Genomic DNA, 72089 nt, shown 5'->3' on the forward strand with positions numbered 1-72089 from the left:
CCAGGTCCCAACCTAAGGGCCCTAAGAATAACAGCCACATGCCATGATGTCCCTTTAACTAAACTGCTTTCAGTTCTACTTTCCTATGGCTCCAATGTTCACCAATGCTTTATCCTTACCTCAGGGCTCTATTTTCAGGCTCAGCAGCCAGCCTGGCGCCCTCTCTTACTCTCCCAGTCCCTGCTAGCACTGAGATGTCCATAGTGATACCATCTTTCAGTCCACAAAGAGCACCACATTCACTCCTCAGGCTCCAAGCAGCAATTGACTCTAGTATACACTACAGCTCCTTTTATATTAGCCTGCAACCCTCCGATCTTATCCCATTTTAAAACCAGGATAAATTAAACTGGTGCAAGTCACTTTTTACAATAGCGCAGCATGTCTACAATTTGGATGTGCACTGGTGCAACTATATTGCTAATTTCACCAGGAAAAAAAAATCCATAGTATAGACAAACTTTCTGATGCAAGCCCACAATGTATTGATATCTATCCAAGGTCACATTAATTGATTAGTTGACCTATCACTTCATGTTTATTTCAGTTTGAGGATTTCAAGAGGATTTAAAAAAATTGAGGCTATGAAGAGAAAAAAGATGGTTTTATTATATATTCAAATACTGGATTGAGAATTAGGAGATCTCCAAATTCCTGATTCTACAACTTTCTTCCTGTGTAATCTTGAGTATGTCACTTAACATCTTTCTCAGTTTCCCAATCTGATGGGGGATTGTATGCTAGGAAGCAGTGACTCTGAAAAAGATTTGGGGGTCATTCTGAATAATCAACTGAACATGAGCAAAGAGAGCTATACTTTGCCAAAAGAGCTAATGTGATCCTTGAATGAGCATGAAGTAAGTGTATAATGTTGCCTACCACTAGGAATTGCAGACAGGCTCTCAGATACCACCTCCATACCTTATAAAAACCTACATAAATAGAAATAGGCAGAAAGATGTTCATGCCAGATGAAGGTACATTTTTTCGTTCTGGGGATTGGGTTATTAGCATTCTGATGCTCTTGATAAAATATTCTAATGTACCTATTGTACAATTATTATAATAATCTCAATCGTCTAAATCAATGTAAGTAGCTCATAACCTCAGACAGTAGGTTAAGCCAGGAGTTCTCAAAATGGGGGTCATGACACATCAGGGGGATGTGAGGTTATTATGTATGGGTCACAGATTGTCAGCCCTGCATATGACGGGTCTGCGGCTGTAAAGAAAGGGCGCCAGAACAGAAGTTAGCCCACAGCGCCATTCGCCCCAAGGCTGGCCCTGGGACTGAGAGAACGTTAGAGGGCTTGATTGTTCAGCAGCTGAAGAGATGCATTAAACCACAGCCAAGCCAAAACACTGAGATTGGGGAAAAAAGTAATTTATAATTTAATAGTCAGACACACAGGCAGGGGTGGCACTGGGAGAGGCTTTCGGGGGCAATAGCCACCCCAAATTTTGCCTCAGGCCCCCCAACCCCTTGTAGCCACATCTCCCAGAAGAGAGGTCAAGCATTAAGCAGAAGTAAGGGTGGTATAGTATGCCATTGGCACCCTTACTTCTGCAATTCTCCAGTGCTGCACGTGTGGCACTGCCTACAGATCTAGGTGTCTGGCCAGCAGCCACTGCTCTCTGGCTGCCCAGTTCTGAAGGCAGTGCCTGCCCTCAGCAGCAGCGCAGAAGTAAGAGTGCCAATGGGGCACTACGTCTGGTGTGGACAGAGATATTGACAACATTTCTTCATGCCCCTCCCCTCGTATTAAACGAGCTATTTAAAAAATCTTTTCTTCTTATAACAATAATTTGATAATGTGTGTTAGTCAATTTGAAAGCAGTGAGAAAAGGTAAATTCATTTTAAATAATAGGGTTGTAAATTTAGCATTTAAAATAGTGGCAAATATAAAAAAATGTGTTTTTAATTTATAACAGGGGTTTTACTCAGAGGCTTGCTGTGTGAAAGGAGTCACCAATATAAAAAGTTTGAGAACATTTTTTTTTTCCTGTCTGGATGTTTTATCCTCACTAGATAAGAAATAAGTTGTGTGGTTACAGAGGAGATAAGATTTAGCTTTCCTCTACCAAGACTCCAGGAACTCAGTCATATGTAGGCTTGGCAAAAATCAATTTTATATATTGCAACAAATAATACTGATGTTTATCTTTGAGCATTTTTTTATTTAACGATTAAAGCTTTCATAGTTGTGCAAAGTTATGGGCTTTAAACTTTTATTTTTATCTATTTAGATTTTCACAGTTGTAGGAAATTGTGTATTGTTAATTCTCCCCTTCCTATCTATCTTTCTTCCCCATTTTTTCCTCAACCCTCGCCCTACTCCTTCCTCAATACACACACCTTTTTCTGTGATAAAATGGGGGAGAGGGAAGTGCAAGGGAAAAAGGGGAAAAAAAGGAAAATTGGAAAGGTTCAAAATCAAAAATTTGATTAAAGTTCATAAAGGTTTAAAGAAACAAAAAATTGTCTGTTTACAAAACCTGTAGAGTAAAAATGTCTTCAAAATGTTATGCTATTTTAAAAAAATCAGCTAGCTCTAATGACTATCCTATGCCAGATTCCTATAAGTGCTACTTCCACTATTTTAAAGCACTGCCAAGAAATCTGAACACAAATTTCATTATTCTCTATTTTTAGAACATTCTAAGTCCCATTCATTTGAAAGTCATTGCTAGGGAAGGCCCCCAGGACATGCCAGAAGAGCTCCTTCTATATTTCTATTAAGGCTCCATCCAGGCTAGAAAAAAAATGTATTTTTAATTATTATTATTAATTATTTGTATTTCCATAGCATATAGGAGTCCTAGTCATGGACCAGTACCTCATTGTGCTAGGCACAATGCAAGCAGAACAAAAAGGCAGTCCCTGCTCCAAAGAATTTATAATCTGAGGCTTAGCCTATACTTGAAGTTAGGTCGACATAGCTTCAGCACCCATAGATGTGAAAATTTATCTCCCAAGCACGCAGTTAAACTGATCTAACCCCCATAGAGGTGCAGCTGGCTCAGTGGAAGAATTCTTCCATCCTGTGACTCAGGGAGGTAGGTTACCTACAGTGATGGAAAAACCCCTTCTCTCATCATAGGAAGATTCTACATTATGGCGCTACAGCAGCATAACTACAGCACTGTGACTGTAGTGCCTGTACTGTGGACATGACCAAGTATAGGAGAAAAGACCTCAGATGGATACAGACAGATCAGGGAGGACAAAGACATAATGAGACAACATTGGTCAGCATGACAGGTAGTGGACTCAGCACATCAGCAGCCTAACGGTTGTTAAGGTTTTTGTAGGCATCATGGAAAAAAGAGTTTTAAGATGGGTTTTAAAGCGTGAGTTAGATTTGTGGATGTTTACAGGGAACTCCTCCCACATGTGAGGGGCAGCATGGGAGAAAGTACAAAGGTGCTTGTTTTAAAATTTAACAAGTGGGCAGCCTGTTAGCTAACATGTGGTAGTTTATAACTACTACTGCCTTGTCCCCACTAGGATTTAACCATGTGCTAGCTAACACTTATCAAATATACACCTTTTTTCCTGGTGAAGGCAAGGCCCAAGAATGTGCTAAGAGAGTTAATACTATTTGAAGAATCTTCAAAGGTAATTGTTTGCATACTTTGGTGATAGACACTATAGAAAAGATTAGATTGTCCACTTAGATTTTACAGCTTTGGCTATTTTTATTGTTTGTTAGTTCCCTACCAAATATTTCTCAACTTTCCTTTCACACCTGGAGAATGGCCAGTCAGCAATCCAGACTGCAGAAGAGATATTTATAAACATCAGATAAACCAAAAAGGTATTGAAGATTTGATTGTGGGTTTCAAAGCTATATCTTGCTTTATAGTCAACCACTAAATATCTGGATTACATTATCAAGTGCTTATTTGAACATAGAAAAGGTAGCAACTGATCAATCTAAACAAATCCTTGCAGAGTTCAGTCATTTTAGTTCTACAAACTGAACCCTGCAGGAGTTTTTCTACCAGGGTTTTCACTAGACCAACTATACCTGCTACAACAAGGACCCAGACCTTCAAGGAGAACCGTCTCTGAAATGGCCTGGCTTCCTCACAGGCCATGGGAATCCGACTTATCCAAACCTTATCTTTGCTATCTTCTTGTTGCGCAGAAAGCATGGAGGCAAAACATCACATTCTTGTTTGGTTTGCTGACCTATGTCAAGACCCCTTTTGTGACATAGGCAGCTTCCCTTACATTGCACATCCAATACAAACCATTACATTCAAAGAGTATCAGATCATTAGTACTTAAGTGCTCAAATACTAATGTCATAAGGTCTGATATGCATCTTTTGAAACGGAATACATCCTTGACATGCTTGAGATATAATTCACTGAGCAGTTGTTCACATTTGTTATCATTCATCCTATGGTGTAGATTTAAATCACATTTGTAAATCCAGGTCAAAACAACTCCCAGGAAGGACTGGGTGTTTCAGTGAGTGAAAACAAACAAGGCAGCTGATTTGTGTAAAAGAAAATATTATTTTGCTTCTCTGTACCTTCCTCGTGATGTTCAAAATCAGCAACTCATGAAGACAGTGTGACGGGTTGGGTCACAGAAATCCCTTTGGGACTGCCACCTGATGTGCTGAGACTACCTCTGAGCCCATTTTCCCTGCCAGCTTGGGACTTCAGTACTGTGTCTTTTTGAGCCAGACACACTAGCTTGCTGCAAACACAGACCCAGGTCTGAACCATGTCCACCAAAAGCTGCAGACGTAACTGAAAATGGCTTAAGAAGTGCTCTCGTCTCTAGCACCAAGATACCCAGTTCCCAATGATATCCAATCCCCAAATAAATCTGTTTTACTCTGTATAAAGCTTATACAGGATAAACTCATAAATTGTCCGCCCTTTATAACACAGATAGAGAGATAGGCACTACTGTTTGCTCCCCCAGGTATTAGCCACTAACTCTGGGTTCAATAATAAGCAAAAGTGATTTTATTAAGTATAAAAAGTAGGATTTAAGTGGTTCCTAGTAATAACAGACAGAACAAAGTAAGTTACCACGCAAAATAAAACACAAACATGCAAGGCTAAGCCTAGTACAGTAAGAAACTGAATGCAGGTAAATCTTACCCTCAGAGATGTTCCAATAAACTTCTTTCACAGACTAGACTCCTTCCTAGTCTGGGTCCAGCAATCACTCACACTCCCGTAGTTACTGTCCTTTGTTCCAGTTTCTTTCAGTCATCTCTTTGGAGTGGAGAGGCCACTTCCTAAGCCAGCTGAAGACAAAATGGAGGGGCTTCCTGGGCCTTTTATATTCTCTCTCTTATGGGCCAGAACCCTTTTGTTCTCCTGTGCAAAATCACAGCAACAAGATGGAGTTTGTAGCCACCTGGGCAAGTCACATGTCTATGAATGATTCAGCTTTTTGCAGGCTGCTGCCATTGTTTACATGTTAATTTGAACGTTCCCAGGAAAGCTCAGATGTGGATTGGTGTCTCCCAAAGTCCATGGTCAATTAAATGTTTCTTGATTGGGCACTTACTGAGAATAGTCCTTTCTCAAGAAGCTGACCAAATGCTTCACTGAGGCTACTTAGCATCAAACACATTGAGATACAAGTACATAGCCAATATTCATAACTTCAAATACAAAAATGATACACATATACAGACAGCATAATCATAACCAGTAAATTACAACCTTTCCATAGACACCCCACTTGCCCTGCTCTGCACAGACCTGGTGCAACCATAAGACCCTGGTTGCAACAATGATCTATACGATCACAGTTCATGTCAATAACGTCACAGAAAGAAAAGGGAAGGAGTAGTGGCATCTTTGTCTAGTGTGCCCTAATGAAAAACGGCGGTTGTAGTTTCTCACCATAAGCCAAAATTCTGCACTCTCTGTTACACTGGCACAACCCTATTGCATGAGTGCAACAGAGAGAGCAGAAGTTGGCCCCATTGCTGTGGGGCTAGCTCAGAGTATTTTGAGCCACTGAACAAAGTTGTGATCAAATCGAAAACCTTTTCATGTTTTCTACTGTGCTTTATGGTAACAATAGGGAGGACAGATGTGGAAACAGTAATTTCTAGACCTACAGAAAATAAATTGTTATAGTGATCCAGAAAGTTTCCTTGCTCCTTTTGACTTAAAGCTAGCTATATGCATTTGTAAACTATTACTGTAGTATCAAGTTGTGGTCTTGTAATTGGAGGTACCTGACTGGTGTTATCCAGTTGCATATAAAATTCAGAAGGTATCTATCTTCCTTTGACACAATTAAGGAATCATAATTTTGATGCCTAATCTGTGAATTCATTTCTCATTGTCTCCCCTTTTCCTCATTCACCTGGAGTTGCGATAAATTCTCAAACGTATCAATCAGTATAAAATCCTAAATCTGGCTCTGCCAATCTCAGCCTTCCCAAAGGTAATAAACCCATATTTTCTATCAGAGCCACAGAACTGCTTTGCAATTCCCTCTTGACTCACTGAGCTATATATTTCTCTGCCTTGTTGCTTAGTTCACAAAAATTGTCTGGCTTTACGGAAAATAAAGTGTGTTTTCCAAGTCAACATTTCAGACAGCTTAAGTCAAGGCATGGCAAATTCATTAGGTACTGCTATAGTAACTGTTCTTCTGTGCCCCTACTGTAGTCCATGTACTTCTTTCATAAACATGTGTTTACATTAATTAGTAACCAGCCTTTTCTCTCTTTAGCTGCATAACTAATGGCCCACACCCATCCACCACTCACAGCCTTCATCCATCATCATTTCCCAGATTGTTGAGCATGAGGCAGCAAATCTCATTCTGTTTACTATTTCCAGAATCTTTTAGAGCATGGAAGAGACTAGTTCAGAGTCTTTAAGTGCCTGGGTTCTGTCCATGTTTTCTCCTTCACTTGATCAGTGTGAAGCCCAGCTACCATCACTGGTGCATGGCCCAGCACCAGGGTCTTACAAATACTTTCCATCTGCATTTCAATAGTGACCTAGTGAAAGAAGATAAATGGTTAACTCTGGAAACGGAATTATTTATGCACAGGACAAGTACAGTACAGGCAATAACGGTGCGAATGCCCCACCAGTGGACTACCTGCAAGGCAGGTAGCGGAAGGACTACTTACAAAGGAGCACCTCTATGCCCTTCCTCCTGGAACTACCATATTCACTCAGCAGGCCCGTAATGATTTAAGGTTCTCCTGTCTGATGGGCTTTCAGTGGTATTAGGGAAATGAACTGATAGTTCAAGTCCAGCTCTAACAAGACAAAAAGGGAATGAGTTCAAACCCACCTGAACCCCTAGGCTTGAGCTTGGGTGCCTCACCTGAGCCTCCATTGGAGCGGCAATGGCCTTAAAGCTATTTTAGTGCACCAGCTTGAGCCGCACTAGCGTGAGTCTGTCTACCCAGGCTGGGAGGCTGGCACTCCTCTGCAGTGTAACCATACCCTTAAAGATGAAGGAATCTCCTTTACCAATCTTCACCTGAGTCAGGTCCCTCAAGGATTTCTACAGTAGTAGCCTGTGCAAAAGGAGTGACCATCTCAATTTAGTAGCTAGCTTTCCATCCAGCAAGTCCTATTTTACAGTTTGAGAGACTTGATCCATCTGTAAAATGGGGATAATAGTAATTCCCTAACTCACAGGGATGTTGTGAGGATAAATACATTAAGGATTATGAGGTGCTCTGAGACTATGATAATGAGGATTCTGGGGCTATTAGACAGACAGATAGATCAGTGGAGTTTGTTCAGAGACTCAAAAACCGCCAACCCACACACAATTATATGGTAAGTATTTCCATTTAGTTCACAAGACCTCACAATTACCATAAGCTTTTAGCCGAATGCGATTTCCGTCACTGTTACGCATGGATACTTATGTGTAATACCATCTTGGTATATTTCTTCCCTATGCGTAAATCCCCAAATGCATATCTTAGTTGAAATTGTTTATGACAAGAACGATTATACAAACAAGAGACAATTGTTCTACAGCATTGAAGATGTGACTTAATGTGCAGTCAAGTTTTGGAACAACACATCTGTCTGCAAATATTTCCATTAGAAAGCCACTAAACTGATGAAAGAAACTTGGGGATGACCAATAGCAATATCTGAGTAATCTGGGGGTGGCGGGAAGGGAAGATTGTACTTAATCACTTTAATGCTTACATTAAAAAAGAAAAATGATCATGAGGATTATAGGTAGGTATGTAGCACAGGAGTAAACATTTATCTTAAAAAAATCTGCAGTTGCTCCATAAACTATTGAGGTTATAATGAGAAATCAGGAATCATAATGAAAGACAGGACTGCAAGAGACATTTAAGCATGCTGCTTATAATAATAATAATACTAAGGGCTAGTGGACAATATATTGTGCTGAATGGCCTTCTTCTCTTTCCTTACTTCCTTAAGATTTTTCATAATATTCAAATGTCAGCTTGTTTAATAACTCGTGGGGAAATTATTTCAAATTCCCAAGAAATGAGTCCTTAGTTCCTGATCCAACCACTAGACTATACTGTGTACTGTTTTATTCTTCTCAGGGCAGCAACTTTTTAGCCCACTATTTTTGTACAGTGTTCCAAAGTAATAGGCATAAAGAAGCAGTTATTCCAAAAGACACTCACCCCCCTTCCCCGCAAAATAAAAAATAAATCAGGAGAATGGGATTTTTAGAACTGTATCAATAGTCAACTATTTAAGTAGCATTAAAATAGAACTGAGCAAAGACATAAGAACAAGAGACCACCTGGACTTAAGGCCCTGATTCAAAGCACTTAAGCATGTCCTTGAAATCCTGGCCCCACTAAAGTCAACAGCAAAATTCTCCCTGACTTCATTGGGGCCAAGATTTCACCAAAGATTTTTATTTAATTTAATATGAAAATGAAGAACAGAAGAGTATAATATCCCTTCTGTATAGTTAAAATTTAATATGCTCTATAATTTTCATTTTTCAACATACTGTCAGTCCAATCATTCACAACTCAAATACTCTGCAGAAGTTGTTGGGGGAAGCCAGAACCTGTGGTAGCTAGGCAAAGGACAGTGAGGCTTTAGACACCCAAGAACATATGGGAGGTAATTTAGAATGATGGAAGGAGTTTGGGGATAAAAGCTTTGCTTGGATGTTCCTGCTAAAACCAGAAGTTAACCAACAGCGCTGGAAAATACATTTTCATTATTAGGCTACAGAATATACACCCCCACAGAAAAGAATGGGAGCAGCAGATCCATCTACAGGGGTATTTCCCGGCTTTCTGCAGACACCACTACATTGGATACAGTTGGAAGGTTTTCTTCACAATTATGACAGCTGGAAATGTAAATTTGTTTTTGTTTTTTTAAAAGAAAAGTATTGATTTAGGAGCAGAATTGTGCAGTAAAGGGAGGATTCCAGGGCTGTGGAATACATGGGCTCTGCTTAAGTTTGTGTGCTGTAGTGGAAAAATTTAATACATTTCTAAAAATGTAGGAGAAAAAAATCTAGTTTTTTAGTTACTCAAGGGACTTGAAAGAAAAGAATTACATACAATAATCAAAAGGAAAAACTGTTACTACCTTAAGCACTTAAGCAAAGGATTTCAGGGAATGGTTCTATCAAATGATTTTAAAATTGCTTTCCTGGCAACAGCCACAGAAAACCTCAACGTGTTATATACAAAGACTTCCTTAAGGCACAGTGCTCATCATTAAATCAATCTCTGTGCTCCTTCTTCACATGCAAGCTTTTTTAATTTAGTGAAATCCAGATCTAGGAAGTAAAATCAAAGTCCCAGAAGCACTTCACTGCATTTCCACTCAATGTGATGCTGCACCATAAGCAATCGGGTTATGCTATGTATTTATCACTTTGAATTGCAGCAATTAACACCTACCAGATACATGTTAAGTGTTGTACTCCAAGGCCTTACCTTCACTAAGGGAGAAAAAAAGTTGTGTTTTTAACATATTACAATCCTAGACAAAGCAAGCTGAACTTTAAAATGTGTTGGCTGGCCAAGATAAACCTTAAACTTTCCCCTAAGATTTATCATCTAAGACCTTATCTACACACACAAGTCATGCAAGTATAAAGCTAAGGTGTGAATTTAAACTGATGCTATTATCTATATAATAAGATTGCTGGAATGTCACTCTGTGCATAATTCAGAAGCCTAAAATGTCGGTAAAGTCCATGTGAAGCAATGGAAGCAACTACAAGCATGCTTGAGAGCTGGTTTTATTCAAGTATCAATAGGTTGAGTCATCAGTGGGTTTCAAAGTCTGTTACTACCCAATTTTTAAGTTCTCAGCAAGTTTTGACTTTATGAATTACATCTGTGTGGTGTTCAGCTACAGTAAGGCATGTTTCTATGCCATGCCAGGAATCCTAGACCATTGTGATATCATCGGTCACTCAATCACAAGCTTTAATCTACAGCTAATTTACATGCAACAATTTCATTGGTTACATGAGGGAGACTGCACAGATGGAGGATTACTTGGCCCAACTGCCACAGACATGCACTCAGCTGCCACCCACAAAATAACACACCTAGCATACACGATGACCCCAGACATACAGAGCTCCTCACAGCAATACACGCCCCTCATTCACCATTTGTATAAATCAACACAACCTCCCTAGACACAAATCATCACACCCACCCACATACCACCACCAGCAGCATGCACAATAGTCCCAAACATCACCTGGAAGCCTAGACCAGCTGTTGAGGCACCGTGAAGGGATGGAAACAGCTACAAACACAGATGAGAGATATTTTGGTTGAGAATATCACCAGGATTGGACTTAACTGGGATTCACGGTCTGTTACAATCCCATTTTAAGTTCTTAGCCATTTTTGGCTTCTTTTTTTTTTTTACGTACAACTTTATGAATTACTGCCATGCAACTTCACAGGCTTTCAGTTACTAGTACAGGAAAAATTTCCCAGGTGAACACTCATTCTGGTAGAAGAGTGCCCTTCTGGTTTAGTTTATGGCACTTCAGAAGGGGTTTAGCCTATGTAGGTGTTTATACCAGAATAAGAGAGCACATCTACATGGGGACACTCATAAAATTTAAAGGGGATTAAACCTGTGTGAGTGCTCTCAACCACAAATAACATGGTTTAATGTGATTTAGATAGTGCACTTTAAATTCACTCCCTTAGTTAATCTGGTTTAACTTTCCTGATTTTCCCCATGTAGACATTCCCAATGTCTACATGGGGGTTACACCTGTATAAATGGACCTGTGTAACTGGTAAAAGTATTCACATGTACACAAGCCCAACAGGTGTTAGCTGACAACTTATTTTTCTACACTAGGATTTAAACATGTTAAAAAGACACCTTTTTTCCTTATGAAGACATGGCCCAAGTGGATTATCACTTCCCCACCAGCTGTTTAGCAGATGCAAAAAAGGAAGGAGGGAGGGAGGTTGCCTCTGACATGGTCTACATTAAAAACTTTTATAGGCATAGCTATGTCAGAGGTATGAAAAAACCACATACCCCAGGTGACACAGCTTTGCTGTCAAACCCCCCAGTGTAGATAAAGCTATGCTGAGAGAAAAGTGCTTCTGCTGTCATAGCTAACATCATGTGGGGAGGTGGTGCTTCTACACCAACAGAAAAACCATGTCTTTTGCATACACTAAGGGGCTATGAGGGTTTAGGCTCCATAGTATAGACATAGCCTTTGTTCCATGAGCCTTGTTTACATTGGCCTCTGTCTCTGCCATCAGTGAGCAACCAGTGATGTAGCTGCACTGGTGCAAAACCTAGCATGGGCAAGGAGAGCCACAGTTTGCACTGATGGAGCTTAGCCTGGTTTCAAGCAGGAGTCAGCTCGACTTCACAAATAGTGGCTGTGTCCGTCTGTGCTAAGGGTTGCAGAGAGGCAGTTACACCATTGCCTGGCCACCAGTGGCTGAAACCAGGTCATATCCCCAGTGTAGACAAGGTTCAAGGAGGAATTTTTCAAACTCACTGCAGCTGTTCTTGGCTGGAAATGAATGAAAATATGGAAGCTTCTGGAAGGCTAATAGCTGCCACCACTCCCTGCAACTGTAGGGGATGAAAGAAGTCCCTGCTACCTCTCCTGAGACAGGAGGAAGGGATTATTTTGTCACATATTCTCTTCTCCTACAAAAAGATTTTTTTCTGAAATAAATCAATTTTGTTATCAAGGGGTTCCAGTGTGATTGCAAAGCCGTAGGTTTAAAATAACTAATTTCCTATTCCTTAGCAGCATGACAGTAATACATAATGTGCTGCTATTTCACAAAAGGAGGAGTCTTGAAAAAACACAGATCAGAAATGGATAGGCAAAATCGCTAAAGTCATAGCTTCACTTTGAAAGAATGTGCCTGCAAAGTGCAATGGAACGACAAGCTCCAAGGGGAGAAACAATCCTAGCCCAGTCAGTGTGGTGGAGGAACCCCCCCATCAGCTCCTGCTTTGCCCAACCTGACTGATCGCTGCCAGGTTATCTAATTTGCTATATTAGATCATCTAATAGACATTCAATATTTCATAGAGATTGACAACCTGGGTCCACTTCTCCTTTCACTTATACTACGTAATTTCATTGATCTCAATGGAGTTATTCCTGATTTGTTCCAGTATGAGTGGCCGAACTCCTCAGCTACAACTCAGGGATACACAATGAAGCTTGTGTACATGCACAAAGAAGGCTTTTGTGATCCCCATAATCTTGGCCTGACTGTATGCCAGGCTAGTCCCCTAACATAATGTAGAGCACAATTAAGGCTACTCTAAATTGCACTGGTGGTCAGTGGTCCCAAACGTCCCATTTGGAAACCGGGAACAGAAGAGAAATTACCTCTTTCTTCTACCCATTATTGCAGCAGTGGCAAAGGAGTTGCTGCATCAGCTCTGTGCAATCAGTGGATCTCCCAGCTACACTAGGCCAATCCTTTTATGGCCAGCAACAAATGCTTTGCTTTGCAGTGTAGGATCTGGGTCCCTAAGTAAAGACTCAGGCCCTATGACTCAAGCAATATACATTTGTATTTACAGGTTACATTTTTCTAGCCCACTTTTACATTTCTGTTGCATGCTATTGACTGGTTTATGTTGATTTCAGAATATCTAAACAACCTTTGGCACTGGTCTAATTAAATTGACTTTAAGTCATACCTATAGGTAAACCAGTGCAACTTTCTGCAGACAAGCCCAACATTCGGTGATCAAAACAGGATGTTTTCCTCTGTCAGTCAGTTGAGTCTTCTTTATTATGTATCTTTCAACTGCTGCTCTAAAAGTGTATCCTTGCAGATCACCTTTTTTGCCTCCTAGATCTGAATACTGGCCCAAGTACTACTGTCACCTATACCCCATAATGTTACATTATCCAATGGAACAGAAACCAAATTATAGTAGGAAAAACAGAACATCTATCTATATTAAAAGACAAGGAGAACTTAATAGAATCACTTAGATAATCGGTTTGAAATATCTTCTTGGAGGAAGATATGGGACTAAACTTAGAGCTGGTTAAACAATAGAAAAGTTTTTCTAAATATTTTCATTAAATACTTATTCCTTTTTGTCAAAAAAAATTTGAAGTTTGAAATTTTTTGGCCAGCTCTAACTAAGATAGTGTCAGTTCTGGGAGGTATTAATGAAATTTAAGATAAAACAGCACCTCTGATTTAGATTTTAACCAACAAACACCAATAAAACACCCCCAATTCCATAAATAAATCAATCAGTATTTATCCAATAAGCAGTGAAAAAATTCTGGAAATGGTTACTCTATTTGCATTGACTTTGCCCCTTTTCCAGTGCAGTTTGTTTGTACAGTTGGTGTTCCCGCTCCCTGGCTTTTATCATCTAGAGGCTTGTCTACATGTAGCATAATGCAGACTATAGGGGTGTTATTTCCAAAGAGCACTAATGTGTTTCACATTAATTGGCCCATATAGACCCTGCTGGTGCACACTGAAGGTTCTCTAGTGTGATTCAATGTAATGTTCTGAAACAGCACTACATTAAAGCGCATTAGGGAACAAATGCGCTAAATTCTAAACCAGGGGTTCAATAAGAGGGATGCAAAACTTAAATGAACAGGCAGGACATTTTTATTCATATAATAAAAATGACAGTAGGTCCTATTTAGAGAAGAATTTTGGGAAATACTCAAAAAAATCTCATTACAATATATTAGAGAGAGTCCCTGAAACCTTCAGTTTTTTGGACATCTACATAGAACTTGAATTGCTAAAAATAATTCCCCCAAAATGAAATTAATAACCCCCCCAAAAAACAAAAAAACTCCCAGAGCCCTAAATAGAAAGCTGTATGATTATTTTTGACAACCCAAAGTAGTAGTATTGTGAACAAACATAGCATCCACCCACAACTCATGCTCAATAATATTAGTCAGTCACTGGAGTTGTACAGCTTTCAATCGCCGGAGTTGTACAGCTCATTAAATCAGAAGCTTTTGTTCATTTGCAGTTCAAAGTATTAATCTTTAAAAAAACTTTAATAAACATGTATGGATTATAATGAAGATCAACAGTGATCTATCAAAAAGTGACCTGGCCGAAAGCAAAAGCTGGCACTGGCGGCACCAACTATAATTAAGGTTGTATAACACTTCCTATTATAAGACCCTGTTTTCAGTTGCTTTTAACTTTGCTAAACTTTAATCATTTGGGCTGGATCTATGTCCACTAAAGCATACTCATTTTTAGATACTGGAACAGAACATAGTATTCCTGAGTCTCATCATTCCTCTGCTGTCAGCAAATACCTTGAAACTCACTGACAGTGCCCCATCCTCCTCTAGTGCTAGTCCACATAGCAGTAGTAGGTTGTCATCCTCTATCAGTTACTGTTAGGTCAAGTGCCACAGATCTGCATGGTGGATCTAAAGTCTCAACCCTGCTGATGACCCATGTGTGTGTCAATACAATGCCACGTGACGGAATTTCTGTTTTTTCACTTTGCTTTTTCAAAACAAAAACAACCTAGATTGTGTGCATGCACGCAACCACACAAAACTACGCCATAGGCCTGGAAAGGACCTCGAGAGGTCATCTAGTCCAGTCCCCTGCACTCATATAGCAGGACAATATTACATAGACCATTCCTGACAGGTGTCTGTCTAACCTGTTCTTAAAAATCTCCAATGATGGAGATTCCACAACCTCCCAAGGCAATTTATTCCAGTGCTTAACTACCTTGGCAGTTAAGAAGTTTTTCCTAATGTCCAACCTAAACCTCCCTTGCTTCAATTTAAACCCATTGCTTCTTGTCCTATCCTTGGAGGTTAAGAAGAACAATTTTTCTCCCTCCTCCTTGTAGCAACATTTTATGTACATCTTTTCTCTTCCTGAGGGGTCCTGCCTCATTTGTTACACACTTTCCAACTTCTGCAACAAATGAAGCAAGGATCTTACAGACAACAATCTCCTCTATTAGACAGCCCTGATTTATCTCCAGAGCAGGCCCACTCTGTGCCTTGAATGAGGCAGGAGTCCTGTGGGAAAATAGTATGTGGTCATGTAATTAAAGACTGAATTGTAACACATGTGCAGGGGACGAATTAAGGTTGCACTGGCAAACTTTTGAGGACTTGACTTTGGAACCTTCATAAGATCCTTTTAATGTAGTGTTTTGTGTGCAACAGTCAGATAATATTAAGTGCATATTCTATGTGTGGCAGTGAACGCTCCTACACCCCTCATACTATGGCTTGATTTTTACTTAGCCCTAGATCCATTTTGAATTTTAGAAGTGGACATATTCATGATTAATACTTTATCCTTTTCCAAATTCATGTTTGGTACAAGGACTAAGGCCTCATCTACATGAGAAAGTTTCACCAATTTAACGAAAGGGGTGATTTCATAAAGTGTAGTCACACAGCTTTTTGCACAAATGTAAATAGTTTTAAAAAACAGAGTTACTTGAAACCAGTACAACTTCTGTTTATGAACTAAACCTTAATCTTACAGATTTAATAAAATGACCCACCCACAACATCTCCTCTCCTTCTGCAGCTTGACCTGTTTTCTCATTATGAGAGAGGTCACTTGCTCTTAAACTTAGTGATAATAATACTTAGCTTTAATATAACTTGTTATCCATACATCTTAACTTACTTTACAAAAGGTAGGTAAGTATCAGTGGATAACATTTACAAGAATACTTATGTCTCAGTGGAAGTCAGTGGGGCATAGGCACTTGTAAAATGGAGACAGCAGGTAGAATTTTCAAATGGGGAAACTGAGGCACGGGCAATGAAGTACAGTTGCCCAACATCCCATAGCAGGTTAGTAACAGAGCAAGGAACAGAGCTCAGATCTCCCAGTTCCCAGTCCAGTTCCCTTTCCATCAGATAATGCTGCTACCCAATAATAATCAGCTGGAAGCATAGACTGAAGAACTGTAGATAGTGGGCTAAGAAAATAAATCTAGTTCAAGAACACGAAACAAGGAAGTTTCCCATTACATTCCAGTTTAAGGAACTCCTCCACCCTGAGAAACTATAGATGTCAGATTTGATCTCATTTTCACCTGTATAAATCCCAAAGAGCTCCACTGAAGGCAGTGGTGTTAATCCATGTTTACACAGAGGTGAGATCAGTATCCAGCCCTGTAGCTTTCACTTGGTGTTAATTATATCTGCAGCATAAGCACATAAGCAGCACAGGAAAAGCAGCAGTTACGCAACCTGTTTCCAAAATTATTGGAGGGAAAAGCAGAGGACTCAGATCTCAGAGACTTACTCTCCATGAAAAATAAATTGAAGTCAACAGTTTAAATGGAAGATATCATACTTAAGGTGAGTTATTTTATTTAATTAAATATATATTTTTAAAACATACTGTGTAAAGGAATTAGGATTCTCAATAATTTATTATGTACATTAGCAAATTCTGTCTACTGTTGTTATACACAGAGCACTGAAGAGTATACAGGAGAGGAGCTGTGCCAAGTTCTTCAGGATCAGGGCAAAGCTATTGTACAGATAACCAGCTCAAAATGCACTCTTCTCAGTTCATATCTCTTTAAATTAATTCTGGCCATTACTACATTAAATGCTCGATGAAAGGTCAGGGCCCAATCATGCAGGGTGTTGAGCTCATATTGGGAGTTCAGGGTGCTCAGCAACTTACAAGATTGAGCTCTAAGAGAGGTTAACGTTGCACTACTCAGTAGTAAAGAGCCTTTAGGGTCTGATTCTGCCCTTTCTTACACTGGCGTAATTCCACTGAGGTGAATAGAATGTCATTGGTATGAAACCAGTGTAGGCAAGATCAGAATCAGGCCCATTAGGTCTATGGGGGTGGGTTAAGCAGACTATCTGAGCTGGGGTGGTTTCTTTTTTCCTGTCCTTGTAAGATAAGCTGTAGTTTATCTTTAATTCTCAGTCTCCACAGGGCTTAAATCTCCCCATTCTCTGGAAAGTAATACGCAAAGGTAATTATCCATCTTGTGTAAACAACTGCAAGCACTGCTCAGATTTCCTGGTCCAAGACAAAAAACAGATCCAAGTGCCTGGCATGCACTGACCATTCTTAGCAAGGCAGTTTAGCCTTCCTATCAGCTTTCCAGAACTCTGAAGTAATTCAAGGTACTGCAGCATTACAAGCTTTCCACTGCAATGCCAGTTTGTTTTCCTATTTCAGGAAAGAAGTCAGCTCTCGGACGATTAAACAACACCCAAGGATTAACAGAGGTAAAGTAATCAGATTGTGCATTGGTTTCCTGTAGGCACTCTATGGTATTTGTAACATTATATGTAAGGCACCTGTCATCTCACAGCTGAACACACAGCAAACTGTGGGACCTGTCTTAAGTGACCACATAAAGGGACTGACAAACACTGATTGCTTAACAGAGGTGGTCTTCTACTAAAGATGGAGTGGAACTGTACTCAGTACATCTGGGGATATTTTGTTGTGACTGCTAATAAGGGTAGTCTTTTGTACAAGTTGCACTGTATACCAGTGACCACTGGTGCCAAACAATAGCACGATCGCTTATGGTTTTGTCAGTGTAGTGGTTGCCATGGCCTTTGCCAAAATGATTTCCTTGGATCCAAGCAGCCCTAAGATCTTGCTACATTCCTTTCCGGGAAAAAGGAGTTTCTTGAAGCAGTTACTTCCTTGCAAGGTACCTCCTTGAGTCACAACGAAGAGCTAAGCTGCAAAATCAGTTTCATGGTATATCTGCAGCAACTTCTCTGCTGTTTTTAATCACACAGCTTTATTCATAGAAGAGCAATGGGAAAGCAGAGTCTATGAGCAAAGAAATCAGTTGGATGCTAGCTGACTGGGTCCCTGGAAAGCCTCAGTCCAAAATATCCGTCTCAAATGGGACCAGGTGGTAATATGTCAAGTTGGTGACATAGGCTGCTGGATCATCAGTGTCTTCTAGCTCTGAAGTAAACTCACTAACGGCTTCAAACCTAAAATTAAAAAAAAAAGTGTCAAATCACTTACACAACATGGGACAAAGGAGTAGGGGACAAAGGAAAGAATGAACAGAAACTGTGGAAAGAGAGGTAAAATAACTGAAGACTGACTCCAGGAAACAATGAGAAAGATACCTGCTAGGGAACCATGTGGAAACAAGTCCACCAACAAGAATGCTTTCTTGAGCTCTATCTTCAGCTAATGTTACTTGCCCACCTTTCAGGGCAATGGTTTGAGTAATTATTACCAACTAGCCTTAGTTCACATCAGACCAGAGTAACAGTATTTCTGATGCTTTATTGCAGCTTTAACTTTGTGCCAACTACTTTGTAAGAGAATGATCCTCCCAGGGATCCACCCCTTCTTCCAGTACCTCAGTGCTTCACCCTAATGAAGCAGTGCTTTGTTTTTCAGAATACTCCACCAAGGAAGGCCCATATGGACTGGACTACTGGTGGCTCACAGATCACAGTCTGTGAACCATTGACAGATTGTAATTACGCTTCTTTGATACATTGGCCAAAGTACTATGGTATCTACTGCCAGTTTCAGAATCATTGAGTGTTACATGACTAGAGAGACCCCCACATCCGACCCCCAGTTAACAGCTGGCCTCTGTCTTTCTAAACCATGGAAATGAATGGAGGGAGGATCAGTTTGTTTTCAGTAAAATAGGATGGCTATCTTCTTAAATACATGCGCTGAATGAAAACCAAACCAAATCTCATAATATAGTATGGTACCCATACGGAGGTAGTAAGTTATCCAACAGTGTTTATTAAAAATTATTACCACAAGGATGAGCACCCTAGTATGACAGTTGCCACCTATGGCTTTTGTCATCATAGTACTTGAGCATTGTGGATTTGTGATGCATTGTTAGTGTGTCATATGAAAGTTGGCCTAGGTCAAAAACAGTAGTCAAGTCATTCTCAAGAATTCTTTTCTCCATGACACCCTACTACCAACCAACCACAGGAAGTCTGTGTTCCCAGGAAGTCAATGTTCTATCAAGCAATGTCAGAGATCTAGGACAGGAGTTGATTAAATTTTACTAGCCAAGAGAAGTTCAAACTATGGTAAGTGCTTCACATGCAGTCATTCACGTAAGAAGAACCTCTAGGGCTAATCCCACTCAACCACAGACTCATATGCAAGTAAACCACCATACTCTCTCCTAGGTTAAAACATGCTGGTGTTGAAGGAAGGAAGCTAGCAAGGAAGCACTGGAAAAATGAGTCATGTAATTGAGGCCCAAATCCTCTCATTTCATTCTCACAGCCTTTGGCAGCTATTTCAAATGCTTCTGTTCTGAGAACACAGAAGACAGAGTCTGAATGGAATCTGGTTTTGTTTTGATTCTGAAAATGGAAATATAATCCTTTCCATTTATATACAAGGCTTTGCATTTGGCTTCTGCAACAAACCAGAATAAGGAACTAAACTATGATGGAATGACTACAATTTCTTGCAGAGTCTGTGTATCCCTCTCTAATCCCTACAGCCTGACTGCCATCCCTTACTCACACAAGATTTTAGCAAACCAAGTTTAGTTCGACCAGAATAAAAGATGATCCTAGTCTCAGTTTCTCCTCCTTTGACATCTTCTGCACCACCTTCATGCTGCTGCATTATGGGACCTGCCTCACTTGGGATGGAGCCAGTGCTCATATTTCCCGACATCTTGTTAGACATCATCGAATTCTCTGAAGAGAGACCAAACAGATGGAGCTTTAAATAGTTCAGTGCAAAGCTGGGTCATCACATTAATCTGAACTGATTAGACTGCTGCAGCTGAGTAACATGACTACAGTCATCCCAGCAACTCTTATCACAGATTGCCATCGGGGCATGCTATTCCAGAGATGAACCAAAAGTGCTGGGACAAAGAAATAGCAGCCAAAAGCTTCCAAGCCCACATCCAATTTCTCCATCAAACTCTTTCTTTTGGTTTCAGAAGCCTCACCAGTCATTGGCAGGAATGTTTTAAACACTCCGTTGCATTCTGACACCAGGCTTCTATCTATTTTCCATGGTCTTATGTCCAGGGTGAGAAAACTAGAAAAGCAGGAGACAGGTCTGTTAAGATTCTATCTTTCCCCCATCAGTATCTCCACTGAAGAAGAGATGACACTTCTGTTTAAAGTGGGACATACACCATAGACTCTGCAATATTTTAAAATCTTCATGTGAAGCTGAACTCAGTTAAGGAGACTGCTTCAGACAGCACAGCAGGAGGATACATAACATTCTTCTGAGTCATTACAAACAAGTCTTTTTCCCAAGTGAGAGTTTCTGAAACAATAGTTCTTCAGACTATTAATTACATGCAGAGTCCTTCCTCTGTCCCTCACCAATTAGTCCCTCAAAAGATACAACATCCTCACAAAGGGCCTATTTCTCCTCTCATTGTACACACGCAAAACAGGTAATTTCTCTCCTTACAATATGATTACATCAGTGTAAATCATGGGTAAGTGAGAGGAGAATCAGGGACAGTGTGCTGCTGATGAAGAAAGTATTAGCTTAATCTTCCTCTCATAATTTACATGATTGTAAGCCAAGAATATCTCCACAGATGTCAATGAAGTAACACTAGTGTAAAATTGGTGGGAGAAGAAAACCTGGTCCCATGTATCAGCCCGCATAAGATTAGTATCTATATAGCGCCTCTGCTCTTGATGGGTAGATCTTAAAGATCAGTGGTAGCATTTTCTCTTCCTGATAGTAAATGGTAGGATTTTACATTTCTGGCAATGTTCTATTCCCAACATTAGTATTTCAGCATAGCTCTCTATTTAACTTATTTGCATTTGCTAACATAAAAATTGCCTAGCCAGACGACCTCTACATGCTTAGAACACTACAGTGGGGTTGTCCTTAAAAATGCACATCTTCTGTTGCAGTGGATTTTTACTAGAAAGCGGCATGACCAACTCCACAGTTTTCATCACCTGCTGTTGGCCCAAAGGGTCAAAACAACCCTTGTAAGAGAAGGCTCATGTACAGCAAACCAGTGACTAAATTATAATGAGTAGAAGAGTCTATTTAGCACCTTTTCTCTCAAAGGATTACAAACTATACACACAGGGATCATTTCTGTCACCTCTGGGATGGAACAAAATTGTTTCACAGCATACTGCAACAGTACAACACATTTCAGGACAGGATGTGAAGAACATGGCCAAGTGAAATTCTAAATCTGAATCCTTCCTGGGCCATTCAATGTCACATAAGGCACAAGACAGGCTCTAAAATTACAGGGGAAATTAAAGGGGCAAAATACAATTATCCAAACTGGCATTTGGCCAGATCACCAGCACTAACTCTCCTACTTGCAAAAGTGCTAACATCATCATCTTTAGTGAAGAGTGATCAGGATTTCCATTTTATGGATCTTACAAAACACAGCACCACTCACAATCTAATGCCTCTGTCAGGGTTCCCTCCCCACTCTGAACTTTAGGGTACAGATGTGGGGACCCGCATGAAGACCCCCTAAGCTTATTTCTACCAGCTTAGATTAAAAACTCCCCTATTCCTTGGATTAAGTAACGTTGCCAGCACCAAGTGATTTAAACAATCATTTAGGGAGGGCCACTTGGAGCCCTATCTTCCCCAAATATCCTCCCAAACCCCTATACTCATTTTCCTGGGCAGGCTTGAGAATAATCCTCCAGCCCCTACACCTCCTTTCCTGGGGAGGCTTGAGAATAATATCCTCACCAATTGGTACAGGTGAACACAGACCCAAACCCTTGGATCTTAAAACGATGAAAAATCCATCAGGTTCTTAAAAGAAGAATTGTAATTAAAGAAAAGGTAAAAGAATTACCTCTGTAAAATTGGCATGGTAAGTACTTTACAAAATAACAAAAGACTCAAGAACATAGAGGATCTCCCCTCTAGGCAAAACTTTAAAGTTACAAATCCAGGGATAAACCTCCCTCTAGACGAAGAAAATCACAAGCCAAAATAAAAGTAAGCTAACACATTTCCTTATTATTACCTACTAATTCTAAGTTGGATTGCTTGCCTTCTTGATCTGTCTCCAGCAAGCACACAGAACAGACAAAACAAAGCCTTTTCCCCCTCCTCAGATTTGAAAGTATCTTGTCCCCTTATTGATCCTTTTGGTTAGGTGCTAGCTAGGTTACCAGAGCATCTTAACCATTTACAGGTAAAAGGATTTTGTGCCTCTGGTCAGGAGGGATTTTATAGTACTGTATACAGAATGGTGGTTACCAGAGGTGAAAGTAAGCTGATTCGGTCTGGTGTACCAGCAAGAGCCAGTATGCCATGCTGGACCACACCGGCTTCCACGGCGGGGACTTAAAAGGCTCTAGGCTGGAGTCTAGAGCTCTTTAAATTCCCTCCCACAGCTCGGCGCCCGGGCTGGGGCCGGAATTTAAAGGGCTCGGAGTTCTCGCAGCTGCAGGGAGCCGAGCCCTTTAAATCCCCCCTGCAGCTCCGGTGGCTGGGCTGGGACCGCTCAGGGCTCGGGCGGGGATTCAAAAGGCCCGGAGCTCCCATGGCTGCGGGGAGCCCCGAGCCCTTTAAATCCCCCCTGCAGCTTTGGCTGCCAGATCTGAGGGAGGGGGGGCTGTTAAAGTGGTGGCCAGAGCCCCAGGCCCTTTAATTTGCCCGTGAGCCCCGGGGGCTTCCAGCCACCTCTGCAGCTGGGAGCCCTGGGCTGATTTAAAGGCCCTGAGGCTCCCAGCCACAGCCGGTGCCTGAGGGTCTTTAAATCTTGTGAGGCCCCACCTCTTCTGGTTGAGGCCACACACACCGCCCCCTAGGACTCCAGCAGTACAGGTAAGTCCTGTAAGTTACTTTCATCCCTGGTGGTTACCCTTCCCTTTATATTTATGACAGCCTCTGAATGTTGGACACCAGTTCAGTAAAGACTTAAAGGAAAGAGTGCCATCTATTGAACCTCCAGTACCACTTTCTGAAGCATGGATAGGAAATCTGCACAGAATACCTACAAGTTCAAATCTAGCCAAGCCCTACTTAGCTTATGATATATTTGAGTTGCTGAAGAAAAGTGTGGATCTACCAGTTTTCATTTCAGGTGAGACTAGTCAGTCAAACAGGAATTAGCTCTTATTTCAGACAGAAAGCACAATCCAATCAATTCAATTGTACACAGACTGCAAATGGATTCCATAATACTCCAAAAAATGTATACTTTCACTCAAGATTATCAACCTACATTTACAGCTGCAATATAGGAAATCATCACTAACTGTCTTTGACAAAACCACATCTTATACAAGTGATTCCAGTTCTATCCCTTCTATAAAAATACAACTACAGTAAGGACCTCACTTCAGCCTAAGAACAGCGCATGTATAGATTTGCAGTTATTAACTTCTGAACGTTCCCTGCAAGAGAAAACATGCTACCTCTGAATTTAAAATATGAATGGGTAAAGACATCCTGTTTCATTGGCTTATTTCTTTCACCACAGTTCATCTGAAAACCCTGCATCAGTTATGTATATCACAGATTTTAAGGCCAGAAGGGCCCGTTCTGATCATCCAGTCAGACCTCGCACATAGCACAGGCCACAGCATTACATCAGCTGATCCCCGATTATAGCCTAACAACTTTTGGCTGCGCTACAGCATATTTTTAAATCAAGACTGGATGTCTTTCTAAAAGAATCTAAGTGTTGGAAAAATCTATTGTGGCCCTTGATAACCTGTTCCAACAGTTAATTACCCTTGCTATTAAAGATATATGTCTGCTTTCCAGTTTCAGCTTTGATGACTTCAGCTTCCAGAGACTGGATCTTTTTACGCCTACTTCCAGCCATTGGATTATGGCTCTATACGTGCTGCAGTTTAAACTAAGTTATCAAGAATCAAAGATTGAAACAAGGAGCAAGATCCTGGCCACATTAAAGTCAACAGCAAAATTCCCATTGATGACAACAGGGGACCTCAATATCCTTTAAACCAGGGATTTACCTTAGGGCCAGTGCCAGTCCTCAAATCCTCCCAGCGGGCCAATAATGTCACTCATGCTGCCCAGAACCCACGCCCCCCCAAACTCCACTACCCCACCTGCCTAAGGGTCTGGGAGGGAGTTTGAGTGCAGAAGGGGTGAGAGGTTGGGCTCTGGGAGGGAGTTTGGGTGGAAGAGAGAGTCCGGGGTGCAGGCTCTGAGATGGAGTTTGAGTGCTGGGCAGGCTCTGGGTTGGGGCAGAGGTGGGGGTGCACGAGGAGGGGGTGCAGTTGCAGGCTCTGGAGGGAGTTTGGGGGCTGGGAGGAGTGTGGGGAGGGGTGCAGGCTCTGGAAGGGAGTTTGGGGGCAGGAGAGGGTACATGGGGAGGGGGTGGGGGTGCATGCTCTGGGAGGGGGTTGGGGGTGCAGCACTTACCTGGGGGTCCAAGGTGGGGCAGACCAGGGGGCATCCGCATGCTACTGCCCCCAGGAACCCCCCCCCCAGCTTCCCATTGGTCACAGGGGTGCTCGAGGCAGGGGCAGTGAGCAGAGGCCCAGAGGCACAGACCCGCCCCACCCAGCCCCGAGCCCTCAGGAAGGGGCTTGCAGCCACTAAGCTCCGCTTCGCTGCTGGTGGTGGGTTGGACCCCAGGCCATTTTAAATTGCCAGGGGATGCGGGGGGGAGGGGGGAAGGGAGCGCACGGGGGTGGCATGTGGGGCCAAGGGAGAGACCCAGCCTCAAAATTGCTGGAGCTCCACAAGCTACACTGGGAAGGTTCTCGGGTTGCAGATGGCCCGCAGACCAGGACTTTGAGACCCCTGTTTTAAACCCTTTAGCAAACTGATACAGATCACATTCTAAATGAAGTTTAGAAAAGACCTTAAGTTTGGAAACCAAGTTTCTGTCCATTTTATCCATGATGTTTTTCCTCCCTTGGTTTTTACTGGCTTGACTAATGGGTAGTTCAATGTTTTTTATTGCAAATATTTAAAATTCTTGAATACACTGTTACCTCCATCTAGTTAAAGCTATTAAAGTGAAATATCAATCAGTTGGCATGACAGAACTTCACAGGAATGGATTTCCATAAAAATTAGTCTGTCAACATACTCATCGACTCAAACTCGATTTGAAAGCTTTATCCCCAAAGTGCCTACAACGCAGACCCAAAGGGGAAGCAATCACAAATAAGAAAGTATATTTTAGTTACTGAGTAATAAATTACTTGCCTCTTAAGAGGATTTCACTTCTCTAAGGATCCTTCATTTTTCCACACACTTGGTTCAATCCAGCTCTCACCAAAGTCAAAGTGTAACAGGTCAGTGTCCGCTCCTGTTCTGAGATCCACACAAACAGCCTGGGATGCTTTCTGTTTGTTAGCACCTCCATGAGTTTTACTGATATTACCTCCACCAAACCACCATCACAATCCTGTGCAGCAGCTCTCTCTGCAGTTTCCCCTAATCCTCAGCCCTTTCTCCAAGAGAGCGCTCTCACCATCCTGACCTCCTGCTTCCTCTGAACTCTGCGCGCAACCCCCCTTGCACTTCCTTTCTGTGCTTTTTAACTATCCTCTCAGCTAGTAGGATAATTAGCTCCTTAGCTCATCAGTCCTCCCACCCCACAGTTTGATTAGATAATTAAATACTCCACTCCTCCAGCAGGCCTTTTCTGGGGGAACTAATTAAAGCTGAGTGATCAGAGTGCTTGGTCAGCTACTGGTTCTCAGCACTCTGTTGCACAAATCAGACCTTTTGTACCTATCGCCCTTGAAGGCCCATGTTGCATCCACAATTTTTCCATCAGAAGAGGGCCAGTCTCTTTTAGGGACACTGCAACTCCCAATGGGAGTCTTTCTATTGATTTTTATGACCGCTGCAATGGGCCCTTAGGGTACGTCTGCACTGCAGCTACAGATGAGCCTCCCAGCCCAGGTGGACAGAGTTGGGCTAATGGAGCTCATGCTAGCATGCCAAATATAGTTGAGTAGATGTTGCAGCATGGCGTAGGCTCAAGCTAGGCACATGAGCTCAGGCCTAGCCAGCTCCCTGGGTCCGAGCTTGAGCGGGGAGCCTGAGCCTGAGCCTCTGCTGGCACTGCAATGGCCACACAGCTATTTTTAGCATGGCAGGTTAAGCCCTGCTAGCACACGTCTGTCTACCCAGGCTGGGAGGCTCACTCCCAGCTGCAGCATAGACAAGACCCTTACAGACCAGCCAAATTAACCAACCTTTAATCAGCCAGACTGGCAATTTTACCAACACAGGTCTTCCCACAGCACTGTGTTTGTCTGGGTACTAAAATTTTGTTAGGAGACGGTTACAATTAATTTAAAGACACTAATACTCAGGAACAATGTATACTTACAAGTGCTCTGCTGAATCTACATCCAGGTGCTTGTCTTTTCCGTTTGGTATGCTGTGGTCAATAACTATTGTTTCAGTGTTTGCTAAACAAAATCCATTAGATCGCATGATTTCTGTGGGGAGAAGGGAAGAAACAGGTAAAATGCTGAAAGTCTGAGATGGTTCCAGAAAAAGGGGGGAGAGGGAGGGCAACGGGGCAGGAATAGGGTGGATGCGCATCACACAAAGCTGACATTGCTGGAAACAGGATGTACTGAAGTGTCAGTGAACATCTGTGCAAGCTAATTTAAAAGAAACAGTCTTTTTATAATTTTGTAGCTTAATGATGAGCTGGGCTCATTTGCTGGCTTCATAGCCACTTGAGCAACACCTGAGCAATTTTACTTGTGATCAGTCCTACTGAACTCATGTGCTTGAATATTTGCAGTTCAGAACCCTACCACGAGAATATTTAACAAATCTTCCCGTCTGGGAGAAGGCCAAATTCTGCTCCCATTAAAGCCTGTTCCACTTCAGTGGTGTGGCATCTGCTCCATAAGGTTATAGTCCAACAGTACTCTTGATTGTATTCTTCCCAGACAGCAAGTTATCATAATTAAACAAAAAGATGAAGAAAAGAAATAATTACAACACTAAATCAACAACAACCTTGGAAGAAAATTAAACAATAGGTTTTCCAACAGCAATTTTCCTTGGGCCCAATTCTCTATTTCCTTGAGCCATGTGTACTCATTACCTCTCTGCAAATGCTACCAGCTCAGAATGGCTGAATTCTACAGTCATTCTTTATAGGTAGAAAGGTCTGACGCAATCCACATTGAAATCAGTGGACAGACACCTATTGACTTTATGGGGCACTAGATTCGCTCCAAGTGAATACACAAAGTTATGATGATATAAATACTCAGCAAGCTCACTTCAGCAAGCTTATACTTTTGGGGCCTGAATGCCATTGACTTCAATCAAGATTAGGCCCAACACTTGCAACTCAAATGACTGATCATTAATTAACAATCCTAATTAACTAAACTTCAAAGTTAAAGCTCTCAGGCTAGAAGTGAAGAAACATACCTGCATTTACTTTATAAATTCTGCACGAAACCAAGTTACATTCAGGGGGCAAATTTTCAACTGGTATACATGGATACAGCAGCATTGCCTTTAATGGTTTCTTACCCATTTACATCGGAGATTTTAGCCCCATGTTCATTAGAACACCTTTTCATTCACTGGGAGCAGCGAAAGTATACTGGGGCTGGCACATCTTTGGATTCTCCTCTCACTTGCACTCATTTCACACTGCCACTGATCTCAATAGATTTTTTTCCTGATCTACACCAAATTAAGAGGAGAACCAGGCCCTATTTGTTAGTTCTGAGCATTACCTGCAAGAACAACCAGGAACTATCCCGCTGTTGAAAGTTAGATGGGGTGGGTCTGGACACAAAAGATTTGCATCTTGAACCCAAAGAGTTTGCCACCCTGTGATACCTACCAACCTTAGTTGTGAAAAGACCTGAGGTTTGAATTTTTTACAATAGAGATACGTTTTTGCATTCAGACTAACACTCATGTGCCTCCATGTTTATGTGGAAAAATTAATCTCTGACTTCTAGCCTATTTTTTATTGCACCCAAGTTGAATGGAATGTATATGTGAGTGGTTTTACATTGAATCCCTCCAGACTTCCACATCAACTGTGACTCACTGTCAAACATTGTTCAGTAGATTGAGATGCAAACTCAAGGATCAGATTCTGCTTTCATCTGGTGAGCTTTGTTTGTTTCAAATATTTTAATCTGGAGTGGACTGTGTTGGACACAGTCTGGTTTTTTTTAGTGAAAACAAAATATTTTTGCAGAGTATTCTGAGGTTACAAGTCACCTAGAGAGTTGTATTAGATCCAATGTAAAGCAAGCTCTGCATGTCACAGTTTTTTCCAAGTGTCCTTGACGTGACCTAAGCATATTACAGCATTACTCCTGCAGTACGACGCATTTTAGAAGTTAACCTTTAGTGCCATCTGCTGGAACCATCAACTAAACAATGCAGTCATTTCAGTGTGTAAAATTCAGACTAGAGTTGTGTCAACTAAACATTATATTCTGGGCTTTGTTTTGAAATTCTCTATAACAGCCAGTCAGTCCATAAGACTGACTACCACAGAGTGCTTTAGGATATCCAGACAGATAGGAAAAAACAAATCAAATCAGGTGTGATTATAAACTGTAGGGCCTGACTATAAACTGTAGGAGTGAATTTGGGATTTAAAAATGTAGTCTTGTTCAGGTCCCATTGTTTCCTTAGCTCCTCTATGCATAGGCCTTGCCGAATCTACTCACTGCTAGTTCAGGCTTCACTCTTTGTATCTGAGCACTCATACATGAGAATTAAGATAGTGGTCTCCACACAATTCTTTACCTACTATTAAAAATATCAGTGACCCTCATTCTCTTACACCCACTTTGGTGTAACTTCGGGGGCTTCCACAAAGTTAGGCTTGATTTACACCAGTGTAAGAGGGAGCAGCACCAGAACTAGTAGCTGCCATCTTATTGCACTCTTAGAACTGCAACAGAATGGAGCCCAGACTATTGCTTAATCACCACATTCCATCCGCTTTTGGACCCATCATGTCACGCATGCAGAGATGCACACAGACTACGTTACTGTTAAGTAGTTATCTTTAACTACATTTTTCTTCAGAGAACAGAACAAGCCTTAAACCCTATAAAAACAAAAAAATTGATTCTCCAGGGTTTAACTAGTTCAGTTCCAATGGAGTTATACTTGATTTATACCAGTATAAGTGTTGAGGGAATCAGATCCAGTTTGTCGATTTTCGGTATTTTAAACTGCAATTTTTCCTAGACTTTCTTTTAAAGTACATTGTTTAAGAGCATTTTGTTTCACATTATATATTCTTAAGGCTGGATTCTGCCACCCTTACTGACACCGAGAAGCAACTTACTCTACACGTAGTCCCATTGAATATACTCTTTAGTGTGTTTTCAGAGAAACTTTTCAGGTATACAGAAGCAAAATAAATGGCATATAGTCTAGCACATCATGCATTTAAGTGGGTGACTGATGCAAGAACTGTGCTCAGAAATGATATATGTAATTTCTAATTAACGTATACATAATCTGTCTAGAAATTCATATCTTTGCCATTAGAACTGGCCTAGACGTCTTTGTTCTGTACATTAGTAAAATGACTAAAACCAGATCCTGAACAAGCTAAATTTTGCAAGATGATATAAAGAACAAATGACTGATTTTCTGTGTTTGCATTTACTCCCTCTCGGGATACATTTGCACATGTCATATACTAATATAGGAAAAACCTACTTTTTTTGCGTGTGTTCAGATTAATGAATTTACCCACCTCTACTTGACTCACATCCTGGTCAAGGAGGATTAGGTACAGTAAATGGATTCATGCCCTCCCTCGCTCCCCCAAGCATACGAGTAGATATCTGAAGAGAATCCCTGCACTGAAGAGGAGACTGAATTTGTACATGGAAGCCAAACCAGGCATGGAATCACTGTTCCGCACTTACACCTGCTCTTGTGTTTCATTTAATTTTTTTGTTGCTCTTCACCATTGTTTATACAGGTGGGTTTGCTGTTAAATTTCTCAGTCATGCTTTTATATTAAGGGTACATTTATAAATCATTTATAAAGGGTTAATAAACTCTAACAAATGATTACTTCGAACCATGGCATATAATCAAGTACGAAATTTTCTATTTACTGATGTAGTCACAACTATCTGTAAGATATATTACTCATGTCTTCTATATCTTTTCACTTCGTATTAACTCTTCTTAAAATATTTATAAATACATCCTTAGTACAAAATGTGACCATTTTGCATGTTATAGAAATATACTTTATTTAGTTCATGTCCTCTCAGTTTTTCCATTGTGATGCAACAGTACAGACAGTGGAAGGACACAGCCTTCCCAAGGAATGGCTAATGGACTCCAAGCAGCGGAAAGAAGAGTCTGAAGATCGTATAATGCCCAAAGGAGCCATCTCAACATGCCCTATAGCTCTATACATTAGAAGGCAAGAGAATGGGGAAAGTGGGGGGCAAAGGGTTTCTTCTGAAATGTTGAGGAGGGAGGGGAGGGAAAGAACAGACAAATATTTTAATTTAATAATTCTTGTGTGCATTCTAGCGAGCTAATAATTCTTACCTGATATTTTAACTGGACTCTGAAAGCTTGGTTGAATTTTATGGACATTGTCATTTTTTAACACTTGATCTAATGGAGATCTTTCAAAGAAGGTAAGGACAACTTCAGATCTAGAATACTGAAAAAGAACCAAAGAAATAAATATTTTCAAAGTTTAAGGCCCAGGCACACCGCTTGGTTTGTTTATCCTGTTACCCCCTACCTCCCACCTGTCACCGGGCCAAATCTTGAGAAATGCTGAATACATGCAATTCCTATTGACAACATGCAACTCCCATTGACAACATTAGGCATTCCAGATGCCCAGTGCCTCTCAGGGTTTGTCTAATAAATTATGACTACTTAATGGATGTCTTTATTTTTGTTTTTTTGTGACTTGCCCGTCAGTGATTTTCAAGGCCCTTTGTATAAAATATAGTTAATGTTCCTTCTAACAAACTTATTTGTCCAGTGGGGGAGGGTGGGAGGGAACCTCTTACACTGAACTCATCTGGACATGCCAAAAATCTCACGAAGTCTGAAACTCCTCTCGCTGGCACTCCTTTTCACTAGTGTAACTCCACTGACTACTGTGCTGGGCATTTTGCTCTACACAAGAACAAGCAGCCAACCAGGTCCATGATCTGCAGATTTCAAAATGACCAACCATTCACACTGGTTATCAGTCACCATGGTTGCCAATTACTCAAGTAGTTTTCTTCCCCAGTAAGTGCTTTGTTTGCTCATGAGTTAGTTTCCTTGGTAAAGACATTGACACAGCAGACGTGACTACACACTTTGTAAGTATCTGAGACACTGAAACATAGCAATCTGACTGTCAGGCAGAATGATCATGTCTGTCACATGATCTATTGGCTACACCATCTTATGACAGGACCTTGGTTGAAAATATAAAATAAAAATACATTGTATTTCCATGCTGCATTCCATTTGAAGAACTCAAAGCACTTAAAATGAATAAAATCGCTCAGTATCCCTGCAAAGTATCATTATCCCCATTTTATTGATGGGGAAACTGAGGCACATATGTTCAGTGACTTCCCCATTTATACAGCAAAGCCAGTGCTATGACCAAGAATGCAACTCATCTCCCAACTCCTGCATGTGTGGTTGAACTTCAAGAGCAATTGCTCTTTTACAAGATCATCCCAAGGATCTTTAAGTGTTTTGCATATATTAATCAAGCCTCAACATAACCTCATCATGGAGATAATATTATAATACCTTTTGTACAGATGGGCAACCCAAGGAACAGAGAGGTTAAGTGACTTGTCCAATTTAAAAACCGGACTGAATCTAGGATCCTGATAATATTAAAAGGCATTCAGAAGCCTGGGATGGCAATGGCAAGACTATAAATAACACCCATTATTATTATTATTCATTGAGCACCTTCAGTGTGCCCCGTGCAATAAAAACAGGAAAATATATGGTCCCTGCTTTACTGAGCTTACAATCTACAACCCCAATCCTGCAATCAGAAAACACAGAGGTAGACTTTTGTGCCATACAGAGCCCCACTGAAATCAATGGGGGTCTGCTCATGTGGCTCTAATTACAAGATTGGGCCCTCAATTCAACACACCATGCAGGTCAATATATTACCCTGAAAGACAAGGAGATGATAGTCATGGCAATGCCACAGGTCACTTTGTAGTAAATGTTATGTAACAGAACATTACTTAGATCACTGGTTCTCAACCTGCCGGCCACTTGTGGTCCAATCAGCACACAGCTGCAGCCCCTGTGACAGCCTTAGGACCACACGGGTAGTGTATATATATGTTGCATGGATTCAGCCCTCATAACAGAGAGAGCTGCATATGTGACCCACAATGGTAAATAGGTTCAGAACCACTGAGTAAGATGGATTAACTCTGACAGGCTCCAGATAAGAACTTGTGTTGAAATGAGGGATGTACCTGACTGGAGAGAGGGTGATAGTTTGGTGCACTAGGAAAAGCAGGGTCCTCTGGGTAAAAAGAAGGATACCAAAGGGCTGCTTAGGAGCAAAGGCAGCAGGGGTAGAAACAAAGGGTAGGGTACTATGAGGGTTGAGATACAGGGAGGGATGATATGCAGAATCTTGAACAGCTCCTTCTGCCTCTACAAAAGCTCAAACAGCCCCATGCCTTCCCATCTAAATGAAGAGGGCAAGTTACTATCCACCAGGTCTGAAGTTCAGTAAGGTGGTACTTAGCATACTTACTTTCCAAGGCATATTTATAATAATCTTCAGAAGCTTCTCCACTTCGTTAAGCCTGGCTTCTATATCACGGGCCTCTTTTATTGTGATTAGTCCTAGAAACAAGGTAAACACATTGTAAGCAAAAATGAAAATACAAAACATGCAAGCAGATATCTATATGTAGTAGACAGATCTAGTTTGCTCAAGAATATGTGGAAAGGCATCAAACAGCATGCCTAATTGATACACGTCTTTTACCTCAGGAGATGATAACACATTGTCCATTTGTAGCCCCCCTAACTTAATTTCAGAGTGTTGCTGTGTTGGAACACAGGGTGGGATATTAAATCAAAAAACCCCAAATCCTCTTTCTAGAGCCATGATCCATCTTTATTTCTCAAAGAAGAGTGGAAAAGAAAATACCCACACAAGAGAAGAGGAAAGAATCAAACACAAGCTAAACAAAGCTCTTTGAGAGCAGTCTCATATTTCTTTGAATGTAATATGGTACAAGAGCAATAATCAAAGGAAGATTTTCAAAACCCTATTTGTAAACGGCTAGACTGCAGGACAAGTGGCTTTTGCTACAACTATCATGGTAATCATCCACCATGAACGTTATCACACAGCCATAGAAATGATCAAGATGGAAAAAGACATTAGATCCTCTACACCATCTTAATATCCGGTCAGTGCAATATATTTGGAGTGCTTTGTTTCTATTTTAAATGTCTCAGAATAAGAGGCTTCCACCATAATATTTGAGAGATTTTTTTCACAACCTAACAGACCTCATTGTTGGGAAATGAGGCAGTCCTAAAGGCTGCTGCAGAAAAAAATCCAGCAAACTGAAAAACCTGGGTGAATCTTTTAAAAGCAGAAGACAAAAACGTGTAAAATAGTTTGAGGTGTAACCCTGTCCTTGAGCACTCTGTCAATTTTTGTGGTTTTACACTCATATTTTCCTGTTTTTAAAAAATGTTTTAATCTCTTTGTTTCTGTGTGAAAGACCCATACAAGACTGTCAAACATATAAAACGAACAAACTAAGGACAAAAATATTTTCAATCTCTCTCTGCCATTGTTATCTTAGACTGCGGCTACATTACACAGTTTACAGCAGTGTGGCTGTGGCACCGCAGCACTGCTAGTGCAGATACTCTAATCTGATAGGAGAGAGCTCTCCCATCGATTTAATTAATCTGGCCCCTGCACACAGCGGTAGTTACGGTGGCGGGAGAAGCTCTCTCCCACCAACACAGTACTGTCCACACTGGTGCTTAGATTGGTGTAACTTACATCGTAGAGGGGGGCAGCTTATTCACACCCCTGAGTGACATAAGTTATACCGACATAAGTAGTAGTGTCTACACAGCCTTATTTTAGGTGTTGCTCGTAGCACTGGCACATACGTAACTTCCAGACAGAAGTGTGAGTTTAGGCTGGCAATGGTCCTTAAAGTACAGCTTTAGTTAAAAAGGTTACAGACTATCTCAACAGCAACTACTACTGGCAATGGGCCCCAAATTTACATCATCCACGGCAGAGCAGAGGATTGCCAAGGATGGACCAATAGGATGTTGGATGTGTTGTCACATTCTGCTATATTCTATACAAATCCATTAAGCACACCGTAACTTCCCCTATTTCTTCCTTGCTCAAGGAAGGAAGAGGTTCCTTGCCCAGAGCCCAAGTCAACTCCCACTGAAATCAATGCGAGTATTTCTATGGACTTTAAAGGGAGTTGGATTGGGCCTAAAGAAAATAGACATAGCAAAACCAGCAGCCCTTAATATTGGGGTGCTCAGAAACTATCTAGCTCTGAATTTTGTAACTAATAGGCACCTACAGAGACTCCGTCTTACCACAATGTAGGTGAACAGGGCTATTGGGAAGTTGGACCAACATATAGATATAGCCTCATTTCCTACGTCTTCCTAGTTGCTTGGTAGCCCATTTTGCCAGCTCTTTATTCCAGGCCAGCCCCACCTGTGCTTTGACATGGGGCCAATGATTCTATATGCAAAGTGGCACTGTACTGTTTGCCTGGCTTTTACTATGAATAAGTAGGTAAGTAAATAAATCCATGTATTCATGTCTTAATATTTGTGACATCATAGCAGAATTTTCTAAAGCCTTCACGATCCAAAGCTAATTTCAAGGGCTGAGCAGCTGACCTTCCGGTGATCTGCCATATACTATCCATCCATCATTGCCTCGCTGGTCATCCACCACTACAATGACCCCCATCATTCCTTCCATAATAACTTTCTCGGGTTACCCATCTCTACGCCTAACATGACCAAGTACATAAGTTCGCATCTGTTGATTTCCAATATCAGGATCTGATTTTCTCCAGTAATATTTCTAACATAGGCATTCATCTTTTTTTCCTGCCAGACATACAGTATTATATAAAAACTTTCTGCAAATCCTTGAACACAATGGAACTACTTGCACGAGAACAGACTATTTGTGTAAGTAAAAGTTTTCAGGATTGGGCTCCAGAGTTGCAGATTCAAGACACTGACACACCTCCTAATCTTCCTAAAGAGATGGCTGAAAGGAATCAGTACTTAGAGAAGAATATTTGTCCACGTAAGAGCTCTCTCTGTCTACAATGGCCTATTCTAGGGGTAGGCAACCTATGGCACGTGTGCTGATTTTCAGTGGCACTCACACTGCCCAAGTCCTGGCCACCGTTCTGGGGGGCTCTGCATTTTAATTTAATTTTAAATATAGTTTCTTAAACATTTTAAAAACCTTATTTACTTTACATACAATAATAGTTTAGTTATATATTATAGACTTATAGAAAGAGATCTTCTAAAAACGTGAAAATGTATTACTGGCATGCAAAACCTTAAATTAGAGTGAAGAAATGAAGATTCGGCACACCACTTCTGAAAGGTTGCTGACCCCTGGCCTATTCTTTCATCAGAAATGGCAGATGAGATTTTTAGTCTCTGGAACTTCACAGGCCACCCAGTAGGGGGTTCTACAGCTCCATGCATCCACCAAGATTTTCCATCATAAGCAAGAGATTTCATCTCTAGTACATGTTTCTAACCTCTAGATCATGGAAAAGAATCAGCTATAGACCAAATACAAAAAATAAAAACCTACCAGAAACTGGAACAGAGAAGGCTTTATAGCTTTTAGCACAATAAAAAACATTTTTATTAAAACCTTAAACAATGTAACAGAAGAAAAGAAGCAGAGTGGGGACTAAGGAGATTAGGAGTGATGGGAGGCAGCGAAAACTCCTACCCTTTTGCTTTTTTACCGAAAGCCTGCAAGAGCCATCCATGCTCACTTGTTACTTCTGAAAATAATGCTTCCTCTCAGTGACTGACAAGTGCCAATTTGTGTTCAGACTGCATGATTAGCACATGGGTCTGCTTTTAGGATCATGCAAATCAGCACTGCCAGAGAGAGAGCTCCAGCACAGGCTTTGCCTAAATGCATGAATAAGGACTATATATGCATGAATAAATCGCTATAAACGTTCTCACTCACTACAAACATGCATCCTAAAGCTGCTGATCTTATGCCATTATTGACTATGTATTCAGCTAGGTACAGAGCCCCTCTGCTTTATGCATCTGCATTCTAAATATGTGGAAAATACTCAAATGATTTTACATGTAAACTGAAGCCAGCATAATTTCATTTGTAATATTTGCACACATTATATAATTTTAAAAATTAACAGGTACAAGACATGCCATAGTACTTTCAGTAACTGTAGGCCACGATCCTACAATTTATGGGACTGCTCACATGCATAAGAGTTCGCAGGATCAGTCAGAGTAACTTTTGGCCAAGAGGGTTTCAGGATTTCACCCAAGTCCTCCATTTACACTGCTAACGCAGAGTTGGAAACCTTGTTCTGACAGGAGTCCTTAAATAAAGGAAAATAAATCAGAAGAAGATGCCTTGTAGCTTGGAACCCAACTGTACTATTTTTCACTTGTCCAGTCATGCATACGTAGGTTAGCTGAGAGCTGGGAAATATCCTAGTGAGGTCATGGAGAAATGTTGCTCACACTCCTTTTCTTCTGCTGCAGTCTGACTTCTAATTGAAAGCATGTGCTAGATCCTCCCTGGAAACTTTGCTGTGCTGTCTTATTATGTGTACTATGTTTGGACAAATAACTATCATTTCAAGTGATTTAAATGCTGTGAACACCCATCTTTAACGTTCTTAAGCTAAACTGGATTTCCATGGGCTTCTTCTCCCCACCACAAAACCTTCAGTTATATACAAATGTTACTAAAATGTGAATAATTACAATATTTTAATGTCCATACACCTAAACTTGCACGCTGCTGAACTTCCATGTAACACACATACATAGCAAAGCATTTATTTGATTCATTTGCAAGTTTTTTAATTGATGGGGGAGGAATTTCACTCAATGGTGCCCAGCTCACTATATCACATGCACTGTTGATGAGAAATGTACATAATGAATCACTTATAAAAAGATCTATTGACTTCCAAGACAAAATAGCTACATACATACATACATACATACATACATACATACATACATAAGAGTTGTAAGTCTCACACACCATCCCCAGATAATGCCATGAATAGGTCTTTGGTTTTCCAAAAATGTAGCTGTGTTTAAGTTGGCAAACGTCTCAGATAGGTCCCAAATCCTGTTCATCTTACTCACAAGATTAGCCCTATTGACTCCAATGGGACTAACTCATGGTTAAGGGGTGAAGGGACTGGCCTAGAGATCCTCATCCTCCTCTTCCGCTCTTAAGTTTAACTCACTAACCTTGGAACCTTACTGGAGCATGGAAGTCAAAGCAAGCGTATGCTTTCTGCAAAGTGTGTGAGATGTTGTACTGCGATTACTATTACATATTAAATAAATCACATTGTACCTTCCTCTCCTTGACCCAGACTGCCATCTCCCATGGGAAAACCCACAGGAGGGAGCAAGGTGAACCAAGAGGTGGACAATCCCATGGAGTATGTACACCTGGTAAATTTTCCTATATCGAAAGGGATTGAGGGACCACAAATTTTGGAGGTTGAGCCCCCAATCAATTGCATGGAAGGCAATTAGATCTTACAAATCCTCACCTGCAGGGCATGCATTAGCAACCTCAGCCTGGACTCAGAGGAAGATAAGACAGTTAGGGTATGGCTACACTTACAGTTGTACAGCGCTGGGTGTTACAGCTGTCTTTGTACAGCTGTGTAGGGAAAGCACTGCAGTGTGGCCACATTTGCAGCATTTGCAGCGCTGCTGGGAGTGGTGCACTGTGGGCAGCTATCCCAGCGTTCAAGTGGCTGCAAAATGCTTTTCAAAACAGGGGGGTGGGGTGGAGTGTGACAGGAAGCGTGGGGGAGACAGAGAGAGTGGATTTTTGGAGCTGACACTGTTCTCAGCTCCATGCCTTGCAAGTTCTAAGGACTGGAAGATACACAGCACCAACCTTCAATCATTTTAAAAGTTTTGACCCCTTCCCCCACCCCTCTCTTATTCACTAAATGCAAATTATGCACTCCTAAATAGCCTTCAGACCACATAAGCAGCTGCTCAACACAGACCCCCCTCTCTCCTCAAGCAAACAGCTGTGAACATTCCAAAGCAATTCCCCTGACTCTGCTCGCTCGCTGGAGCAAAGAGCAGCTGTGTTTGTTTTTTAGATCAGTAGCTCCGGGGAGCTCAGAGTTCAGCCATTCTTCCGGTTTGTTGTAAGCAGGCATTCTGGGATACCTCCTAATACCCTGGAGGCCAATAACAGCACTTTTGGTGGCCACACTTGATGAGCAGCGCTGCATCACCAGCGCTGCAATCGTTACACCCCAAGCAGACCAGGTGTACAGCCAGCGCTGCAGCCAGGGAGTTGCAACGCTGGATGTGCCTTGCAGGTGTGGACAGTTACTAAATTGCAGCGCTGTAAACCCACCACCAGCGCTGCAACTCTCCAGTGTAGCCAAGCCCTTAGTCTACAGCTGTTATTGCCACCCCTCCTCCCCATTTCTGCACAGAATTATATAGGAACAAAGGGACATTCAATTACATTAAAAGGTGGGAAATTCAGAACGGATACAAGGAAATACATTTTCACACAAGGAGCAATTCAGCTGTGAAACTGATTGTCATAGGAAACAACTGAGGCCAAGAATATAGCAAGATTTAAAAGGGGGAGGGGGAGCTGGGTATTTATATGGCTAACCAAAAATAGCCAGAGTTGTTATAATTAAAGATAAAATGTTGGAAGTGATATTAAATTCCATGCTTCAGGGTTTAAACTAATCTCTAATTATTAGAGATCAGGATGAAGCCTCTGTGGAGTGCAGATTATCCCATGTTGGCCTACTGCAGATTTTTTACACCATCCACTGAAGCAGCTGGTCCTGTTGCAGCCAGGATACTGGACTAAATGGACAGCTGGTCTGATCCAGGGTGGCAAATCCTATGTCAGGGTTCTCGCAACAAATTTTTTAGTGGCCTCAGAGTGCAGCCACCAACTCTCACTGGTGGCCACACTGACACTTTTTTCTTAAAATACTTAATTAACTTTAGGAAAAACAATTAAATATGCACTGATTCACATCCAAATCATTGTAATGTATATTTGTAGGGTTTTTTGGCAGACTCAACAACAAAAATAATGTGGCCTCCCCCATAGCCACCCCTCTCCATCCAGGGCTTAGCACAGGAGTCTCAAACTCAATTTACCGTAGGGCCAGTGCCAGTCCTCAAATCCTCCCAGTGGGCCAATGTCACTCATGCTGCCCAGAACCCGCCCCCCAAAAACTCCGCCCGCACCTGCCTAAGGCTCTTGGAGGGAGTTTGGGTGGGGGAGGAGGTCTGGGGTAGGGGATTGGGGTGCAGGCTGTGGGAGGAAGTTTGAGTGCAGAAGGGGTGAGAGGTTGGGCTCTGGGAGGGACTTTGGGTGGGGGAAGGGGTCTGGGGTGCAGGCTTTGGGATGGAGTTTGGGGGCTGGGAGAGTGTGGGGAGGGGCTGCAGGTTCTGAGAGGGAGTTTGGGGGCTGGGGAGGTGTGGGGACGGAGCGCAGGCTACGGGAGGGAGTTTGGGGGCGGGGGGGAATGTGGGAAGGGGATGTAGGCTCTGGGAGTTTGGAGGCAGGAAGGGACATGTGGGGAGGGGGTAGGGGTGCAAGCTCTGAGAGGTGGTCGGGGGTGCGGTGCTTACCTGGGGCTCCAAGGCGGGGTAGGCCAGGGGGCATCAGCGTGCTTCTGCCCCCAGGCACTGCCCCCACAGCATCCCATTGGCCGCAGGGGCACTCAGGGCGGGGGCGGTGCGCAGAGGCACAGCCCCGCCCTGCCCCTGGGAGGATCCAGGAGCAACTGGAGTGACCAGGCAGACTCCACTCAGCTCTGCTGCCGGGGCACCTGAGGGGGGATCTCCCGGGGTCAGCAGGTGGGGCCAAGGGAAAGACCCAGTCCCAAAACTGCTGGAGTCCTGCGGGTAACACTGGGGAGGCTCGCGGGCCGCAGCTGGCCCGCAGGCCAGGAGTTTGAGACCGCTGGCTTAGCGGGTCCTGGGGCTTGCTGTGAATATTTGTATATTTGTTAATAATCACAGCAACTTAGTAGCTACCTGGGAGGCTATGAAAAGTGATACCTTACATTAATAAATATACAAGTATCACTTTTCACAGATAGCTAGTAAGTCTGCCGTGAAGTGATACCTGCATGTTTGTTAATTTCACTTTTCTCAGCAAGCCCCAGGACCTATTAATTCTTGGATGGGGGGCCAAAGAGGGAGGCAGCAGAAGCCAGAGGCAATGGTGGGTCAAGAACTCCCTTGCTCCTGCAGTGTTGCGCCCCACCTCTTTCCAGAAGCAGTGCAGGGTAGCACATCCAGAAGCAACAAGGAGGGAGGAGAAGGGGCCGATGCTTCCCCTACTCCCATCACTATCCAGGAGGCTGTCATGGCCACATAAAAAGCCCCTGGTGGCCGCATGTAGCCACAATGGCTACATTTGAGAAACGTTGTCCTAAGTTCTTATGAGAGCAGCACCTCCCCTGTGACACCTCGTCTTCAATTCTGCCACACTATCCATGCAGGGGGCTGGGGACGGCGTCACAAAGGCAGCACTCTTCCTCACTATCCTCAGGGAGCTGGGGAAATCCACACATGGAGGGTTCAGTCCATGCATTAATTCTGGAGAGAATAATCCAGGTTTTAGAGGTCACCTCTGCGCTCCAAGGGTTTCATTTTCATGTGATATCACCAACATTGCTCATTCTGGGGGTGTTTCTTGGGGAGAAGCTGGCAAGCTGTGCTGGGAGCTGGACGTTGGCAGTGTGTAAAAAACCATTGTTTTAAATTGGTTACATTCTGAACAGAGTTCTTGCTTGGGAACATTTAGGGCCAGATTTGTAAAGGTATTTAGCATTATGCACGGAGACTTAGGTCCTTGGTGAGATTTTCAAAATGTTCATCTTTAGGCAGATAAACACCTGTAAAAATCTGGGCCTTAGTGCACAAATTTAATCCTGATACAACAGGTTTCTTATTTTAAGATCCATAGCTCAGATTATGCAGAGGTAAGTTATAGCACCTAGGAGTATTCCTTTCAAACAACAGCCTGACAAATTCCCCAAAACAGGAATTCAAGAGTAAAAAAGGTGGGTTTTTTTATTTCATTCTATATTTAACTCAACTGTTTGTGCACACATGCACAGCCCAAGGAGGTTAAAGGCAGAGAACTCTGGTCTCTCAACTCACTGGCTTTTTACATACATTCATACCAACATTACCATTTATTATGACAGCGCCTACAAACAACAGTCTAGATGTTCAGGACTTTACTGTCACAAGCAAAGAGAACAGTCCCAGCCCCGGAAATCTTGCAGACAGGGTGTCAGATAAGAAACATGGTACAAGACAGAACACAAAAGACAAAATTAAGTGAGGGAAAAGTGATGAGAGGAAGAGGAAATGAAATGAACTGAGTTTGGCATTCAAATGGAACTCTCTGCTATCTCTTTTAGCACTGAATTCATACAAACTCAGAAATTCAGCATGGAATGTAGACCAAAAAAAACCCCAAACTGACAGATTTTATTAATTCATCATGTACTCCAGATTTTTGGATGGCTTTGTTATGAAACCAGCAAGTTTTATTCATCTTATAACATTACAGATGAACCATTCATTTTTGCCATCACTGGACCACACTGTTGAATGATTTAGTGAACATCAGCTGGTTTCAATGGATTTACCTATAACCAAGTAAAACTTGTAAAGGAGACTGAGAAGCAAATGAAAAAATATATGTCCTTTCACTAAAAGGTCCTTAGCAATCGTCTGCAACCAATGCCATCCTGAAAGAGCTGAATCTAAAGGCCACTAAGGCAAATAAAAAAACTGAATTTCAGTCGGACTACACTGCTAGAAGCCTGAAAATGAAGATCTGTTCCCTTCTGTCCACTAGACTGAAGTTCTGAACTCTGTTAATGAACTACTGACATTGTCAACAGTGAAATGGGGCACAATAGATGCAGTGTATTTACCCGTATTGTCACAGTACTGTAACAGCTGCTGTCTTTGGAAACTGCTAAATTGCCTCTGTGGTGCTCCCTTCACACACATATTAAACTCCCAGATGGTCTTGTAAACAGTGTATAAGAGAGCACACATAACACAGTAGGTTACGGGTACAGAAAATACAGCAAAATGTGACAGTCTTCTAGTGTGTGTAGTCCAGATCATGCAGCCCTCAGTCCTTCCTGGTGCACTGCAGATGTGACACAGAAGCAGCTGAGCATCTCTTTCCCATTCACTGATGTAACAGGAGAGGAAGGCAGAGACGATCCAGCATGAAACAGAAGTTGTGTTTCAGGAGATAATGTGGAGGATGATAGGAGAGCTCTGATGTGCCACAGATAATTAATTATTGATGACACCAACATTCTCGCGAAGGACAGAGAAAAACGTGAAGAGGAAGAAAGGAAACAGAAAGTAGGCCAAGCAAAGTGAGACATGAGGGGGACAAAACAGCCTGGGAAAGACTGACGAAGAAAGGAAGATTAAAATCAGACTAGATGGGACAGGGGTGGAGGAGGAAGCAGCTGGAAGAGAAACAATCTGAAAAGAGAAATATAGCAGAACAGCCCTATGAGACCGATGAGATTGTGTGTACTGAGAGTGTGTGTGTGTAGGTTCAGCAGAGGTGAAAGTAAGCTGGTACGGTCCAGTGTACTGGCTTCCCCAGGCGGCGACTTAAATTGCCACCAGAGCCCTGCTGCCAGAGCCCCTGGGTAGCAGAGGTGGCTGGGAGCCTCGGGGTTCGGTTGGTGATTTAAAGGCCCTGCCTCTTCCCGTTGAGGCCACACCCCCTCCGGTTGAGGCCATGCCCCCTGCTCAAGACTCCAGCATACCGATAAGTCCTTAAAGGGCTTGTCTACATCACAAAGTTGCAGCGCTGGTGAGGGGGTTACAGCGCTGCAACTTAGGAGGTGTACATATCTGCAGGGCATCACCAGCGCTGCAACTCCCTGTTTGCAGCGCTGGCCGTACTCCCGTTTTGTCTCGGGTGTAGAGGATCCAGCGCTGGTGATCCAGCGCTGGTAATCAAGTGTAGACACTTACCAGCGCTTTTCTTGACCTCCGTGGAATAAGCAGGTATCCCAGCATACCTGAGGATACCTCTCTGGTAATCAAGCAGGTCTCCTTCCCCGCGGTTTGCTCCAGTGTTCTCCGAATCCCTCCCCAAGCGGGTCTCCTTCCCCGCGGTTTGCAGGGGGGTTCGGGGAACGCGAGAGCAAACCGCGGGGAAGCAGGTCTCCTTCCCCGGTTTGCTCTCGCGTTCCCCGAACCCCCGTGCAAGCAGATCTCCTTCCCCGCGGTTTGCTCTCGCGTTCCCCGAACCCCCGTGCAAGCAGGTCTCCTTCCCCGCGGTTTGCTCTCGCGTTCCCCGAACCCCCGTGCAAGCAGGTCTCCTTCCCCGCGGTTTGCAGGGGGGTTCGGGGAACGTGAGAGCAAACCACGGGGAAGGAGACCTGCTTGCACGGGGGTTCGGGGAACGCGAGAGCAAACCGCGGGGAAGGAGATCTGCTTGCAGGGGGGTTCGGGGAACACTGGAGCAACCCGGGGAAGGAGACCTGCTTCCCCGCGGTTTGCTCTCGCGTTCCCCGAACCGCCCTTGAAGCCGCCCAACAGCGCTGCAGTGTGGCCACATCTAACACCACTTGCAGCGCTGGTTGCTGTAAGTGTGGCCACTCTGCAGCGCTGGCACTATACAGCTGTACTAATACAGCTGTAACAACCAGCGCTGCAAAATTGTAGATGTAGACATACCCTAAGTTACTTTCACCCCTGAGGTTCAGGCACTACACACAACCATAATGTGAATGGCCATTCTGGCAGTGCATTTGAGCTTTCATGCTTACCATCCAGGTGTCTCTACGCTAGAAACATGAACGTATATAAAGTTATTAGCACATGTTAAGAGTTTATAAATACAAGGATCAAATTCTGAAGTCTGTGAGGGCAGAGTTTCTGGAAGCAGAATTTGGCCCAGGAAAACAGCACTAGAGTGTATAAAAGTGTTACAGTTCCACTCCATTAGGATTCCCAGAAAACACAGTCACTCAAAAGACCAAATTTATCACTGGCTTCAGTGGGATTGTGCTTAGGAGATAAAATTTAGATTGATCAAGAAGCACTAGGGCAGGGATCGGCAACCTTTGGCACATGGCCCGCCAGGATAAGGCCCTTGGCGGGCTGGGCCATTTCGTTTGCCTGACGTGTCCGCAGGTTTGGCCAAATGTGGCTCCCACTGACTGCGGTTCACCACTCCAAGCCAATGAGGGCTTCAGGAAGTGGTGCAGGTTGAGGGATGTGCTGGCCACCACTTCCCCTCACCCCTATTGACCTGGGACAGCGAACCGCGGCCAGTGTGCCAAAGGTTGCCGATCTCTGCACTAGGGGCTGGCTCCTGCACTGGCTGAATTCAGTGGGAGGTTTGCCTTTGACTTAATGGGTGAAGGATTGTGCGTGAAGAAAAGTATCTAACTACTCAATATTATTTTCCAGGCAGTAGCCACTTCTCGTTCATTCTATGCCAGATTTGTACCTCATTTTCTCTATTTTACTTTATTAATTTGATCTACTGCAATTATTTCTGGACCTCTTTAGAGTGAATTGATCATTTTTATGTCAGTGCCCTAATCCTTTTTGCTGTCTTCCTAACCAATTTTTACAGAGGAGGTAATTTTGAATAGATGTAAGCAGAGCGTAGAGTGGTAATGACAAGAATCGTAAAGTACTGTGTATGTCTGTGAGTGATAAGACTGCACTTATTGAGCCAGTCTGTACTTTTATATTGTGTTGTTTGTGCAGGCGCTTAGAGTAAGGGATAGGTGCACTTCAGACACCCAAAGAAAATACTATGAAGATTCTGGTGACATCATAATGAATCATGAGAATGAAGATTCTCTGTCATTATAAGAACAGGAATCTGATCGGAAGACGAAATTTATGCCCCTACAGAGAGTGGCAAACAGCATGGAAACAGACATGTTAGCCAGCTTACTCTCAATGTGTAAGAAAAACATTTTACAAAAGCATCACTGTAATAAGGAGTACAGCTGTCCTAGACACTCACACCTCATGCTGATGAGCGTACTTGGCCTTTAGCCTCATTATGCACTCCAGATGTCCAGGTATCAAGTATACTTTTCCATGAAGTCTTATTGCTCATACTGCGTATACTACTTGTACTATAGTACAGACTGTGCAAGACTGATACCCTGTATGTGTAGACCTCCCCACTCCCTATACAGGAAGGGGAAGGTGATCAGCTATCCCCATAGCAGCATTTCTCTCCCTCCCTGCACACACTTTCTCTGGAACTGCCAGGGCATGTGAAATGAAACAAAGCTGGCAGCTAATAAAATGTGATATACCCTCTAATCCCTCTGATGAGAAAACCCCTGTGCTGGCATAGGTGTAATCAGGGGAGACCATGCCAATGCAATTCCACTGGAACATGTAATTAGCGGTTCTCAAACTTTTGTACCAGTGATCCTTTTCACATAGCAAGCCTCTGAGTGTGACCCCCCTTATCCATTAAAAACACCTTTAAATATATTTAACACCATTATAAATGCTGGAGGCAAAGCAGGGTTTGGGGTGGAGGCTGACAGCTCGTGACCCACCCAATGTAATAACCTCATGACTCCCTGAGGGGTCCTGACACCCAGTTTGACAACCCCTGATGCAGATGGTCTTGTGCCCTTGGTGGATCTTGTGAGCCTTATGGACCAGAGCCTGCCTTTCTTCTGTGGATGAAGGAGAACCATTCCCCTGTCTTCCATACAACAGAAGAATACAGACGAAACTGCACGAGAGGAACCTCATTAAATTCCCTGTTTCCTATGCAGGTACCACACCACCTAAGGGTACAACATGGCTCATAAAGTCTGATCTTTGCAAGATTCTGATAACTCTCCGTTCACATTAAAGTAGCAGGAACATTTATGCTTTCATGGAAACTCTGGTCTAAAGGAATACAAATTAATACTACTCTCTATTTGCTTTTTCAGTCAGAATTTTTGCTGGGTGTGCTGGTACCCACCCCCATTAGGGCACAGTCACTGGAAAAGTTAAGATATATGAATACAGCAGCTCATGGCATTGAGCACCACTAGGAAGGGCTCAGGATCCTGCAAGAGGACTCTAAGTTTATAGAAACATATAGTAATCTTAGTTTAATGCAGTGAAAATTCCTTCAGTATGGGTATTAGCACAGGGCTCATGCCACAAAATACTTATGCAAATAGTTCTTAGTCTTGTAAAGAGACCAACTGACTTCAATGGAACTAACTGCATGATGAATGTCTGTTCACATGAAATAGGGGGTTTTGCAGGTCCAAATGCTGCAAAGTTCATAATGAAATGCAGGCTTGGTGTAATATTATAGCCTGACCCCCAATGAGAGGAGATCTCCCAAGAGCATGTACCATGGTACTGAGCACATAATCAAGACTTTCTATCTAGGGAATCCTTGTTGCAGTACAGAAGCATGCATTTATACCAGATCAGTTCATCTGCACAGATGCCCTGTGCAAGGGTCAATGATATTTCTTCAGACTGAAACAGATTTACATGTAACAAACTTCAGAATGCAAAACACTGGTTTACACTTCAAATTTGTGTCAGTATAACTATGTTGCTCAGGGGTGTGGATTTTCCAGTCAATATAGCTACCACCTCTTCAGAAAGTGGAGTGCCTATGCCAACGGGAGCAGCTCTCCCATCAGCATAGGCAGTGACTTTTACTAAGCGCTACAGCAGGGCAGCTCCACCTGTGCTGCTGCAGATCTGTACGTGTGGACAAGCCCTGAGCTGCAGAACTCTAATCTCAAAACAAGCCACAATCAGCTTGCAACTCCCTCTTAAAGATTTAAAATATGTATTTCTCCAGTATTCTCCCCACCTCTTTTTTTAGTATTCCTAGTGCAACAGTGGCCAATATGGGTCTTTTTTCCCCTATTACCTTATTTTTGCATAAGCATCATTAATGCTGTACAGTTCTGGAAATAGTGGATTGGGGGCAGGGGGGCTGGGTCACTACAATTTGCTGTTACTGCGCAAAAAGGAACATACCAGCACAGAATGTTAGCTTTGTTTTGAACCCACAAGTATTTATAGTCCCACGAAAGGAGTGGTCTACCATCTCTTTCTAAAATTTCTGCAGCTGGAGTGGACATTTTTTAAGCCTACAAATTCTTAATAACCATTTTTAAGATTAAATTATTTCAGCTCAAATTTTAGGTGTCAGCTACTTGAAAATATCCCTTAACTTTTATATAACAGTTTGACAAAGTGTATATAAATGATAGGATAATCTAATTCTTCTGATGCTACTTAAATGTATCTACGGTAACCAGAAGTACTTCCAATTCCTGCTCTGCAATGCAAATTTGACTCACAAAGCTTTCACTGCTTCCATAAAGATTGAAGATGCAAATAATATTCTGCCTGGTACTTTTGGAAAAGCTAGGATCAACAATGTATCTGACTCAGTGCTAATGCCTAGAAACTGTGTGACTTTCTACTGGGTTAAATATATTGAAATTTATGGAAAAATGTGATTCTTTAAAATGCTACATGCAGAAACCTGAGATTCAAAAAGTGCATCTAAAATGAGGTCATACCCTATGTGTATCAAACACATTATAAAATCCCCTGCTTAAATCCAAAGCATAATTTAGTTAAAGAAGATTTGACTGTATGTGTGGCCAGACAAGCACAAGTTCTGGTGAATAAATATGAAATACAGACTGTACAGAGAAATACAGTGATACCTCCTTACCGTAAAGTCATTTTTCACAGAATTTCATTTTAAGACGTGGGCTAACTGTAACTGGAATTATCAGCTACATACTGCAAATACTCAGAAACAATTCAGGACTTTGATTCCATCATATTCACGTCTTTCACTGTAAATAGTTTCCATCATTAGCCAAATAAAGTACAGTTCTTGAGATTTAAAATATCTTAACTCCCAAATCGTAGAATTGTCAGCATTAAAAATAATGCAGGGAGACAGAAGCTCCCAATGACTGTAGTATTAGGGCTCAATTCTTCCACCCGCTCCTCATGCACATCATTCACTGTGGAAGCCTACTGAAATCAGGATGACAATTTATGTGGGAAAGATTACTCACAGAAGTGAGGGCTGCAGGACCCAGGCTTTGCATAGAAATTAAATCTCCTAATGTGCTAAGGAGATTTACTCTTCCATGACTATTCATCAGTTATAGTTTATGCTTCGTGGGACGATCAAGTAGGGGCATCAGCATTTCAGTGAGAGTGAAAAAGCACAAATGGGGCATCTGAAACATGTAACTAAGGCCTAATATTTTGCAAGAGCGGTCGCTGATTTGAAGGGCCTCACTTGATACAACTAGGGCCTGGTTTTTAGACGTGTTGAGTACTCACAGCTCCAACTCAATTCAATAGGGCCTATAAGTGCTCAACACCACTGAAAATCGGACCCAGAGTATGTTAAATTGAGTGCCCAAATCAGTAGGCCTTAGAGTTGGCAGCCAGCTCAACAGTTTTCAGCTTTTACACTGCAAGGTTCCCCAGTTGACTGCAGGGGGCACTCAGTGCCAAGACTGTCAGCAAGCATTCCTTCTTCCCTCAGTGTCAGCTGAGAAAAGATGAGGAGGGGAAACAACATGAACTAAAATGAGCAACTCTACATTTTCAGAAACTGAAAGAGAAGCAATTTCCCATGAACCTAGAATACAGCACAGGAATCAGGGGGAAAGGGGCGGGGGAGATGAAGAATATATTCCAGATATTCTTAACAGGACAAAATGACAACACAAATAGATGGAGACCTGGCAGGAGTAAAGAAAGCAGGAGGCTTGAGTGACTGACAGAGCCTGCAAGACATATTTCACTTTGAATTACTCTAGGAAAAAAATGATTTTTTAACCACCTTAGCTTGGGGAACACTCTCTGATACTACCTCCAACCTCAAAGACCATGTCTTTTCTCACACAGGTGAGAATCAGAAGTTACTCCACTGAAGTCAGTAGAACTACACTGGTACAAAGGAGCAGAGAATCAAGCCTCAGAATGTAACTCTCCATCACCCTGCACTGGGGCTCAGCATAGGATGCTTAAAGAGAGACAGCAGCAGCAAACTTCCACGTTCTTATGTGAAAATATACACGACGTCTGGACTTTCCCCTTATTATTAGCCCTGGAAGTCTGCTCTATCGCCTGTGAAGAGCTGCAGACTTCCCACTTTCAACACCAGTGTTTCCCTCATACCACTTCCCCCCCCCCCAAAAGCTCCGCATCCCTCAGAGTGTCCCATGCGTCTGGGGCAGGGGTGGGGAGGTGTTAAATCAGTGTGGATGGAACAGCAAACACAGATTATGTCAATTAGGCTCACTTAGCCCAAGCGGGGTGGGACAGTATTCTAAGCACCCTCTCTGCAATTACGTCCACAGGGTGCATCCGAATTTGGGGCTTGTGCGGAGCATGATGACTGAGTTCAGTTTCCCAGCAATCTGGGCCCAACCTCTGGCGCAGATTCTCTCCACTGCCTTGTATGAAGGGTTACCAGTCTGATTGAGCCAGGCGGTATTCCACAGCCACTGGACACGGCTGTAAGTTACACAGTGGGGAACCCAGCGCGTTATATGGCGTTTAACCCCTTCCTCCCCCACTCGTTCTGTAGCCTTTCAATCGCTCCAGGAACACGACTCAAACCCATACAGGCAACAACAGAGCCTGACTCTCCCCAGCAACTACGTTACCTCTCCCCACCCTCTCCAGGGCGTACCTACATACACCCCAAGCCAGGAGCAGGGTCTCAGGCAATAGGAAGGAAGCCAGAAGCTGCCCAAACCTTGGAGCAGGGGGGACTGTGACAGCTCGGGGCGATCCTCCGGGAAGGAGTCCAGCAGCCTCTTGAAGAGGCGGCCCAGGTCCGAGTAGCTCCGGTGCAAGTAGAGAACGTTCCTGTCCGACCACTCGGTGCGGATCTCGAAGAACTCCTCCTCGTCCCCGCGCCGACTGATGATGAGTCTCCGGATGCCGTTCACCCAGCAGCCCCTCACGTACATGTTCACCAGAGAGGTGCCCTCAAACACGGCCGAGGCCATCCCGCCGCTTCCCGCACATACCCCGGCGGGGAGCAGCCTCCTCCCGCTGCTGGGGAACAGAACGGTGGCTGGGGGGAGGGTTGAAAATCAATGGGGGGTGCGATGCAACCCGGACCGCAAAAAGTACGGGTTGAGTCTCCTCCTGCGCTGGAGGGAGGTCCCAGCCCTGCCCTCCTCCCGCTGCAGCGGTGCTGCGTGTCACACGCCCGGCAGGCAGTGGCACGGCGGGGAGACCTCGACGGGCAGGAACTTTCCCCGACTTTCTTGCACTTTGCCCGGCGCCAGCCAGCAGCTTGGCCAAGGGGCCCGAGCAGCCCCCCGGGCTAGGAGGCAGAGCCCTTTGCAGTCCGATCCCGGGCACTCCCTGCACACTCAGCTCTTGCTGCGCCTTGGCTCTTTCCCCACGCAGCAGCTCGAGGAGGCGCCTCCAAGCAGTCACCCCTCCCGTCCCGCCGGCTCCTCTGCCCCCGGGACTCCGCGCGGGGGAGGGACGCGAGTTCCGCTTGGGCTCCGCTCCCCCGGCTTTGGCTTCCTCTCTCAGGATCCCGCGCCAGCGCGGGCGGGATGCTGAGGACGGCTGGTAGGAGTCTCCCGGCGGCAGCAGGCAGAGGCCGAAGCCCCCTTTGCCTCCTCTCGCCAAGGGATTAGGGCTGGGTTATTGCAACGCGATCGGGCGCGCTGCCCCCTCGCCCCGCCTGGGCGGCTGCTCTGCGCGCTCCGGCCGGGACAGCTCCCTCCTGCTCGGTGGCGCTGCCGATCCCGGCACGCTGGGGAGGGGTCAGCAAAAAGCCCCGGCCAGCGGAGCCTCCTCCTCAGCTGCGCTTGCCAGGCTCCCTCCCCGCTGCAGCAGCAGCAGCTGAGAGCCCACAGCCAACACCCGCCCCATCCCCAGCGCTGAGCAGGGTCCCGGGCCGGGGACAGGGTCCTGCGCCTCGGGGTGATCTCACAGACAGCCACTGAGCGGCCGAGAAATTGCTCTCCCTCCCACTGACCCTAGAAGTTTTTCCTCCAGCCCCAATAGCTGGGAAGAGACAGCTCCACCCGCCCCAGCCTCTGGCTGCTGCATTCGCGGCCTCTCAGGGCCCGCTTCTAGCGTGCACGTGGTTTTACAGGCAGACCCGGCTGCTCTGGTGAGATGCCTTGAGCAGCAGGAGTGTCGGCGGCTCTCCGGGGAGACTGGCTGGAAGATGAGTGCCTGCCATATCGAGCCTCCCACGCCATGTTAGCTAAAGCAGGATAGGAGCCTGGACTCCTGGTGTACTACTGAGGAAAGAGCGAGACTAGAAGCACATACGGGATTATAGAGGCAAAGCAGGGGAGAACCTAGCAAACTCGGTGGTGCTTTTTTCCACCAATCTGTCTTTCCCTCTTTGCCCCCGAGGGCCACCAGTACCCCTGACTGAGCCTGCAAAAGCACTGCACGCGTTCTTGCAACCATACAGTACAGTTTGCTTCACCCCCACCCTAAGCAGATCCTCATTAAGGAGAAATCAGTGCTGGGGCTGGATAGCATGGGTGTAAGGTCTATCAGTTAAGAGAGCTATCTGCCGGAACTAGAGAGAGAGAGAGAGATGCCTATTAGAAGGGGGGGGGGGGGGTGAGGGTTGTTCTAGTTGTTTGAAACACCTGTGAATCTGAACAGTAAGTGGTACTTCCTAGACCCAAAGTAAATGAAGGCACGAAACCAGAAGTGTTTGGTTGAGGGTACCTGCACCTTGATGAAGAATTTTTGCTTTTTGGCGAGGGAGTTCTCTCTTGCAGCTCACCAGCTCTGCCAGTCGCCGGTCCCGCGGCTCCGGTGGACCTCGCGCAGGCCGAAGCCGCGGGACCAGCAGACCCTCCGACCGGCAGAGCGCCGCCGGAGCATGCAGTCCCAAGCACACGCTTGGCGTGCTGTGGCCTGGAGCTGCCCCTGGACAGAGCAGAACTACATTGAGGGAAGCGTGGGCTGCTGCTGGGCACTTTCCCTGGAACCTACAGTGGTCAGAAGTGAGAGGTGTACATTCTTTGGAAGACCTAAGGTTCCCACATTCACCTGCTACTGTACTCAGAAGCACATTACAGCTGGTTTGCTGATGTGATAAACTCCTAGGGTTCCTCAGACCAGGATTGCAGCCAACAAACCAACAGCTGAGGATGCAAGCAGAGGGCAGATACAAGGAGTTACCAGAGCTGTGGAATAGAAAACCTATAGGAATAGACAGATAGCTACTCTGAGGGGATTGCAGCTGTTTCAGTGTTGGGGGGGCGGTTATGCAGCTTTTTCATATGAAACGTACTGCACATTGCATTGTTTTTTACCTTTGTTGCAGATATTGCTGAATTTTAAAACACTTTAAATTAAGAATACATGAAAAAGATGCTTGACATGTAAACTACATGAAGCCTTAAGTAAGCAAAACCCTCTCAATTTTCAACTTGTTGGTAGGAATTGCTGATAAATCACTAAAACATTCTGATGCTTCAAGACACACAAAAGAAGAATTTTAATCCTTTTCCCAGGGACACACACATAAACTGCCCACACTCTATTGACTCAATTTCTTTATCAGCACAACTGTGTTAAATCTATTCTACAGCACAACAGAATGTCAGAGAAAAGAGCAAACCACAACTGAACCATATTTCCCCAGTTTACTTTTCATTATAGATCATATTGAATTTTTTAAAAAGCTGGACTAATGATATCCAGGTCCCTTAAGATTGAACAGGATCCTGCCCCAGTCAAACTAAACAGCCAACAAACTGACCTCAGTAAAAAAAGCAGGATTAGGCCTAAATCTGACAAATGAAAGTAAACCAAATAAGCAACTCAGCAATCTACATAAAAATTTCACACATTGCTACCACAGCAGACAGTGCCTTGTGTGGTAAAGGCCCACCCACTTCTCCTTGGCTCTCCACAAAGAGATTCCATATCACTGACAGACAAGACCTCTCTTCTGTATTCGTTATTAGCTGTTGGGAATAGTCAATGTGTTTTCAAGGAAGAGGGATTGATGTGAACTTTTGTACTGAGGGTAGAACTTAACACAGTTCTTTGTGTTATAAGGGGGCTTTTGTAATCTGTTCTCTTGTTCCAGTACATGGTGGTCTCCCAAGTTCTTCAATGTAAAAACAAAAACAAGAAGAGAGGTATTTTATTTTCTAACTGTTGCTGTGGTAACCCAAGGGGGGGAAAAAAAAAACTCACTGCATATCCTAAGGAAGTGAAGCAACTGTGCATCACACTCATTTTTAAGATGTCAGCCTTGTGTTGCTTCTAAATATAGCAGCTGAAGCACTGTTTGAACACTATGTGTTTCATAGTATTTTTTTCCATTACAGCACAGACTGGGACTGATTTTTGCCCCTTGCTGTGTTCCCTCAATTCCTGCTGAAATCAGCTTGAAGGAGCCCTGTACCGTTCAGATTGAAATTCTCTTATATTTCAGACCTGGTGTTGAGCGTTCTCATTCCCATGGGGCATTCAGCATCTCACAAGTTTGAGCCCCTTTGATTTTTCATTTGTACAATTCACTTTTCTCCCCTTCAGTTACACAGCCCCCCTCCCCCACACACTCCTTCACAGTTTAATTAAAGTGCTCAAAGCAATTGAAAACAAACTTCACAAGAAAACTTCTGTGCATGTTTTTGCCTGCTTACGAAAAATGATTCAATGCCAAAAAAAAAGTCATATTTAGGCATATATATTGTATACAAATACATCTTATTTTTAGAAGTGCTGAAAGTGGGATTACTTGCATGCCTAAAATTAATTATGTACATAACTGTATGCAGGATCAGCCCCTTACACCTCCAGTGAGTGATTATATAGTATTGTACCAGAAAAAAGTTACTTTATTCGCTAAATACTAAGGCTGTCAAGCGATTAAAAAAATTAATCACAATCACACAATTAAAAAGATCGTGCTGTTAAGCAATAATAGAATACCATTTATTTAAATATTTTGGATGTTTTCTACATTTTCAAATATATTATTTCAATTGCAACACAGAATACAAAGTGTACAGTGCTCACTTTATAATTATTTTTGATTACAAGTATTTGTACTGTAAAAAACAAAAGAAATAGTATTTTTCAATTCATCTAATACAAGTACTATAGTGCAATCTCTATCAAAAGTTAAACTTACAAATGTAGAATTATGTACAAAAATGCATTCAAAAATAAAACAATGTAAAATTTTAGAGCCTGCATGTCCACTCAGTCCTACATCTTGTTCAGCCAATCACTCAAACAAGTTGTTTACATTTGCAGGAGATAATGTTGCCCGCTTCTTGTTTACATCACCTGAAAGTGAGAACAGGCCATTCTCATGGCACTGTTGTAGCCGGCATCACAAGTTGTTTACATGCCAGACGTGCTAAAGATTCATATGCCCCTTCATGCTTCAACCACATGCATCCATGCTGATGATGGGTTCTGCTCGATAACAATCCAAAGCAGTGTGGACTGACACAACATGAAATACATGGCAGAATGTGGGTAAAACAAAGCAGGGGTCGTACAATTCTCCCCCAAGGAGTTCAGTCACAAATTTAACACTTTTTTTTTTGTTTTTGTTTTTTAAAGCAAGCATCAGCATGGAAGCATGTCCTCTGGAATAGTGGCCAAAGCAAGAAGGGGCATATGAATGTTTAGCATATCTGGCATGTAAAGACCTTGCAATGCCAGCTACAAAAGTGCCATGCAAATACCTGTTCTCACTTTCTGGTGACATTGTAAATAAGAAGAGGACAGCATTATCTCCTGTAAATGTAAACAAATTTGTTTGTCTTAGCAATTGACTGAACAAGAAGTAGGACTGAGTGGACTTGTAGGCTCTGAAGTTTTACATTGTTTTGTTTTTGAGTGAAGTTATGTAACAAAAAACACCTACATTTGTAAGTTGCACTTTCATGAAAAAGATTGCACTACAGTATTTGTATGAGATGAATTGAAAAATACCGTTTCTTTTGTTTATCATTTTTGCAATATTTATAATAATAATAATAAATATACACTTGGATTTCAATTACACAGAATACAATATATATGAAAATGTAGAAAAACATCCAAAACATTTAATACATTTCAATTGGTATTCTATTAACACTGCAATTAAAACTGTCATTAATCACGATTAATTTTTTTTGAGTTAATCACATGAGTTAACTGCAATTAATCAACAGCCCTACTAAATATAAGAGAGACATGACTTAAGTATAAACAGTGGTGCAGCTTTAAAACTTAATTGATTGTTTCTTTAGATGAAAGATTACTTCATAATAATCAGATGTTGTTGGCATCCATAAAAATTTTGTGGAAAAATGCTCTCACACAAAAAAAATATTTGCAGTAGAATAGCAGTATGTCTAGGAGGAAAGTAGGTCAGCATCTTGGGCCATAAAATGGATTTGCAATAAGCATGTATAACCACAAGGGATGTGTATCTTGCAAATGAAAATGATTGTTCCATTTGTTTTTTCATACTTTTGTTTTCTGCTATTCCATTTGCATTGATAGTGCACTTTTAAAAAGTAGATAGAGGGTGGTTATTTGCATTCATTTAGATCATTCATATGCAGCATAATCACAGTCAGTGGAGAAACATCTGTGACACAGTAGAGAACTGGAAATATGTATCTGCTTTTTTATTTTTTTTAAAGGAAGGGCCTTTATTAAGACACATTTTTATCCTTTTCCTGGTAAGTGGCTTTTTATACGACTTGTGTAGGATAGTTATCCATATTTAAGGGAGGAGAGATTGTTTTGGTGGCACATAGATATCTTTGCAAATAAAGATGCCACGTGAGTGTGTATTTTATGCTATGAGGTTTCTGAAGTGATCTGATTGTCTTGTTACAATCATATTTCTTAAATACATGCCAGCTCCCAGCCACTTAAATTCTTTAGATTTGTGCCTCAGAGTTTTTCAGCCTAGCAAACCATAACTTTCACTAACGTGATATTAAAGAAAGGAATACTTTCCAACAGGAATGAAATGAGCTAAAAATACATGCACAGTGCCTACAGTCTGTTTCTCTGCTTGCTGACATAACCCAAACCCTATAAAGCCTACCTTTGTGGAAAACTGACATTCAGTTGTTAGACTGAAGCACACACAAAAATTAATGTACATAAGGTGTCAATCTCAGAACTTTGTTCTATAGTATTATTGTGACCTGTTCCATAATAGCATCATAATGAGTGCAATAAAGACACAAATAGAGGAGAGAGAGAGGGTTCTACAATAAGAGATAACAAAAAAAAATTCTACTTGTGCCATCTTCCTTCTTTTCTCTAAAGTGCAGCAAGTGTTAAACACTTTGAAATCCAGGTTACTCACAGGATAAAACTTGTTCATGCAAACATTTGATGAATAAAATGTTCACTATAACAAACAGTTCAACAACATTCTAGTGATAATTAAATTTCTTTATTTCCCTTCATAAACAAAATTACCTGGTTTTAACAGGTTTTCACAGGAAGCACAGCCTGTAGGAGAGAATTGAAGTCCATTGCTACTATGAGAATCCTGAAAGCAGGTTGCTCTCCAGCCTTATATCTGGAGCATGTACCAGTGGCTGGGCAATGAGACTTATAGACTTGGGAAGCCTTGGTTCTAATTCGGGTTCTGTTGCTGGGTGACCTCGGGCATATAATTTCACTATTCTATGCCTCAGTTTCTTCATCTTGTAAAACGGGGATAATGATACTTTGTTAAACACTTGGAAAGCTATGAGATAAATGTCAATGAATAGCTATTGCAATTATCACTAAATAACAGAAATAATTTAAAAATGTAAAGGGAAAAAAAGAAGGAAGAAATTGACCTAATGATGCAGCAACCCAGCACCCAGGCCCGTGAGGTCACCTGACAGGAGATATTTAGCACCTTGCAGGTTCCTTCCTAAATTAGCAAGATGGCCAATTTAGATACCATGGATGAAGAACCAGGCGGAATTTACAGGCCTGGGCTGGCTGGGTTTTTAAATGGAGGAGGTAAAAGACTTAGAGGGGAAAGCTAGCTGCTCATCACATTGTTCTGCTCTTTCGTCAGTGGTATTGGAATAAATGAACTGTATTCACTTCTTTCTCCTGTTCAGGAATCCCAATCTTGCAAAGCAGTGGGGGTAGAAACTTTATTCACTTACACAGAAACTAAGGAGAAGATAATGAGTTTTAAACAGCAACCTAAGCCCTGCTAACACATGCAGACAGCGTGGCGTGGGGGCACCCATTCAATTCCTCCTTGTTAGATCCCTCCTATTAGAATGTATTTGCATCTATAATTCACAGTAACTCCTCATCTTTTAGTCTTCAGAGAATTGTTATTCCCATGACAAGATCTTTCCTCTGAAACCTTTTGGTGAAAGACAACCCCGGGATTAAATGGGCTGGTGACTGAAATATCCTTTCATGTTACTAAAGGGTGGTTTGTCTGATTGAGGGATGAATGCACAGCCAGAGCTCCGTTGGAATTCTGTATTCTTGCTGTGTTCTCCTATCACTCCTAAAGACTAGAGCTGGCTCTGATCCTGTGAGGTGCTGAGTGCCTTTAACTCCCACTGAAGTCAATGGGAGTGGAGGGCATGCCATACCCAGGCAGCATTGGACTATTCATAATACACCTCTACCCAGATATAACACTGTCCTTGGGAGACAAAAAAATCTTACCCTGTTATAGGTGAGAGCGTGTTATATCAAACTTGCTTTGCCCCCCCCCCCCCCCGGTTCTTTGTTCCATGACCACCCCCTTCAGAGACCCCCCATCTCTAATCACCCCCAGGATGCCACCCCTTACCCAACCCCCTTGTTCCCTGTCCCCTGACTGCTCCGACCCCTATCCACCCCCACCCCTCCACCCCCTGACAGGAACTCACTGGCAGCGGCAGGAAGTGGAGCAGCCCGGCCCCAGCTGGCTCCACTCCGCCACCTCCCAGCTGCGGTGCTCCGCTTCCCGCCATCGGTGAGTGCGGGGAGGTTGGGGAAAGGATGCCCCCCTGCACTCACCTTCAGCAGGAACTTTCCTTGCCCCAGCCCCAGCCATGTTGCTGGGGGGCAGCAGGGGAAAGGTCCTGCACTCACCTGCCCGTTGGAGTTGGCTGGGGCTGGGCTCCTACGATTCCGCCACTGCCAGTGAGTGTGCAGGGTTCCCTTCCCCCAAGCCCCCTCCTCTGAGTGACACAGCTGGGGCCGGGTTAAGGGAAGCAGAATGGACTGCTCCCGGCCCCTCCCCCCCACTAATCCCCCAGGCCACTCTGGGTCTGTAGGCCCCCCAAAAGTGCCCTCCCACAGCTCCAGCCCCCTAAACCATGGGGGGGTGCCCATGAACACCCCCGAGACCCTCTGCCCCTTATCAAACCCCTCGGCCCTGGCCTGGCCCGGCACCGTTAACATGCTACTCAGAGCAGCGTGTCAGAGCTTTACCGCCTTGTATGCAAATTCAACTTATATCAGGTTGTATAGGGGTAGAGGTGTATAAATGTTTCATAAATGATTATTACAGTTTATAGCATGTTTTCTGTGTAAAAACTGGTTGAAAGAGTCCCTCCTTTCCCTCAGCATTGACAATGAATTTGATTTAATAGCAAAGCCTGAAATTCTTTCCATTAAAAAATGTATTATAAATGTTCAAGGATCTGTAACCACATTTGAAAGCTAGATATATTCATGCCAAAGGGTAAGCTAGCTTCATCTAGCTAAAGAACAATTGCTAGTTGAAATAATTTTACCCTTTATTAGCCTATTGTGACAAAGTTCCTCCTCTACCTTGGTGGGTCCTGCGCTTATTAGCAGATTTGCTCACCTCAGTGATCTTCCCCACAGTCTGGATCAACTCCTCCTGTGTCGGATCAGGAGTTGGGAGGTTTGGGGGGAACCTGGGCCAACCCTCTACTCCTGGTTCCAGCCCAGGGCCCTGTGGATTGCAGCTGTCTATAGTGCCTCTTGTAACAGATGCATGACCGCTACAACTCCCTGGGCTACTTCCCCATGGCCTCCTCTAAACACCTTCTTTAACCTCACCACAGAACCTTCCTCTTGGTGTCTGATAACACTTGTACTCCTTAGTCCTCCAGCAGCACAGCCTCTCACTCTCACCTCCTTACGCCTCTTGCTCTCAGCTCCTCAAACACAATTCCTCTCCTCTGGCTCCTCCTCACTTGACTGGAGTGAGCTCCTTTTTAAACCCAGGTGCCCTGATTAGCCTGCCTTGATTGGCTGCAGATGATTTAATCAGCCTGTCTGTCTTAATTGGTTCTAGCAGGTTCCTAATTACTCTAGTGCAGCCCCTGCTCTGGTCACTCAGGGAACAGAAAACTAGTCATCCAGTGACCAGTATATTTGCCCTCTACCAGACTCCTGTACCTTACTGGCCTGGGTCTGTCACACTATACAAAAAAGGTTGTATACTAAGTATATCTTTAATGTGTTTCAGGCATACCAAAGTTAAGTAAAAAATGTGGCAAATCAAGCTGCAGTATACTAAAAATATGGATGTACACTACTCAGGTTCTCAGCCTAATATATATTAATTTGGACACAAAGATAAACGTGCTGAAATTAAGCACAGTTTACAGTTATCTCTTTTGTAGCCTAATAATAACAACCTAGCTCTTATGTAGCACTTTTTATCAGTAGCTCTCAAAGTGCTTTACAAAGGCAGACAAGTATTCTGATTTTACAGATAGGGAGGATGATGCACAGGCCAGTGAAGTGACTTGTCTTAGATTGCACAAGAAAGAGCGGCTTGAATGTAAATTGAAATCTCTTAGCTATTTGGCAAGTAGCATTTTATAAAATTAAAAATCTTATTGTTTCAGAAGGGAAACTACATTATTAATACCTGAAATTACTAAGATCAGTGTATGTGCAATTTTACTGTATGCATCCCTAAAGAAGAATTCATCTATCAGTGTGGTTCATTGACTTTGAGATTCAAAGCTGCTCTAGTTTCCTTCTAATTTTTCCTTTTCTAAGGAACAGTCTAAGGAACTAGAAGGTCAGTGATTGCCCTGTGGGTCATTTTAGGGCTAGTGATGTTGAAATTGAAATAAATGTGATCTCTGCTTTCCCTTCACTACATTAGGCCCAGGATTAGCCTCTCTCTTTTAGGCCCTGATCCTGCAAAATGTTGAGCATGCTGGCCAAATACTTACACACATGCTTAACTTAAGCATGTGCCTACATGCTTTGCTGGATCAGGATCAAACTGCTCAGCATCTTGCAAGATGAACCCCTTAGGTATCTGCACAGACCAAGAAAACACTTCACATAATGCAGTCCCCATGCACTCAAAACTCCCATTAAAATCAGTGGGAGCCTTGGGAATGAAATAAATGCAGGATGGAATCCTTGGTGTGAAAAGCAGTGGCTGCCAAATTGTGCTGATGTGCATAACTGCATCTCCAATGTATCGCTAGTCTACATTTACTACTTCAGCTACATCAAGTCAAAACAGGCACAGATGATTTGATATGTCTGCACAGCATAATTAGAGATGTAAATAATGACTGCCATTGCAGAAGCTAGAGCAATAAGCTAAGTAAATACATGAGGTATTTCAGTATAGTTGTAATATACATCAGTACTATAGTAACAATAATTAAGTTTGAGCCCATCATACTTTGGCAGTTCAGTCTGTGCATGACAAACCAGTCATCAGCTTTAATGAAACTTCCTCCATCTCCAGGATGAGCCACAATCTCCCCCATTTTTAGTTATTTGGGTTTCAAAGCAGGGACCTTTACTGGAGAACAAAGTTTCAAGCCATGTTTTTGTTTTGGAGGTTCCTGAGAGTACAGCTGCTGAAAGATCAGAGTGGGAGTTCCATTACTTCTGCTCCCTTCCCCCAAAACACACACGTACTGTTGCTGTTCTTATTTAGTTTTATAGTCCATTTCATGCCATAGAAAGCCTTTCTGGGTTGTGGGGGAGGAGGCAATGGGTAAGATACAAATGAAGCATAAATAATACACAGAACTATTTTCCTTTTTCTTCTGTATTGGTAAGTGTTCTATTTTTCTAACTCTTCCCAGGAGCAGGACAGAAACCATTCCTCTCTTATTTCCCACCCCCTGCTTCCCCCCTCCCGCCCTTCCAGAAAGGGGCTTGTAGTGAATCTCTGACTGTTGTTACCTATTATGCTCTATTCCTCTGTGCTATTTAGCGTCACTGCTGTGTGCATGTATGTGAATAGTTCTTTCATGTTCTGTGTATAGACATTTCTTTTGGGGCTCTTTTAAGTCAATTATATGTTGCCTTTATTAAGTTTTTTCCCCAGGAACCTGCCATCTGGTTAAAGGATTATAATATTTTTGGTCTCTAATGTTCCCTTCTACCCCTTTTATTGTCACGTATATATGAAAAAGGTCATGACAGATCATGTAATATCTTTTTGTTTATTCACATGAGGCAAGATCCTGTGAGGTGCTGAGCACTCATCTCCTGCTAAGTTTCTATATCATGCATTTGTTATGAAACTAATAAAACACCTAAAACTTTTTAGGGAATGCCGGGTGGATGCTCATTTGACCTGTAGAAAGCTGCTGCTTGTTTCCTTAAGTGAAGCCAAGTAAGTTACTTCAACTAAGGGTTTAATTTGTTCCATAACTGAACACTACATAAGGCCATTATAAGATCTTGGGTAACTAAGTGAGCAATACACAATGGTTGTGATGAAGCTGAGCCTTGGAAAGAAGACAGTTTCCCCCATAGCTAATTTTTAAAAAGCCTTAGGGCCTGGTCCTATAGCTGTTCCATGCATGAACCTCAACACGATTCAGCCCTTAGTTTACTTTAATGACACCAACACCTACCACCAGTGGGAGTTGAATCACAGAATCTGCAGATTCTAACCATTGGTTTTCTATTGATTTTCCTTTTTAAAAGTATCTATAGATTTGACTCATACAGTACATATGATCATACCTAGTACACATGAAGGTGGATTGCACAATTTGCCCTGTGGCTTCTTCTTTATTCTGAATTCCTCTTAAACAGCCACTCCCTGGAAATGGCAATTGCAAGACATGTTGATTCAAAGGTTTGTGTCTACAGTAGAGTTTTTTCCATAGCACTTCCCATTGTTGCTTCAGTGGTAGCAACAGTGATACATGCTGATAGACATGACTCCAGACATTCACCAGCATTTTAGATACTCTATCATCTAACCCTACTCTGATCTGATCTACACAACAAAGTCGTTAAAATTTCTTGTCTATGTTACCCAAAATTGGGCCAGCAAGTAAGCTTAGGGAGGACAAATGACCCACCAGAGTTTGGCAGAAAGCAGCACATTTATTAAACTGATAGCTAAGCTCAAAAGAAGTGGGGGTAGTCACATTCACACTCCCAGGACAGGCACGGCATTGGAGATGTCAGGATCCTTCAAGGTAAGTGTCCCACAGAATAGCAATGGACGGTGCGATGAAAGTAAGTCTTCCTAAAGTACAATGAAATGCAATGTGGTGAACCACTGGCCAGGTGGTCCGGGTGAAGGGCCTTCACAGAAGGTACAATCTTGTGAGTACACTCCTGAGCACATGGCTCCTTCCCCTTTTAAGGACCTGCTCCTCATGGCCTGTGACTAGAGATGACTTGGCTGCGTCTGGTTGGTCACACTCCACCTCAGACAATGTCCGTGCATTGAGTGTGTGATCACTGCCTAATTAGAATCCCAGATACCTTGTCTACCTGGGAGCCCTTCTGATCTTCCAGCTGTTCAAGCAGCCCATTCATCCCACAAGCATTCCAGGAGGGAGGGGAACGGAAAAGCCACTTCACAGGTATTCAAAGGGGGGGAGGGGAGGTATAACAGTCCTTTTGAGCATACAGGTTATACAGAGTATACAGATCACTGCTGCTCCTACAACAGTCTATACTAGCTAACTCTCCATTGCTACGAGTGATGGGGTTCAACCAGAGGTAAATTTTAGGAGAAACAAAATCTGAGTGTACAATTTGGCACACTGGGAAATGAGGGACTGTGTCTCTTTCTGCTCTCCACAAGAAGCCATATTTAATATGGTTCATATTAATACATTCTGAATACTGTGGACCTGATTTTCAACTCACTTACACAAGTGTTATGTTAGTATAACTCTGCTTCTTGTCCACTGGAGTGATTTTCTCCATTCACACTAATACAAAGAAGGGAAAAATCTGGCCCTATCTGCCTAGCTATCTACATAAGGCTATAATAATTTTATACGCAATTGTACAATTACTTTTAAAGATGTGCTCCATACTGGATCTCTAAGTTGTACTATGACCGGACTGGCTTTAGAGGTAGGCAAACAGCATTAGCATTAACTGTGCTTTAAAATGATTATTCAGCCCATACAATTGGGGAAATAGAAAGCTCCTTGAAGAAACCCTCCGGTCACACTGTGCACTGGTGAAAGGAGCAGGCACAATCTGGCCCCAAGTTAGAGGAATTAAAAAGACTGTAGTGACTGTAGACATCACATGGGTCCATAGCATAAACACAGTTGGGTCCGTTCCACACTGACAAGACTAAAGTACCTTATACTGTGGGACCCGGATCAATAAATGTTGCAGCAGAAGTGGACTCATGATGTTACTAAGTAGCATCACAGGTTAAAGTCACTGATTTCTGCTGCACAAAGATGCTGTTACTCAAGGTTTGCTATTTTGTTTTTTACATAATAAATATTTTATTTAGGCCCCGAATATTATCTTGTCCAGAACTATCACTCTACAAGCCTAATCCAGTCAGCAACCAATGACAATCACCTCTTTTGCTTTTGTGAAGTTCAGGTTAGACAAGTCATATGGTCAGTAATTATTAGTATTATTAGTTTCCAATAGCAACCACAATAGGCTCATTACTCAATGTCAATGACTGATGCTCCTGTTTAATACAATTCAATACCACGTGTACGTCTTCCTTGAATTCCATTTACTCAAAGAAATTCTGCTGGGTAGTCTAGGTCCCAAACTGATGTTTTGTTTAAAAAAAAAAAGCACCATAGCTTTTTCAAAGAACTAATAGTAACATTTTCATGAAAATATATTTGAGTCTAATTATTTCCCTCCAGTGTTTGCCACCCAAACACTGCAGCAGCATCCTAGTGCATGATAACCCCCCAAACAAAACTGACCTGAAATTATAAACAAAAGAGAAGGTGAACTATTCCAGAGGATCCTGAATGATGTTACCCTAGTTGCTGTGGGACCTCTCCCATGGAGAGCAGCACTTCCAACAATGTGCAATGGCCATTGCCATTCAGATTGCAGCTTTGGTGGTGAACAAAGGCTGCCTTTTCTCTGACCTCTGTCTCAGAACAGTCTCCATGAAACCGATGGCTTGTCTGCAGTGAGGACTTTTGCACCAGTGTAGCTATGTTGATGTAGTTTCACCAGTGCAAATCCCTGTAGTTCTGCTGCATCCATGTAAAGCTAGGCCTCAGTGGGATTACTCACAGGTATAAAGCAAAGCATGTGTGTAAGTATTTGCAGGCTCATCAGAACCTTAGAGTGAAATCCTTGTTCCTCTGAAGTCACTGAGAATTCTGCCACTGACTTCAATGGAGCCAGGGTTTCACCTTTAGTCTTTTCCTTCCAAAGCTGAGGTGGGAAGGAAAGATCGAACCAGCAGAGTGTAAATGAAAAAGAGAAAGATAAGAGGGCTGGGGTGAGTGTAAATGAAATGGAAGGATTGACAATTAAAAGCTTATAAAGCATCTCAGCTTTGTTTGTTTATTTAAATGCATAGTGAAACAATTCTAGGGCCCTTCATCTTCAATTCGGAAAGGAAACATGAAGCATAGCTCAACTGACACTAAATATAATAGGCTGCCTGCTTGCGGAGACCCAGTCAGGTCATGGGATTTAGGATTGAAGATGATTGAGAATGGAGCATGCCTCCACCTGTCTGAGCAAGTGGTAATGGCTGGGTAGAGGGGCAGAGTGCTCATTTTTTGTTTTTGCAGCAATCTTATTCATTAATGCTACATTCTGAAGGAAAACAAATTCAGCTATTTAGTGACTTTTCTATTTAGCCTTGACAGATTCCTGTTTTGTGTTGTGAAAATTTCCTTAGAATTAGTCAAGAATGTATGCATTTTATAGTCGGTCTCTTGTAACACAGCAATCTGAGTAAAACAAGGGAGATACTTTTGTTCCACAGTTTCCATTTAAAAAACTCCTCCCCCCTCCCAAATAATTCCACAGTTTCCTGTCAAAAAGAGCCAACCTAAATCCCAGAAGACTTCTTCCTTCTTGTCTGGAACAAAACCCAAGACAAAAAGGGTTGGCTAGAGTCAAAGCTGTATCTGAGAAGTGTTAACTTCCACCTTGCACCCCCCTCCTCCTTGAGCCCTGTGGTAGCTCTCTAGCCCCCCTTCACCCTAAGGTGCCCCACCGTGGTGGCTTCCCATCCCCCCCACCCTGAGGCGCGACCCCCCCCGCGGCAGCTCCCCCCCGGCCCGAGGAGCCGTGCGGCAGCTCCCCACCCCAGCTCACCTCTGCTCCGCCTCCTCCCCGAGCACTCTATCACCGCTCCGCTTCTCCTGCCTCCCAGGCTTGTGGTGCCAATCAGCTGTTTGGCGCTGCAAGCCTGTGAGGGAGAGAAGCAGAGCGGGGCAGTGTGCTCAGGGGAGGAGGTGGAGCAGAGCTGATCTGGGGCAGGGAGCGGTTCCCCTGCATACCGCCCCAGCCCTTACTTGCTGCAGGCAGCCCTCCCCGCTCCCCAGGTCCCTCCGCCTAAGTGCCGACAACGACCAGGGCAGCCAAAGATCCAGCCGCCGTGGTCACCGCCGAAGGACCCGAAATGCCACCTCCCAAATGCTAGCGCCCTAGGCAACTGCCTAGGTCACCTAATGGGTTGCACCGGCTCTATGTTTACCTCCTCTGTAGAGTGTCGCAAGAATTCTCTCTCTTTTTTTAAGAACATATGAAGAAAATGGACTACAGAGAGGTTAAAAGATTTACCAGAGACCACACAGCAAACAAGTGTCACAGCCATGATTAGAAATCAAAAACCAATTATTCTCAGTATCATTATTTTTAACCTTAATGTCAGTTCCAAGGATTAAAGATGGGATAAGGACCCTGGGGGAGGAACGGGGGAATTGACCATAGGTGTCTAGATTTTTAGTAATGTTAAGTCATAATAATCAATTTAATGTTATCAGTTTCTTTTGATGTATGGCCAAAATATGTTTAACATGGGTGCCTAAAACTAGCCTCTTAAATGGAGCTGGTCAGAAATTTTCTGATGAAACTAAGTCTCATTGGAAAATTACAATTTGTTGGATTGAAATATTTTATCAAAACTATTTTAGATTTGACAAAACTTTCACCAAAACTCAAGCATATTTCCATTGGGAATCTTCTGGTGTTTCCATAGCTTAGTGGCAGGGAGCCTGCCAGCCTCCAGAGTCCTGTTCTCTGAGCTTCCAAACTCCAGGCTAGCCTAGGAGTCAAAACCCTGGTATACCCAAATTCAGGGCAGTCCACCCAGCCTGGAATCCAGTCCTGGGAGTCCCAGCAGGAGCTGGTTGAAATTGGCATTCTTGTCAATTTCACTCAGCAGCTGCTGGTCTTAAAGAGCAAATTTCACTTTGGAAACACAATGTGCTCAGTATTTGTGAAACTAATTTGTTTTTTCAGTTTCTCATTTCAGCAAGGAAATTCAAAAAAATTAAAGTTCAAACCAAACTAATTTTTTCTTCTGAATATTTGGGTCTGTCCCGAACCAAAAATAAATAAATAAACAAATTTTTCCCTCAGCTCTACTCCTGAATCCATATTTAGACATCCAAATGAAAGTCAATAGGAGTGTAGGTTTTCAGCACCTTTAAAAAATAAAAAGGTCACATATTTATGTTCCTAGATAAGGATTTATGAGCCTAACTTAGCCACTCAGGTCTGAAGAATCAGGTCATAGATTAGTTATTCTGTTGATTTTCTTATCTTAGCTGTTTTCATGAGGTTATTTGAATAATAAAAATCTGATTATTTTCAAATATAGCTCTTTCTGAGCACCTGCCCTTTGAAAATCAAGCCTCTTTAAAATGTCTCATGCTGGATACTGAAAAGCTGAGCCTCCAAAATCATTAGTCATTTCTGAAAATTTAGGCACATGTAGCTATATCCTGTGCAAGAGCTCTTTTGGAATTGAAATTATTATTAGGAAAACTGATTGGAAGTTCCAGGTAGTTTTTGGCACATTTAAGTTCTCGTGCTGTGGCTCTATCTTAACAAATAGCTGGAGGTTCAATGTTTTCTAATACAGAAAACCATGCTAGAGGTGTTGGGTGGAAGATGACGACCTTCATGTGCCCACCCTGTTAAGCGGGAAGCCATGACTAATGTCATTAAACTGGTGATTGCCATTGACTGTCGACCTCCTAGTTAAAAGAGCAATAAAATGAGGCTTTCATTTAGGTGAGTAAAGGATACTCATATAAGTAAGGGTTTTGCAAGCACTTGGAGCCTAACTACTGGCATTGTCAGCATGTGACAGAATAATCTATTCCAGTTCACTATTTACTTTGGTCAGGAAAGCAAAATAGCTCAAACTTACCCAAACATCTCTCTTTCTAATTTGCTTTCATTTCCTTTTATGCCGTGGAACATGAAAAGAGAAGTGAATTTGATGTTTAGTTCTTTGAGGGGACACTGAAGTCGCATTACTGTGATTTTTCTAACATCTAAGCTGATTTCCCACTCTGAATCTGACATGAGATTGTGTCTTTTTGTTGTTGTTTTTTTGTTTATGAATTTGAGCTTGATTCTTTGAAAACTGCAAGCTGGACTTGCAGCCTCATATCCTGTTTGTCTTACGCTGACTTCCATGGGTGTTCAGTGTGCAAGCCCCCTGAAAAACAGGTCACTTATTTACTCATCTCAGTATGAATTTAGATGCCTTCATTTAGGTAACTAGGAAGGTTGAACATTTTAGTCTATATGACTTGGCCAAGATCACAGAGAAAGTCTGTGAAAGAATCAGGAATAAAACCCACATTGTCCTTTAAATCACAAGACTTTTCTTTCTTCCCTCTTCAGAACAATTCTATTTGTGAAAAATTAGTGGGCCAAATCCTGAAGTCCTTCCAAAGAGCCAGCTTCTGATCTCAGCTTCACTGATGTATAACTAATCTGAGATCAGAATTCAGGGTCTAATTTTTCTTCAGTCCCTTCTCAGGCAGCCTCCCAGTAGTGTCAAAGGAGGAGTAAGAATATGTAAAAGTTGATTAAGGACTTTGGGATTCAGCCCTATACGAGTAACTAGAAGTTTTCTTGAAGTAATTCTTGCCTTATTAATAGCATCATAGTATGCCTGTAAAGTAGTGGTGGCTGTAGTACTACTACTACTACTATTTTACTAATGGAAAAGAAAACTGAAGTGAGGTATACTGCTTAAAGGATAGCTGAACACTTATAAGCTTTCAGTCTATGTCTGCAGCCTCCTATGGAGATTATTATTAGAGTGCTCATTTTAAATAGAAACATTTTTACCATCTAACTAGATCAATAAACAGGAAAGAGCACCATAAGAAATTAACACAAAGAGCATAGTACTGTCTATTATCTGTTAAGAATGGACCACTAATTTCTTTATTCTATACAGTGGAGACCACCAAAAAGTCAAAAGGTCTGATTCTGATTTCATTTACACCAGTGTAAATAAAGTGTCAAATCACTAACAATTAAGGGATTGCACCAGCATAAAACTGCTCTGAACTCAGAATCAGGCTGCACTCAAGGCAGTTTTCTTGCCTGATCATGAAAAGTATCATGGGATCCAATGGCTGTGGATAAACAATATCCTTCTTGCTATACTATGACTGTGTGGTTTTAGGAAGTAAGGGTGTTTCGAGTTCTCGTGACATATAATAGAACACACAATGCCAGACTGTGCTCCACTATTTTTAAAACTACTTCAGAACTCATCATCTGATATTTAAATTTTGTCCTGATCAGAGATCAGCGAGTTTAGACTTCAGAATTAAGAAATCCTTTTCCTTATCCTCACAAGTGTTTGCAGCAGACCAAGAAATGGAGCCTGTTATTAGAGCTAAACTGCTGATTATTTGGCTTTTTAAAAATTTATGTTTGCCTAAGGACAATGCAAAACTTTTGCGTCCCGCTATAGAAGTATAAATCCAGAGTAAATCCATTAGTCTCAATGGGCCAGATCCTGCTCTTATTGATGTTTGGATGAAACGGGAATAAATAACTCCCTTGAAGATAATGGAATTACTCCAGATTTAAACCAGTGTAACTGAGGAAAATTTGTCCTTCTTAACCCTTTTATCCAGTGCCTCATTATATACTGATGTACAGAAGATGAGGCTTTTAGGAATTGGCCTTTCTCATGTCTTTTCAAACATTCCCTCCTAAACATTCACAGTTCACGTCAGGGTTGGTGTGAAGCTGTACTGCCAGTGACATTCTGCATCAACCAGGCCATGTGCCTCCCAGATGTCTCTGGTGTATGGGCAAGTGTTTCTGTTGGTAACCCCACTCAGGAATGCAGCTGGCTACCGCCTCTGCATCAGTCCTGCCTCCTCCCTAACCCTCTCAGTTCCCTTTGAGATGCTCTGCACTGCAAGGCGAATAGGGATGGAGCAATCCCTACGCTCCAGTGAGTGTTGGTACAGAAGTTCTTGCTGAGATGGGGTGAAGAGAAAGGTTCAAAGCTCACCATTCACTGCACACCCAGGTAAGAGCCAGACAGCATCTTGTTCTCATGGAAAAAAGCAATAAACCAGATACTAATAGTAAATCTTAATAATGTACTAATTCTTCTACAGTTCTAAACAATGGACAACCTTGCAATCCATAGTCACTTGATTCACTGAAAGAAAGGATAATCTGCGTGAGAAAGACTTGAAGTATTGGGTACCCTAGAAAGAAAGTCTTCACATTTTATTGCAGATTTCTGATCTAGAAAGAGATGGAGCGCATGGCAGCTTCTAACATAAAGAGTAAATTCTGTGCTGAAAATCATTTCATGCTTTGGATAAATAGAAAGTATACTATTTTCAAATTGCCTCCGAATCCTGTTTGGGGTAATACAGATCTAAATCCTTATTCCATTATCTCCATAGTTTAAGACCATCCTGGAATGACTCCATAATAAAAAGAATACTTACGGGAGTTTGATTTACCAGACTGAGATAACATCTTATTTTGCATGTTGGATGTTATTTAATTGTATGATACCTTTTCCGAACATGCCTTTCAGCTTTCCAGATATGCCCCCTGACACTACATGCTCATCTGTTCAGCTCCTTTGAAATTCTGTGGTAGACAAGCCCTGCTCCTCAATGCTCTTAGCTCTGATGTCACAGCATTTCAGGGGAGCTGAACAGTTGGGTCTGGAACATAAGTACTGTAATTATACCCCAGCATCTGAAAGCATTGGGTGGTTGGAAGTACATTTATAATTGCCCATGACCATTAAGGAGATGAGCGAGATCTAGGGTGAAATGCTGAAGTCAATGGAAGTTTTACTATTGACTTTAATGGAGCCAGGATTTCATCCCTATAGCTCAACTCTGATCTCACACTGATATAACTCCATTGACTTCAGTGGCATTAATTCTTGGCCCATAACTCCTACCAAAGGCAGCAGGAAGAGGGCTGGCCTCAAAACTCTCCACAAAAAAAGTTAATAACTTATCTGATTACAAACTCTGTTCTTCAAGTATAGGCAGTATTCAAGTTCTGAAGATCATTTAACTATATGTGAAGTTTGAAGTAAAAGCAAGCAGATTTTGAGCTACAAGGATCAAATGAAGTAAAAAATCAAATCAGATTGTTTTTAATGATCTGAGATGACAAAACGGTTTGATAAGTTGTACAAATTTATGAGAAACATTCTCCTTTTTCTTCAGAGCAAAGCTAGCAATTTTCAGGCCAAGCTATATTTTGGAACCAAAGTTATAAGGCATTTAATATGTCTTATTATGGACATAGGTTGCAACCTGAGCTATGGAAAGGTTTCCTCATGCTCCTCATATTGGACTACATGAAACAAATACCCCATTCAGTTAGCGAAACTCTTTTTTTCTTTAGAACTTCTCAAGCTGGTGACAACAAATTTTCTTGGACAAAGGGGGTGTACTTAGGACCTTCCATATGGAAAGAATAATTTCAGGGATCAGAAGTAGTATATACATCTGTGGAAAATCAATGCAGGATTTTTGGGGGAGGAGGAAAGAAAGGGAGTGGGCTAGACTTTAGAATGAGATTTTTTTATTGCACCATATGAATCTCAAGGACAATGTAAGGAGGACATATTA

At 42.5% G+C, this 72089-nt stretch overlaps 1 protein-coding gene across 2 annotated transcripts; it reads right to left on the reverse strand.

The window, feature by feature from the left end:
- Positions 1 to 15374: 15374 nt before the first annotated feature.
- PXDC1 (PX domain containing 1) lies at positions 15375 to 51746 on the reverse strand. 2 transcript variants are annotated; one of them, XM_030552321.1, is made up of 6 exons: positions 50567 to 51746; positions 33200 to 33291; positions 30991 to 31108; positions 26786 to 26897; positions 25648 to 25755; positions 18377 to 18458 (listed from the first exon to the last, which is right to left on the reverse strand). In XM_030552321.1, exons 1-5 carry the CDS (start codon positions 50820 to 50822, stop codon positions 25662 to 25664), a joined length of 672 nt encoding a protein of 223 aa, XP_030408181.1. In that variant the 5' UTR covers positions 50823 to 51746; the 3' UTR covers positions 18377 to 18458; positions 25648 to 25661. The 2 variants fall into 2 exon arrangements, with proteins under 2 accessions (XP_030408180.1, XP_030408181.1); XM_030552320.1 differs by lacking the exon at positions 25648 to 25755 and having other exon boundaries at positions 15375 to 18458; positions 50567 to 51741.
- Positions 51747 to 72089: the final 20343 nt, after the last annotated feature.

The sequence above is a fragment of the Gopherus evgoodei genome, chromosome 2 (genome assembly GCF_007399415.2).
Source record: "Gopherus evgoodei ecotype Sinaloan lineage chromosome 2, rGopEvg1_v1.p, whole genome shotgun sequence".
In the NCBI taxonomy this organism is placed as follows: domain Eukaryota; kingdom Metazoa; phylum Chordata; order Testudines; family Testudinidae; genus Gopherus; species Gopherus evgoodei.

What these genes read in the sequence shown, in the direction of transcription:
- PXDC1 (XM_030552320.1), bottom strand. Translation starts at nt 50,822, where the DNA reads ATGGCCTCGGCCGTGTTTGAGGGCACCTCTCTGGTGAACATGTACGTG. An exon ending in GAGTCCAGTTAAAATATCAG is followed by an intron (nt 26,898 to 30,990) that starts GTAAGAATTATT and finishes TTCTCCCCACAG; the next exon opens with AAATCATGCGATCTAATGGA. An exon ending in GTAGATTCAGCAGAGCACTT is followed by an intron (nt 18,459 to 26,785) that starts GTAAGTATACAT and finishes TTTTAATTTTAG; the next exon opens with GTTTGAAGCCGTTAGTGAGT.